The 72,089-nt window shown below is 31.4% G+C and overlaps 7 protein-coding genes across 16 annotated transcripts; 2 read left to right on the top strand and 5 right to left on the bottom strand.

Annotated features, from left to right (window-relative positions):
* Positions 1-16,506: 16,506 nt before the first annotated feature.
* Positions 16,507-34,496, top strand: LOC114178199 (actin binding protein). Of its 7 annotated transcripts, none has more exons than XR_014993946.1 (19): positions 16,507-16,786; positions 16,927-17,205; positions 17,294-17,342; positions 17,882-18,585; positions 18,666-18,887; positions 18,965-21,918; positions 22,036-22,162; positions 22,299-22,370; positions 22,693-22,791; positions 23,605-23,646; positions 27,418-27,498; positions 27,591-27,641; positions 27,719-27,800; positions 27,993-28,087; positions 28,162-28,233; positions 30,833-30,966; positions 32,260-32,328; positions 32,410-32,476; positions 33,588-33,820. XR_014993946.1 is itself a non-coding variant. In XM_085671423.1 (19 exons), the coding sequence occupies exons 1-19, from the start codon at positions 16,529-16,531 to the stop codon at positions 33,743-33,745; spliced, it is 5,598 nt and encodes a 1,865-aa protein (XP_085527549.1). In that variant the 5' UTR covers positions 16,507-16,528; the 3' UTR covers positions 33,746-34,496. The 7 variants fall into 7 exon arrangements, 2 of the variants coding, with proteins under 2 accessions (XP_085527549.1, XP_085527551.1); XM_085671423.1 differs by having other exon boundaries at positions 30,833-30,949; positions 33,588-34,496; XM_085671425.1 differs by lacking the exons at positions 16,507-16,786; positions 17,294-17,342 and having other exon boundaries at positions 17,003-17,205; positions 30,833-30,949; positions 33,588-34,496.
* Positions 34,497-35,317: 821 nt separating this feature from the next.
* Positions 35,318-36,980, bottom strand: LOC114176984 (uncharacterized). Its single transcript, XM_085671426.1, has one exon. The coding sequence runs from the start codon at positions 36,742-36,744 to the stop codon at positions 35,665-35,667; it is 1,080 nt and encodes a 359-aa protein (XP_085527552.1). The 5' UTR covers positions 36,745-36,980; the 3' UTR covers positions 35,318-35,664.
* A 6,456-nt stretch (positions 36,981-43,436) lies between these two features.
* Positions 43,437-46,368, bottom strand: LOC114175529 (Protein kinase superfamily protein). Its single transcript, XM_028060285.2, is given in 2 exon segments — positions 43,437-44,352; positions 44,355-46,368. Coding segments are annotated over 2 exon segments (2,544 nt in total). The 5' UTR covers positions 46,179-46,368; the 3' UTR covers positions 43,437-43,632.
* Positions 46,369-48,574: 2,206 nt separating this feature from the next.
* LOC114176464 (uncharacterized) lies at positions 48,575-50,358 on the top strand. 3 transcript variants are annotated; one of them, XM_028061512.2, is made up of 3 exons: positions 48,575-49,071; positions 49,691-49,790; positions 49,996-50,358. In XM_028061512.2, the coding sequence occupies exons 1-2, from the start codon at positions 48,691-48,693 to the stop codon at positions 49,775-49,777; spliced, it is 468 nt and encodes a 155-aa protein (XP_027917313.1). In that variant the 5' UTR covers positions 48,575-48,690; the 3' UTR covers positions 49,778-49,790; positions 49,996-50,358. The 3 variants fall into 3 exon arrangements, with proteins under 3 accessions (XP_027917313.1, XP_027917312.1, XP_085527289.1); XM_028061511.2 differs by having other exon boundaries at positions 48,576-49,071; positions 49,691-49,802; XM_085671163.1 differs by having other exon boundaries at positions 48,577-49,071; positions 49,691-50,358.
* Positions 50,359-52,287: 1,929 nt separating this feature from the next.
* Positions 52,288-54,127, bottom strand: LOC114177961 (putative xyloglucan 6-xylosyltransferase 5). The gene has a single exon (XM_028063586.2). It carries the CDS (start codon positions 53,887-53,889, stop codon positions 52,552-52,554), a length of 1,338 nt encoding a protein of 445 aa, XP_027919387.1. The 5' UTR covers positions 53,890-54,127; the 3' UTR covers positions 52,288-52,551.
* An 8,341-nt stretch (positions 54,128-62,468) lies between these two features.
* On the bottom strand, positions 62,469-64,654 carry LOC114177428 (Pentatricopeptide repeat (PPR) superfamily protein). The gene has a single exon (XM_028062761.2). The coding sequence runs from the start codon at positions 64,312-64,314 to the stop codon at positions 62,821-62,823; it is 1,494 nt and encodes a 497-aa protein (XP_027918562.1). The 5' UTR covers positions 64,315-64,654; the 3' UTR covers positions 62,469-62,820.
* Positions 64,655-65,519: 865 nt separating this feature from the next.
* LOC114178324 (two-component response regulator-like APRR1) lies at positions 65,520-71,036 on the bottom strand. 2 transcript variants are annotated; one of them, XM_028064161.2, is made up of 7 exons: positions 70,433-71,033; positions 69,819-69,980; positions 69,569-69,702; positions 68,613-68,780; positions 67,400-67,478; positions 67,112-67,153; positions 65,520-66,953 (listed from the first exon to the last, which is right to left on the bottom strand). In XM_028064161.2, exons 1-7 carry the CDS (start codon positions 70,617-70,619, stop codon positions 66,037-66,039), a joined length of 1,689 nt encoding a protein of 562 aa, XP_027919962.1. In that variant the 5' UTR covers positions 70,620-71,033; the 3' UTR covers positions 65,520-66,036. The 2 variants fall into 2 exon arrangements, with proteins under 2 accessions (XP_027919962.1, XP_027919963.1); XM_028064162.2 differs by lacking the exon at positions 67,112-67,153 and having other exon boundaries at positions 70,433-71,036.
* Positions 71,037-72,089: the final 1,053 nt, after the last annotated feature.

Here is a 72,089-nt window from a genome sequence, read left to right as displayed (position 1 = left end):
ATTTTTTATTAGATTATGATAAATTATTTTTTAGTCTTTTTTTTTTTTAAATAGGTATACAAATTTAACTCTTCCATATATTCATTTGTAGCCTTATTTTTTTTTAGTTATCGTTATACTAAATTATGTATTCATTTTTATTATATTAATGACAATAATTAAATGTATAAATTTTTGACGTATTATTTTGGCTTCCCCAATAATGTTGGTCAAGATTCGCAACTGGGCTCACTTATTAGCAAGTTAAAAATATTGGAACTCAGCTCGGCCTAACGCGGATTGGTAGATTAAACGGGTCGGCTCACGAGTTCACTTAATTAAAAAAATATAATTTATTTATTTATTTTTCAGTCAAAATTAAATTATAATTCTAATTAAAATCTAAATAAACTTTAATAGAATCCAAATACAAACCAAAATCATAAAAATACAAATTATTTATGTGTTAACTAAAAAAATAATCTAATATGACCCAAATACAAAACCCAACTTAACAAAAAAACACTTGTGCGACTCTTTATTTGCGGGTTAGTGAGCTAATCCGACTCACCATGGGTTCAACCCGGGTGAGCTGAATTATGGGTGAACCGAATTAGAAATCAACCCGTATTTAAATTTATAAAAAAAAATTAACCCAACCCGAATCTGTGATAAATCATATTGACTCGCGAATTCCAACTTATTTTAACAACTCTAAACTAATAATTATAATTGAAGAAATAAGACTCGTAATTTTTTATATGTAATTAGTTTTGCTTTAACGTTTGTAGTGTACGATAAAAGTTACGAGGAAGGTGTAGTTAAAAATGTTAAGAGTTTACTCATTAAAAACCCTGACGTAACCTACTCTACTGTCTACCTAAGCTTAGATACTACGCCTACTTGATGAATAAGTTACGAGATAATTTATTTTAAGAACTTATTAATTAAAAATAAATTTAATATCAAGCCATTATAATAATAATAATAATACATTAAAGAATTTTTAAGAATTTGAATATATTCTTTTAAAGGATATATTTCCATTTTGAACTTGCATCTCTAGAAAAAATAATCGTATTTTCTTATAAAAGGAATTTTATGAATAAGTTAGAAAGAGGGTGTATATTTTTGAATGTTGGAATGGAAACATTTAGAGATAACAAGTTCGATCATATATGGTTCCAGAAGTTTTAGGAATGTAGAAATCTTTATATAGAATTATAAAAAAATTTAGAGGTCAAATATATAAATAATATTAAACTTTTAAAGAATAAATAAATTATATATTAATTTACATAAATATAAAAAATAAACTGGGGTCGGTCTTTGTGTGGTTAGTTAGTTTAGTGTCTATTGGTTGTTTATTTATTCTCAGAAAGTTTATCTTGTGATTTGTAACATTATTTGTTGGATATCTCTTAAAGAATATTTGTGATTTCTTTTATATATGTGAATACCCATAGATTTATGCAGATATTTTTATATTTTATATTTTAAAATTTTAAATAAATAATTTTTAAATTCAATTCGAATTAAATTAATCAATAAACTATTATAAATAAATTCAGTATTATTAAAGAGTAAATTTAAATGAGTTGTGTTAAAATATAAATTTTAAAAAAATATTTTTTAATAAAATAAATTTAATTTCATAAGTCAAAATAACAAAAAATTGAAATATATAAAGTTTTAAACTCCACCGTGATTAATATCTCTTACATTGATATTTTATTTTGATCACTTTAATTTAAAAATACTTAAATTAATAAAATTTAGTAATAATTATTAGTAAGCATATTTCTATGAACATCTTCGTACCCGTCTTATTACCAAATAGTTAATTAAATACTCAACTCATTATATATGTGAATATCTATTAAAAATATGAAGAATGCTAATCAGTGTAGGTTAAGATATAATTAATTATCTTTGATTTTATATTTTTATATTCAAAAGAAAAATAATTAACTCTAATAATTAATTATATTATAAATTCATATAATAGATTTTACAAAAATAAAAGTATCCTTTAAAATTTTAAACAATATATTTTTTACAAAAATTAAGCACTTCTGGAATTCTCTAAACAATATATTTTTTACAAAGATTAAGCACTTATAGAATTTTTAAGATATCTATTCAAAAGCAAAAGAAAATATCTCTTTATCTCTCGGTAAAAGTTTTAAAGGTAAAGACTTCAATTGTTATTTAATTTATATTTATATTTTTTTAATTTTTCAGATGTTTAACTACGTTTTTTGTTGGTTTTCTATTAATTTAAACTTATTTACATTTAAATATATTTTAATTTTTAACAATATTAAAATATAATTTTTTTTTAATTTTTTATAGGTGTGTATCAAATAAAATATTAAACACACTTATATAATATTTGTAAATATTTTTATTTTCTAAATAAAATAAAATTATATTAGGGATTATCATGTCTAAATTCATTTAATATCATAATTAATTATAATTAATTATGAACTCTTATAAAATTTGATAAATATTTTTCTGTTAGTTAATATCTTAAGGACACCAATTAACATGATCTTAGAAATATTAATTTAGTATTAGTCCCATATTTTATTTACGGATATTTGTGAATGTAAATTTTTTTGCATTCCTAATCGAATCATTATGCTCTCTTTTTTTCATTCATTAAGTTTATACATAGGTGAAAAATATGTAGAGGTATAATAACCAAACATTCTATTACTATTTTTTACATATTTTGTTCCTACTAAGAGCTATTTACCCCTCCATTTTTATTTTACAATGAAACTGAAATAAATAAATAGAAGAGAGAGGTTGATATAAAATATTACATTGTGGTGCTTAATCTTAATTCTTCTTATTTCATTACAAAAACTTCGCCGGAAAACGAATTTGGACCAACTAATCAAATTGTCCGTATAAAAAATAAGAGTGAAATTTAACTTTTTAAACTTGGGTATGTAAATTAGTATTATTTAGAGTTGTCAACCACAAATTGGTCATGAGTTAGTCATTTAATAAATGAACTCAACCCGACTCACTTATTAACAAACAAAAATTGAAACTCAGTTTAGTTCATCGATTGTTGAGTTAAACGGATTAGCTTACTGACTTAATTAAAAAAAAATATGATTCTTTTTTCTTCCGTCTAAAAAAAAAAAACTAAATTATGATTGTGATTAAAATATAAATAAACTTAAATATAATCCAAAATAATGTTTAATCCCAAATACAAACTAAAATCACAAAAATATTATTTTTGTATTTGTCAACCCAATATGTTGGCTAAAAAAAAAATAGATAAACCCAACCCAAATACAAAAAAATTATGTGACTCTTTATCTGCGGGTAGGCTGGTGAGTCAACCTAGTTCACTACAGACTCAACCTGGATGAGTCGGGTTCTTGGTGAACCGGATCAAAAATTAATCCGTACTAAAATTTGTAACAATTGACTCGAACTCGTGATGGACCAGGTTGACCCAATAATTCCGCTTTGACAACTCTAGTATTATTTATCAAGAAAAAAATAATATAACAAAAAAGAATTTAATCAGGAACTAGTTGATTATTTTTTTCAATTTGAAAACCTAAAATTGAATAACATTTTAAGACTAAAGACGCAATTAAACATCTATTTAAGATAAATTTCTGTTTATTCATAAAGTCATTAGTTTATACATTAGCTGCGAAAATACTATTTACCTTTCCACTTAATCAAATATTCTTACCATGTACTTTTATAAATCTTTGGCATAGTTACTTTAAAGTCATCAGTGAAAATATTTTTACCTAATAATAATTTATAAAAATTAAACTTTATTGGAAACTCTGTATTGTATAATCAGTGAAAATATAAGTTACACAGTTATATCACATTAGATATAGTATAAATCATGTTAAAAGTAAAATACCCACTTCTTCAACTTCTCTAACCAATTATAATGCATAAAATTCTAAATGTTTTCCAAAAAAAATTTTTTTTTATTTTATTTTTAAACTTCTAAATGGTATTCTTTTAATAAACCCAATATTATGCTTCAATCGTCAATCCTCAAAGGAGTTGACCTTTAACCCCAGAAAATATACCAAGAGCTTTTGTTTGCAGGGAAGATAATAGACCAAAAACTAGGTAATCATTGAAGATTCGTAAAAGACTAAACAATATAATGATTTAAATAATGAGAAACAAATAATATAAGTAGGAAATTAATATTAACCTTTTTTCTTATAAACTATCTTTCGGAGTCGAATTTCTCTGTTCAGTTTTTTTCCTTTTTTATTTTTTGTTGAACATTAAAAACACGTTATTTAATATTTTAAAAATAATTTTAATATATTTTAAAATTTTAAAATTAATGACCATTAAAAACACAACTAAGTGAGGAATATCACGCAGCGATTGGTGCCTCCTTTTTCCTGTCTGAGATGCAATGCAATCATTAATTTTGTAGTGTAAAAAAGTAAAAAGAATTAATTTTATTCTTTTTAGTTCTTTTGGGTACACTAGTGGGGTCTCATAGATCATTAGTGGTGCAAATCTTCTAACCTATTTTCTATCTTCACAACTCAATCATAATTTTATTCCGTTACTAAAATGAGTAGCTTTTCATTCCCACGTTTCATTATATGCATGGGTTTTCACCCTATGTATATTCCAAACTTCGCCCTCATGTCTATGAGATTATCATTGCACAACTTACTTTTTATTTTTATTATTCTTTACAAATAAAAACACTTAGAAATTCAAGTTGGAAGTGCATTTGCATTAAGAAATTAGTTGAAAGTTCATTTAAAAATGAGTAATTCATTTAAAAGTGAGTAACATGATGATAATATATAAATAAAATAATTCATCATCTTAAAGTTTTTAGTTGACTTGTCTTCGACGATAGTTCGGACAAATATTGATAAACATATTTTCTAGATTTTGGATTTAAATGTAATATGTTGATTTCTTATATTATTCACTACACAACATTGAATCTTCTTATTATTTTTCTTAAAAATAAAACTCATACAAATAAAGTTTACGCTGGTGTTGAAAATTTATATATAACGTAATTAAAAAAACTCTTATATCATTATTATTTTTATGATAATTAATTCAAAAGTTATATGATAATAAAAAAAATCAGATAATTTGTTTAGGTTAAATAGGTTTGTATTTTATTAGAAGAAGGAACAGATAATTTGTTTAGGTTAAATAGGTTTGTATTTTATTAGAAGAAGGAAAAGAAAAAGGTTTGTGGTGTTGTATTGTATGATGAAATTTGAAGTTATGGAAGATTGTGATTCCCTCTGGTCTGTACGACGAGGATGAGTCCTCCTTGTCTCGCGGCGATAATGTTCCCTCACAGTCCATCACTTTCCATTTGTTTGTCGTAAGAAAAGATATTTCTCCAACTTTTATGAAAAATGCATATAGTTAATACTTTTTTAACTTTAATAATAAATTCTGTATACTTCTGGTTTAATATTAAACTATAAGATGATAGAGAGGATGAATTTAGTAGGACCGGACATAATTTACTATAACTATATTAAACTAAAATATGCTAAACTGTTCATAATAATAATAATTGAACTGTATTATAAAATAGTTCAGTTTTAAGAAACTAAATTAATGTTAAGTTAATTAAGTTAACTATTGAACTATAGTAAATTGAAATAACAAAATACCTCAAATAAAATATTGGTATTAAGATAAGAATTGGACTTATGTATTTTGTGTCTTATGTTTTATTCTTTCTTTTTCATATTGAAATATTTATTTTATTTTGTCTTAATTTTTTTCTTTACTCTTTCTTTGAGAAAAATATAAAATATTTATAATTAATTTATTAAAAAAAATTATAAATTAATTCAAGATCTTATTTTATTTTGAATGAATTTTACTATGTAATGTTATTTTTATGTTATGATTTTACATAAGTTATTTTTAAAAATTATATTTTGTGACAGCTAACATTTTTATAATTTTTTATTTATATTCTTAAATATTGAAATTAGTATAATAAATATAAATATCGGTAGTAACGTATTTTTTATTTTAAAATCTTATGTAATATTATTTTTTAGTTTTAAAATATTTCTTATGTGGCGTCAACTTTTTTAAAGAGAATTTATTTTAAAAAAATTAAAAAAAATATAAAAATTTATTGATTCTTTGCTTCACGAAATATATTTTAGAACTTCATAAAATTTCTAAAACATTTTTCACACAAATATTAATGAATACAAATGTTAAAAAAAATATTTTGAAAATTTTCTAAAATAAATCCTTTTAAAAAAATTTGACGCAACATAATAAATATCGTAAAACTAAAAAGTAATATTACATAAGATTTTAAAATATAAAAAATAAGTTAATACCGATATTTATATTTATTATATTAATTTTAATATTTTAATTACATTTTAAGTTATGAAAAACTTTAATATAAATAAAAAAATTATAAAAATGTTAATTGGTGTATTAAAGTATGATGCATATTTGAAGTATTATTTCCTAAGTACTTTCAAAATATAGACTTTAGATTATTATTGCGTAGTACAATCATATGTAATTAGTGCAATTTGATTCAAAGTAGTGTAATTAAGTTCAAAAATAGTGTAATTCAATTAAAAATCAATGCAATCCGGTTCAAAAATAGTACAATTCAGTTCAAAAATAGTGAAGTTTATTCAAAATCAGTGCAATTCGGTTCAAAAACAGTGTAATTAAGTTAAAAATTAGTGCGGTTCAATTCAAAAATAGTAGTGCAGTTCAGTTCTGACGTAGTGCAGTTCATAAAACAATTCAGTTTATATCATAGTGCAGTACAATTCAGTGCAGTGCAATTCAGTCCAGTTTGTTTTTTAGAATAACACTTCAGTTCATCTGAACTGTTTTTCAGTTCAGTGTAGTTCATGTGAACAATTTTTTAGTTCAGTGCAATTTTTGGTAATGCAGTGCAGTTTAGTTTATTTTGCCCAGTCTAGAATTTAGAATGTTGCGGGATAAAAAGTGGAAAGAATTTCAAAACAACAATTATATACTGAATGCTATGATTGTTTGATTGATTATTTTATGGTAGAATCTAGTGACTTCTTTTACTAAAATCATTACATTATAAGAAAATTTTCGACAAGCAGTTAGTAATAAGCGTTTTCTGTCATATTTCTAGTAATAATAGATTTTGTTAATAATTTAATCGTTGATAAAACTATCAATCAATTATATATGTCTGTCACTAATTATAGAGAGATATTCAAAGTGAAAACCATCTTAAGTAAACTAGTGACCAACACGTATCCATCAAATTATTGAATGAAAAATGTTTGATGATAAATAATATTAAATAAGTTACAAAATTTCGTTCATATTTTCTGTACCCATAAACCTACTTAAATAAAAATTCAAAAATCCTAAATTAAAATTTTATGAACAATTTATACGTTAAATAGTTAAATTTCTATTACAAATGACTATTAAACATATACATTGATAATATTTATATTGTTGAGCTATTGTGAAGTCTTCGACTTTCTATTATAAAACGCCACTTCCAGTGTCAAAGTTGAAGCTTGAGTTGATAATGTTTTATAAGTTTTGTTTGTTAAAAAATTGTTTTTGTTTGCAAAAGTAACATTAGGAAAATATCTTTAACAATACAGACTCGGTAGATTTTGTGGTTATAAATAAGGGGTGGCAATTAAGGCCTGGTCCGTTGGACCAGTCTGCAGAAAAAACGTGGAACGGATCAGGATAGTGAGTCCGTAGGCCCGTATAGACCCGCGACCCGCATAAAATTAAAAAAAAAACTTGTATTTGTGTATATTAATTATTTTTTTATGAATTCTTGCATTAATGTTTCAAATTCTTGTATAATTGGAAAAAATAAGTATTATGTAATTTTTAATGTGCTAAAAATTAAAGAATACATTGTGTATGTCATAGTATGAATATGATGAAAATGTTGAATTATTAATTTATCATCTAATTTCCCAAAGTCTTTACTTAATTTTGTGAACTTCTTAAATTTTTCAAATTTTTAAACATTAAAAGTTTTATCATAAAAATTAAAAAAAAGTGGGTCGACCCGCGGACCCGCGGGCCAAGGAGTATGCAGGGCGGACCAATGTTTTTAGCCCACATAAAGTATGTGGGATGGGACGGACCAGTCCACGTTGTGCGAACCTTATGCAGACTGGACCTAAACGGACCGAGCCGGCCCGCATTGCCACCCCTAGTTATAAATAAGTCTAAACTAACATTCAAAGACTATTTATCTTAATCATCTAAGTTCTTATGCACATTTTAATACTTTCGTATTTTTCTTCTGTGAAAAACTCCTATTTGACTTGCATAAAATTATTTTGTTTTATGACAAAAAGATTAGAGGATCAGATAACTTATAATTACTATTCTGTGCAATTTTCAAGTTCTTAAATTAATGTGTGAATTTGAACTCACACTAAAGAATAGGAATTCTGTGTCAAGTAGGCGCACAATCACTATCAAATAAAGGTTATGTGAACTAGGATTATAGTAATGCATGCAAGGCAACTAAATGTAGAAATGGATTCAAACATCATTAAAACTCAAGAAACCATCAATTAAAGTAAAATAATATCATTAATAGGTTATTTAATGAAAGGCAACAAATGTCTACAATAAAGAGATCCAAAACTCGCGAAAAGAAGATGAAACAGAAAAATAAAAAAAAAAAATCAGGAGCGAGGGAGTTTGAAATGTGGGAAGAGTGAAACTATCATCAAGTCATAAATTTGTCCAACAAGTGCATTGGGTTAATTGTAGTACAACAAGGTTGATTAAGTGATGTTGATTAAGGCGTTGAGATTGAACTTAGCTTCCTTCATTCAATTGTACTGTCCTCTATAAGTTATATTCTTTATCTTAGTGTTTCTGTAAGTACACTTACTTGTAATTTTAACGTATGTTTGAACATTAGAACCTAAGGGTGTCAGATGCAGATGTCCCCATCTAGGTGGAAGAACTTTGCATTAAAAACAATACTCTTTAAACCAACTAAAGTCGCATATCCATGTTTGGTATATCTCAAGCATTAGATAATTTGATTGGATCTAAACGCCAAACCAGATGTCTCTGCATCTAATGTTGATGAAGTATGATGAGTGATCAAGTCATCAAACTAATGAAAGCAAATGAAATAACCAACATGTAAGATAAGAAATAATATATATCAAACTAAGTGCATTATAGAGAGTTTAGAAGTTACATCCAATCCCAACTAGAAAGAAATTAGTGTTCATAATGATGTATACAACAAGCGCAATGAGCCCCTTCCTTCCTCCTACGGTTCTCTACTAGGATATTAGAATTAGTGCTTAAGAATCCAGAACTGAACTACTATATCAGTTCCTAAAATTAACATACAAATAACAAAGGCATGCATTGTTTTTACAAAAAAATAGTGTGCAGCTTCAACTCTAACTTTGGTGTTTGAGTCGTAAAGGTGTCACTTTAAATCTTTCCAAACCACCTTTCTTAGGGCTTAAGCTATTAGAAAATGATTAAACAAATAAAAATAATATAATAACAATTATTAGAGCAATAATAACACCAAGACACACACGCACGCGCACACACATACACACACACACAAATCGACGAATATTAATCAGACCCAACAATTCTTATATCAATAATTGATAAAAAAATTAAATGAGAAGATAAATAGAAATATCCTGGACTGAGACACGCAAAGTGTTATCCTTACAGAGAAAACATCCCTATTGCACAGGACAAAACAAAATCATATGTGTTTCTCTCCCAAGATACAGCAACCCGTCAGATCGATTAAGTGCAACGAAAGATTTCTAAATCTTATGAACACCATTGTTTTAAGAGATAGTCTAGAAAAGAAAAGGAGAACACTTTTAAGAGAAATCAATGTTTGTTGTATCTTTTCCCATGCACTCAAGTGATATTTATACGAACAAAAAAGAGACAAGAGTAGATAGTTTTTTTTTATAATGATAATTATTTGAATTCAAAAACTATAATAATTATTTAAAATAGTAAAATTGAAAAATATTTTTTTATTATAAATAATTATTTAAATTTTACAAATACCAATTATAAAGGATAAAATTAGAAAAAAAAAATATTTTTTATATATAATTATAGATTTAAAGTGTCACTTTACCGATAACACTGTTAATCATTTATATCCGTTAATAGAAGTGACACGTTAATTTGAACTTCACCATGGTTTACATATTTTTATTTTTCCACTAACTCAGCAAATAGTCTCCGTATATTCAATTTTAATCTCTTACACAATTTATTTCTACTCACTCTCATTTATTTTATTTTTTTGCATTTATTTCTTTCTCTTTCTCTTGATAATATTACAACTTTATGTACTTTTACTCATCTTTTATTTATCTTCCATAAAACTTGTTAAATTTATATCTTACTTTCATTTAATTAAATTTCAAGTCATTTACAAATTTTAATATTTTTAATTGAATTTTTATTACAAATTGTACATGTATTAAGTATTTCAATTTTTTTTACTTGAGTCTTTATTATTTACTCTTTTCATGATTATTTTTATATACTGAAAAATATGAGATTATATCATTAATATAAAAAAAATTCATTTGATTTTTATTATTTTCATCCAAAATATGTAAGGTGGTAAGATTACTAAATGTTAGATTTTCAGAAATATTTTAAGGTGTCAAAATAGATATACAAAAATATTAAAAATATCAAATATATTAAAATTGAAAAATATAATTTTATTTGTATATTAATTTATATGTGTAAAAAGAAGAAGTTAGGAGGTCAAAACTCCTCCCACAATAAACCATGCTTTAACAACGCATGTTATCGTACTTCCTCATAACTTTCACACTACTTACAAAAATTTAACCAATAAATACTCAATTAAAAATATAAATTTTGAATATTTAACATTATAATAAAATTTTAATAAAATATTTTGAATAAATATATATATTTATTATTTATGTTTTAATTCTTTCTCATTTTTGTTTTATCTGCCAAAGAATAGTGTTGAGACACGGTAAATAACATTAATTGATATTGATTGTTGCAACCTCTTCGTTGATAACTAAACCGACCAAAATAATTGGCTTGGGCTGTGCCATTATGTTTGGTTTGGTGCGTGGTCCACCAAAGCAACTTACGTGTGGTATGTACAGGATCACTCACGTGTGTGGCCAATGATGCAGATGTGCTCTCAAAATCCAACGGTTCAAAGAAAACGCATCTCATCATTAAATGCCAATATCACACTCTTTCATGTTATCAGTACATAAACTAATTTTCCATACATTTTTTTTTTCAAGAAGATATAATACTAATGTAATATCATCACATTCAAACCACATCTAGTTTAATTTCCTTGAAACAATGATGTTATGTCACAAGTTTACACTCATCCACAGCCTCTAAACTAAAATCCAAGTATGTATTAATTAAGGAATGTAACATTACCAATGATTTTTTTTTAAATTAAAACGTTTCCATTAATAAATAATGAAAATATTAAGAACTTATAAAAATAATCGAATGTACAAAATAATATATCAATATATATATATATATATATATATATATATATATATAAGCAAAATAATAAATACTTTATATGATAAATTACAATTACAAATTCTAATTAAATTGTATAATTTAATATACCGATCTTTTTATATTAAATATGTTCTACTAGAGACTATTACTAACTCATTCAAAGTCTCTATGAAATTCATCTTTATATTCTTTATTTAAAGTGGGTTTATGAACTTTTTTTTATAGTAACATTGCACATAAGCTTTCTTATTTCACCATTAATTTTTTAATCTACTTAATCAAACCTCCACATATATATATATATATTATAAATTTAATAAACAACAAATTTTACTAAAATAGATTTTAATTTATAATTTTAATTCTAATATTATGTTAATAAATGAAGTTAAAACATAATTTAATTTCATAAAAATTAATTTATAAAATAAGATTTATGTTCACTTATTTATTTATAATCGATGTAAAATATTCTATACAATTAAAAAAGAAAAACTCACAATACTTTGTTACGAGTTAAGGAGAATTTATCTAAAACATAAATTCCATGAAAATAAAAAGAAATTAGGCAAATTTCTAAAATAGACTTAAAGAGATTTTTAAAACAATAAAATAAAATAATAATATATATCTATGTTCCATTTATAATTTTGAAATTAAGCATACTATTTTTGTTTTCATTTAACTTTTAAAACATTCTTACCTAATACTCTAATATAAATAATTACACTAAAAAATTATCAAACATTTGCATTAATAAAGCATTTTTATTTATTACAAATAACTAAAACATCCTTTAAAAAACGAGTAATCAAATATAGTCTACGAATAATTACACATTTTAAATTTACACGCATTTGCAACATGTTTTCCTGATATTACTTCTTATAAACTTAATTGCACGTTAAGTTTTCAGCTTGTGTTTATGCAAATTCATCTCTTTATTTATGATTAGTCTCCCACTATTTTAGTAGTGTGATTTTGGTTTAACTCACCGTTTAAATTTAATAAAAGAAACAACGGCAAAGTGTGATCGGAATGCAACATTCTTGAATCTTATTAGAACAGATTTGTGTTAAGCATTAAAAGTGAAATTAATAAATAGAATAAAAAAGTGAGAGAAAGAAAAATGTTGTAGAAAAGATGATGGTTGTTTGAAATAAAAAAGAAGGTGAGAAAAAGTTGAAGTTGATTGGAATGAATGGGGCGTGTCTCGTGTCTCATCCACTGTGCCAAGGACCCAATCCCAATCCCAATCTCCATCTTTCCATTTTACACTTTTTTTGGATTGCCACACCTAAACCACGACGAATACCTCTTTTATTTCATTTCTCAAACATTTTACATTTTACGTTTCTATTGTCGTGATTGTGGACGTCTTCGTAGTAACATTTAGGGAAGATAAAAATATGTGTTTGTGAGTTTTTTTTATAAAATTTACTATGGATAGTATTTCTGATAGTTATTACTCAATATCAAATATATTAATATCCGTTTATAAATGGATCGGATGTAAATATATTATCTGCAACAAATAAAAGTTAAAATTTATTTTAAATTTTATTAAGATAATTTACTTAAAATTAAAATTATATTTTATTATATTAAATTTAATTAAAATCAAAATTAATTTATATTTAATTTAATTTATATTTTTTATAATTTTATTTTAAAAAAATTTAAAATATATATCTTTTTAAAATATTGGTGGGTATGCGGATACACATGGATTTTAAAAAATCCACGAATATTTTTTAAATAGTACTCAACAAATAAAAGGGCGAGTAAAAGATTAATTTTTTTTTTTCGAATTAGGTTGCGAGTAAGCACTATTCGTATCCGACTCAATCCGTTGTTATCCCTAATAACATCACAAAAGCCCATCATATGTGAATTATAATTTCCTTGTCTATTTTTAAAGTTGATATGGATTGACTTTTTGAATATAGATGATGGCTTGGTGAGAGTTTTTTCTAGATTATATATGAGAGTTTTTCTTTTGTATTGGACTTTTTTCACATTAAATTTTTTTGGTGTTTATTGATTTTTTTTCTTCTATGTTTTGTGCATTTAATTATTTTACATATTATTTACATAGGGAATAATTCATTTGAGTGTTGATTTCACTTGTTATTTGTCTTGTCTTTCTAATAACTAGTACCAGAGATTTTAGTTAGAATCTTTAGTATGTGCTCTGAAGATGAGAGATGGTGATAATACTCGAACCATGATTAAATTGGATTCTACCAATTATTCAATATGAAATTCATGTATGAAAGATTTGTTATTTTGCAAATATCTATATAATCTTTTTTAGGAACAAGTGTTAAACCAACAAATAAATGATGGAAATCGGAAAAAGTTAAATATGAAAACTATTAGCGTGATCACATAATGGATAGATCAATATGTTTATCATTATGTATTTGGTGAAACTTTAACTTATAACTTATGAAAGAGATTAAAAAAGTTGTTTGAGTCTAAAATTTCTTGAACAAAACATTATTTAGTAGGAAGTTAGTAAACTTTAAATACAATGATGATTTTCTAGTGACTAAACACTTAAGTAGTTTTGAGGATATGGTGAGTTGATGTGGAGATTGTGTTAGATAATGAGCTACTAGCACTGTGTTAGGAATTCAAGTGTGAGTATAAGTTCCACATTAGCTAAAAATGAGAAAGTGAAGTACTATATAAGGATAAAAGACCCATAAACCCATTGCTTTAAAGTTTTTGGTTGATAGTGGTCTCAATGCTTTATGTGATTAAATTCAAGTCTTATCGGTGTTTATTATCTCCAATAAAAAAGATATTAATGGTATCACGTAATATCTATATTCCTAACAGAAAAGTTACTTTTGACATGGTGAATGAAAGCTGTCATTTTTAATGAAGATGATTATATTAATTTTACTTGAGTATAAATAAATTATTGACTTTGTAGTTTAATTGTATAATTTGATGATAATAAAATATTTAAAATTATAAAATTATAAATTTACATGTCAAACTAAGTAAAATAATAAAACAAAATAATAATATGCTATCCATTTAACAACCAAAAAATTAAACGACAAAAATTTAATTAAAAATTATAATTTCTTTTAGTATTCAATAAGTTATAAAAATTTAGAAAAATTATATTTTGACAAATGTGTTTTTATAAATCTGACAAAATTTTCATAAATATAATTAAAATAAATATATTTTTTATTTTTTAATCAAGATGAAGTAATAAAGTTTTACTTTCTTTTTACCTAAATAAATAATTTGTCAAAATTTGTTAGATTTTTTTTGTTGAAGTATATTTTTCAAAATTTTAATACACCGATACACCACAAAACAATACCATGGACTTACTTTTTTCTTTCTTTTTGTCAAAACCATTTCCGTAATCTATCTTCAATCAAATCACCAACTTCAATCTAAATTACCTCTAATCAAAATCTATAATAGAATATAACTTTCCCTACCTTGATTTTTCTAGGACAAAATTAGATTTGGAAGGAAATACCGAAGCATAATTCCATTGGAGTGCTCTCTTCAAGTCCAAGACAAGTATAAATGTTTTGTAAAAAAATAAAAAATAAATGCAAACATTAATATTGTTAATATAAGAGATAAAAATTTTATTTTAAAACAATAAAAAATATGAATGACATTTGAAGGAAAATTGAATGAAGCCATTTAATATTCATCCATAAAAAAATATTTAGTTTTTATAATTTTAAATTTCATTTTTCTAAAATTTTTATCTTTAATAAAATTTTAGTCAATACATTATTTTTAGATTAAATAATAGAAACAACTGACATTTCATTAAAAGTATAAAGATAGCAGATGTCGTTTTATTAAAAATATAACGAAGTGAGAGTTTTTTAAGAGCTAAAAGTGGTGTTATTGTTATTTTTTATTTTTTTATAAATTTAAGGGACATTCAATGCTTTTTAAAGATATACATATTTACTATGCAAGTATTTTGCCTTTTTGGAGATATAAAAGTATACGAAATCAGTGCTAAGTGGATAACGAAAGCTGTCTCATACATAAGTGGAGATGTTATTTTTTAAGTAATTTTAAAATTTTGAGAAAAAAAATTAAAAAACAATAATTAATTAAAAATGACACTTAAAATTATAAAAAAAAATTGTCAAAAAATTTAGTAGTCAAAAAATTATTTTTTCATACATATACGATGTTGTTTATTTTATATTGATATTATTGACATTAAATATAAGCTGAGTTAATTAGTGTGAGAATTTATCTACTAGTTAAGGGATCCGACTATGATTAGGTTAATCCAAATGAACCAAAATCAAAACGATATATAATCTAAATTGTTGTTCGGATAGATTTGTATGTATTAATTAATCCCTAATTGTGAATCTAAGTGAAATTGTTAGAGTAATGATTTTTTTCTAAGTTCAAGATTTTAATTGTATATATAAAATTTTTAACGAGTAATAAAGAGTCTTGAATTTCAAGTTATATTTTAATTGTTCCAATTTGATAACATTTTTTAGAACATTACATTGTAGTTATATTATTTATCTTAACATTAATTAATATATATATATATATATATATATATATATATATATATTCAAATAATTTAACAATATACAATACATTTGTTTAATTAATTTCTATTAAATGTTCTTTTTATATATATATATACATATATTAAAGAGTTTAGTTTTCCATTATTGATTATTTTTATGATATTAATGAATAAGAAATTATATGAAATTTACATAATTATCAGTACAAAAAAGTTAATAAAAATATGAATGAAATAATAAGAGGTTAAAAATTAGATTGAAACGTAGAAGAAAACTACGTTAAAAAGTGAACTGTTAAATTTTGGATGTGTTGGAGTTAAAGATGTCGAAGTAAGGTGCCACGTCAGCAACCACGTAGACAAGGGTGGCATCAAGCCCAGCTTGGGCAAAATATGTTGTCTGTATGCAGTTGCAGAGAGACGCAACATAACACAACACAACACACAGGCAAAGAGAGAGAAGGAGAAAGAGAAAGAGAAAGAGAGACGGGTCTAACTTCCAACGAGTGTTCATATTCTTCTTTTCAGTTCACTACGCTTCCTTCTTCCCTTTCCCTCTTCTCCGTTACCCCTTCCCCCATTCACATTGTAATCACATTTTCTCACCCCGCTTTACCAAAAAAAGAGAAAGAAAGAAGAAACAAGATAAAGGTTTATTACCTTTTTTGCATTCCACTTCTACTTCACTTCAATTTTTCTTCTACCCCTCTATCCCCTTCAATTCGGTTTTTTTAATTTATTATTTTCATTTTAGAATTCAATTCTTTGACTATTGTTTTTCTTCAATTCAGCTTTCCATTGGATCACGTCACCCACCTTTGCTTTTGCTCTCTTCTGCCTCTAAATTGAGCATTTCCGACTTCTATTGTCCTCTGATCGAATTGGGTATTTGCAAGATCTGCGGCTTCAATTGTTGGGGGCAAAAAGTTTTGATCTTGGTGGTGGACCAACCCAATTACCGGTTTGGATCCGATCGGGGTAGAAACAGCGCCATCAGATGGCGCTGTTCAGAAGGTTCTTCTACCGGAAGCCGCCGGATCGGCTTCTGGAGATTTCCGAGAGAGTTTATGGTTTGCTTTCTCTCCATTTCCCTCTGGTTTTTACTTTCCCCATTTTCTATTTCTTCATTGATTGTTCTGTTTTCTCTGCACAATTCAGCTCATGAATGCACCGGAAGCGTTCATCCGTTACTTTTTCAACTCTCCAAGTTAAGGGGCAGCTGATTTTGTAGCTTTTAGGACTCGTTTTAATGTTTAGAAGCTAATTTAGTTAAATTTCATTAATGTCATTTCAAACCAATGCCTTCGGTGGAGCTACAACAGGGTGGACCTTTTTTTTTTTTTTTTTTTTTTAATTTGGACTTCTTAGTTTCCTCTCTTGCTTTATTGTAGGACACTAATTACTCTGGAGAAGTAAAAATAAAGCATTATGTGATTCATGGTGGTCAGTTATCAATTAGGTTGCTGTTTGATGAGCTCTGGAAGATTTTAAACTGAGGCCATTTAGTGTGTCCTTTAAGACATTTTTTTATGGCTTGCAACAATTCCCTTTTTTTTTCCTTGTTGCAAAGATGTATACTGGCAAAATGAAACAGTGTTCTCTGTTAAGAAATTCTTTCTTCTTTGCTTATTGCCTTTGGGTTTTCTAACTTGATATTGAAATGAAAACATGATTTTTAAAGTTGTAAATAAGTACCCTAGTTACCGAATTGGTAGTATCTGACTATTCCATACCCATTTTTTGCAGTTTTTGATTGTTGCTTCTCCCCGGATGTCTTGGAAGAAGATGAATATAGAGTTTATATGGGGGGGATTGTGGCTCAGCTACAGGATTACTTTCCAGATGCTTCTTTCATGGTATTCAACTTCAGAGAAGGGGAGAGACGCGGCCAAATCTCAGACATACTTTCTCAGTATGACATGACAGTTATGGAGTACCCTCGGCAGTATGAGGGTTGTCCTGTTCTGCCGTTAGAGATGATCCATCACTTCCTTCGATCAAGTGAAAGCTGGTTGTCTCTGGAGGGGCAACAAAATGTGCTTTTGATGCATTGTGAAAGGGGAGGTTGGCCCGTGCTGGCATTTATGCTAGCAGGTCTTCTGTTATACCGGAAACAGTACAGCGGGGAGCAAAAGACTCTTGAAATGGTCTACAAGCAAGCTCCAAAAGAACTACTACACATTTTGTGTCCTTTGAATCCACAAGCTTCCCATTTAAGATATCTTCAGTATATTTCCAGGAGAAGTTTGGGCGCTGAATGGCCACCATCGGAAACACCCTTATTTTTGGATTGTCTGATTCTTAGAGTCCTTCCAATATTTGACGATGGAAAAGGTTGCAGGCCCGTTGTACGTGTTTATGGTCAAGACCCTTCAATTTCTGCCACTAGAAGTTCAAAGCTTCTTTTTTCAACTTCACAATCCAAAAAACATGTTCGCCACTACCTACAGGTGCCATATAAATTTCCACTATTGATACTGAATTGTGAATTGATTAGATAGAGCGTCCTCTTATTAAATTTTAATCACAGGCAGAGTGTATGCTCGTGAAAATTGACTTGCGTTGTCGTGTTCAAGGGGATGTGGTTCTTGAGTGCATACATTTAAGTGATGATTTTGTTCGTGAGGAATTGATGTTTAGAGTTATGTTTCATACTGCATTTGTGCGGTCAAATATTTTGATGCTGAACCGTGATGAAATTGATATTTTGTGGGAGGCAAAGGACCTATTTCCCAAGGACTTCAAAGCAGAGGTAAGTTATTGTTATTCTTCCACAAAGGCCATTTTCTGGAGCTGTAGGAGTTGAACACGTACTCATATCTGTATCAGGTGCTTTTTTTGGACGCTGATGCTGTTATACCTGATCTAACCACAGTCACGGTGAGTGAAGATGCAAATGAGATTGAGAGTGCTGAGACAGAAAGTGCTTCACCTGATGAGTTCTATGAAGTAGAAGAGATCTTCAGCAGTGTAATTGATGCACAAGAAGGTAAGACAGAGTATTATTCTCAGGCTTTCCATGAAAATGCTGTGAATGATGAAACTCATAAAGAGGTCTGGAGGCATAAGTCTGATCCTAATAATTTTGAGGATTGTCCACCAGATGACAAGATCACCAAGCAGGTTTACAAGATGGATCCTGGTATCAATACTGTGAAAGACATCTCTATTGATGATGCTCACTATAACTATAAATTTGATGGGAGCGTAGATTCAGACCCTCATGCAGTGAAGGACATTGCTGTGGATGATGGAGAAATTAAGTCACCTTCCACTGCAGTTGTTTCTGATATGATGAAACCTCCTCTGGAAACAAAGGAAGTTACCATGCATGTGCAACAGGAATTTGCAGTCACTGAAAATGAATATGATGAAGATAAGGAGGTAACAGAGAAGGAGCCAGACTCCAAGGCTGGGAACCAGATGCCTGATTTGGCTGAACAAAAATATGGGAAAGTACTTCCATCTACTGCCAAGAAACAACCTCCATCCAACTCGAAGCCAGTTGGAGATACAGTTGCAGCAAAGCAAAAGACTAAACAGCAAGAAACCCATGGTTTTCAGGCAAAACAAGCTAAGCCAAATGCAGTAACTAGATGGATTCCTTCTAACAAGGGTTCTTATACAAATTCAATGCACGTCTATTATCCACCATCAAGGAATAATAGTGCACCAGCTGCACTGATAAATTTGTCTTCCACAAAAGAGAAAATGGAAGATGCCAAAACAAGATCCTTATCTGCTCCTGTTGTTTCTGCAGTTGTTGCTTCTATTGACAAAACAAATGACCTAAAAAGCCGGAAGGTGGCCTCTTCAAAATCTTCTGGCTATATAGCAGCAGAAATAGATGAAAAAGGTCTACCATCACCATTGTCATCAATTAAAGAGACATCTTTTCAGTCAGATACTCCAGCGCAAGAGCAGAGCTCAGAACAACTGCTACATCCTTCCTCACCTCCTCCCCTTCCCCCTCCAGCTCACAGTAGAGTCTCTTCTCAAGTTTTTGAATCCTCATCATTAAAGGACGGTGTATCAGCTCAAGGCTCTCCATCTCCTGTAGTATCACCATCTTCTTTGGGTGGGAAAGGGCCCCTCATGCCACCACCACCACCACCTCCTCCACCACCACCATTTCAACCTTCAACTTTAACAACATTTATGAGACCACCTGAAACTTCTCTTCCTTTCTCTCCACCCCCACCACCACCCCCGCCCCCCTTTTTTGGGGAAAATGTAGGGAGCTTAGTACCTTTCCCATCCCCTAGGAAATCTGTGGCTTCATCAATAGTTGAAGAGACTAGTGTATCTTTAACACTTCCTACAACCCCTCTTCCATTTGCAAGCATCGATGTTACACTGGATGTTTCTCAAGTGGTTACTGCAGTGATCCCTTCACAGCCTCCTCCACCGCCACCACCTCCAAGGTATGAAGTTTCATCCATTCCTCCTTTGACACCATTAGCATCACCTCTTCCAAAGAATGAAATTCCGTCGGTTCCCCCTCCTCCCATGTTTCCTACAGCTTCAACAAATAGGGCTCCACCTCCTCCACCTCCTCCACCCCCTCCTCCCCCAACACCCCCATTTGCATCATATAAAGGTTCACCTCCACCAGCAACCCCACCTCCAACTCAACCCCTTTCTCCGCCTCCCCCTCCCCCTCCCCCTCCCCTAGCCAATTCACATATATATTCAGCTACACCACCTATACCTCCCCCTCCACCACCTTTAGCTAATTCACACATATATTCAACTTCACCACCTATACCTCCGCCACCACCTCCTCCTCCTTTTGGTACAACTTCATTACCTCCCTCTCCACCTCCTTTCAATAGTCCTCCTCCACCACCACCACCACCTCCTTTTAGTCAAGCTCCACCACCACCACCTCCACCCACACCTCCTCCTCTATCAAGTGTGGCCCCGCCTCCACCTCCTCCAATGTATAAAGCCGCACCTCCCCCGCCACCACCTCTTCCTCCATCAAATGGAGCCCCACCTCCTCCACCACCACCTCTTCCTCCATCAAATGGAGCCCCACCTCCACCGCCACCTCCACCACCTCTTCCTCCATCAAGTGGAGCCCCACCACCCCCTCCACCTCCAATGTATGGAGCACCACCTCCACCACCACCTCCACCGATGTATGGCACACCACCTCCACCACCTCCTCCTCCAGGCGGTCAAGGACCACCTCCCCCACCTCCTCCTCCAGGCGGTCAAGGACCACCTCCCCCACCTCCTCCAATGTATGGAGCACCACCTCCTCCACCTCCTCCAATGTATGGAGCACCACCTCCTCCACCTCCTCCCATGTATGGAACACCCGCTCCTCCACCCCCTCCATCGTATGGAGCACCACCACCTCCTGGTGGTCGAGGACCACCTCCTCCTCCTCCCCCAATGTTTGGAGCACCACCTCCACCTCCTGGTGGTAGAGGACCACCTCCTCCTCCCCCCCCAATGTTTGGAGCACCACCTCCACCTCCTGGTGGTAGAGGACCACCTCCTCCACCTCCTCCTGGTGGTCGAGGTCCTCCACCTCCCCCAGGTGTTCCTGGTGCTCCTGCACCTCCTGGGGGTGGACCTCCGCCACCTCCGCCATTTGGTGCAAAAGGTGCAAATGCTGGAGTTGATCCAAGAGGGGGAGGACGTGGGATTGGGCGCCCTACAGGGCCTGCAGCCCGTAAATCCTCTTTAAAGCCTTTACATTGGAGCAAGGTTACAAGGGCACTACAAGGAAGTTTATGGGAAGAATTACAAAGACATGGAGAACCACAAATGTAATGTGTCTTTTCTACTGTTGAACATGTTTGCCTTTTCAATTATGTATAATTGTATGATTTTCTCTATCTTATTTATCTCCCTATATTTTGTTATGACTGGTTTTATGTTCTTAGTGCACCAGAGTTCGATTTTTCAGAGCTAGAGAAGCTTTTCTCCTTAAATGTTCCAAAACCTGCTGATGCTGGAAAATCTGGAGGGAAGGGCAAATCTGCTGGATCTAAAACTGACAGAGTCACCTTGGTATTATTCTACACACAAACATGAATATTTCAAAACTTGATTTTTGATATAAACCTTAAAGCTATCATTGAATTGATTTTCATTTGATTCCCTGTTAACCTGTCAATAACTTGTGTGTTTGTATTATTGATTTTAGGTTGATCTAAGGAGGGCTAATAATACTGAAATTATGCTCACTAAGGTTAAGATGCCACTTCCCGATATGATGGTAAGCTGATACTTTGATGTGGGAATATTTTTACAATCATCTAGGAATAGTTATTTAAGATAAGTATTTTTCTTTTTTTTTATGAAAAGAACTGTTTTTTCTTTTTCATGAAGCACTATGGTGAACTAATTCTTTTTTGCTTTCATTAAGACTGGTTCTTAAAATATGTGGAAGATGAATATTAGTACTGAACTGCTGATAGTAGATAAACAATCTTTTGGACTCCATATCTGCTTCAAACTTTTCTAACTTCTAAATCTCAACCTGTATCTATCAGTGGTAGGTATTATCTTTTATAACACATTCTGACGGGATATTTCAGGCTGCAGTACTGGCTTTGGACGAGTCAGTATTAGATGTTGATCAAGTGGAAAATCTTATTAAGTTTTGTCCTACAAAAGAGGAGATGGATCTTATAAAGGTGAAGTTTAATAAATTTATCCCTCCTTACATCTTGTTTTAATAATCAAGGGTTCGTTTAGGGTGGTTCTGAGTTATAAATTTCAAAAGGTTTTAGAAACTACAACCATTTTAGTTGTAAAAATTAGTTTTTAGTTTTGAAAATTAGTATCTTTTTTCTAATTTCTAGTTTCAAAATAAATTAGATTAAAACTTCCCTATTTGGTTAAAATTAGTTTAAAGATATGTTTTAGCCTTGACCATGTTAGAAGTGGTAGTAAAAATAACAATAGTGGTGGAAGTAGTAGTGTTATTATTGATGGTTGTCGAAGTAATAACAACATTCATAATGGTGGTGCATGTAGAGGTGGTAGTGATGTTTGTGACAGTAAAAGTGGTGACAACAATGTTAATAGTGATGATGCTGATGGTGGTGGTGGTGGTGGTGGCAGTTTAGGTAGTAATGGTGGTAGGAGTAGAGACAATGGTGGTAGCAATGATGGTGGTGATAAAGGTGGTGCAAGTGGCTGTGATGATGATGGGAAGGACCATAGTCAAAGCTACTGAGATGTGGTTTTCTAAAACTGAAAACTAAATTCATAAATATTTTTGTTTTTGGTTTTGAAAATGAGTTAAAAGCCATTTCAAATTCATTTTTGTAAAACATGCTTTGTTTTGATTTTGAAATTGCATCTTTAAACAAAAAGCTGAAAACTTGCAACCCTGCCGAACGTACCCTAAAGTTTCTATTTTGTGGTATCTTCTATTACTTTGTTCCTTTTGCTTTGATTTGTTTGATTTCCAATTTTGATTCCTTTTGTTTATGGTTGTTTAGGGATACACCGGTGACAAGGAACTTTTGGGGAAGTGTGAACAGGTGTGCAATAGTTTATTTCAGTCATAACAATATATATGTTGGTTATGAGCAGAGATCGTGGGTAATAGAATTATACATGCTTCCTTTTACTGTTATATGTATTTGACTCATGCCATGTGGTATCGTCAGGTTTCATGAACGGTGAATGAGCTATTTGAAAGTAAAATTTCCTTTAGAATATTGGTGATGGGATGAAATTCTCACAATTTAAGTTTAGGGAAAAATTAAACTTGTAATATTGATAAAACTATCTAGTATTAGCCAGTTTGTTTGGCCAGTATTGTCTGCAACAAAATCTGAGAGGGAGGTGGGAGGAATGATTGCATAAAAGAATTGATGTGTAGTCTATTCAAATTTAGTAATTGCAGGACTCTTGGTATAAATAGTCAAATCTTGAGATTAAAGCACTACAAAACAATTAAATTCGCCGGCAAGGATTTGAATGTCAATGTCAATTTCTTTACTGATTCTCTTTCGATTCTTGGATGTTTTGAATTATTTTTTTGGGTTAAAGATGAACCTTTCAGAAAGTGCTTTTTATTGTGCTTTTACATAGATTTTTAGATTTTAGCCATGTCTTTTTCTTTTTTGTTGTGTCGCCAAATTCTGACAGTCCTTCACCTATTTTATGAATTTTTCATTCCATTTATGAATTTGTCATCAAAAAGATTTTCAAGTGGTTCAAATGTTGGAGGGGTGCTTCCTTTATTGAGTGGTTGTACTTATATTTTGGAACTCAATTACCTTTATAATAACAGCCTTATCCTTCTAGGTAAGGTTAACTGCGTGGACCACAAGATGCCCATTTAGCACGGATAAAAACAAAATTTCAGAAATATTATTACCTTGAGATCTCCCTTGACTACTTCCCCCCATATCTTTTCTGGTCTTCCTCTCCTTTGCACAATACACATCCATTTTAATTCTCTTTTTTTCTAATCCGACCTTTCTCACATGTGTCCCTTTAAAGCATAACATTGACCGCCATATGGTATAGCTGGATAGCATCCACTGTATTATCTATTTCTTTTGCATTCCGTGGTAGTTGCTTATAGGATTGAGAAGATTATGAAGGATTTTCTTTGGTTTGTGATTAATGGGTTTATCATAAGATTGATTGGTAGAACACCAGTTGTAAATTTTGGAATGAGTCTAATGACTAGCTTTTAAAGTCTTATGACTAGCACTGAAATGTATTTAACTTTTGAATCAGATCTTGCAAGCAAGTGCCTTGAGAAAATCAGATCCTATAAAGTCTTGGAGGTTGAATCATTGGTTCTGATCTGACCCACCTGTATTGTTCATTTGTGCACTGTTAATAACAGCTGTCATCATTTACCCCCGAACTATTCACTATTCATTACTGGTCACATGTCTTTGTTCATCAAGGGGCCAAAATTATTTCTCTCGATTGTTTAAATAAGGAAAAATATCATAAGTTTTTTTATTTTTTTAAGAACAAAAGCAAAGAAGCTATACAAAAAATTATTAGTTTCTACGCCAACTAGTTTGACATCCCGAATTATTTTGTCATTTGCAGCATACTTAAATTCACATATCATAAAGAATATAAAAAATACAAATCGAATGGGGGACTATACCAAAACCTACTCAAGAAACATAACTAGGTAGATTCAGTCTATTCCTACAGAAATCAAACTAAATAAAATTAGGAATAAAATCCCATCACCTAGTACATCTGTGTGTCACCCCAAAATAAACGAGTTTGTCAGACACATGAAATCTCGTACCCTTAAGCTTCTGATGATTGGAGAAAACTTGCATCACCAACATAGAATCACATTCTAGCCGTAGGCTATGGTATTTTTTCTCAGCTGCTATTCCAACAGTACGAGTAACACCAAAAATTTCTGCATATATAGCTGTTTTCACAGTAGCATAGTTAGTAAAATATCCAAGAGAAGTAGCAGATTTATCCCTAAACAACCCCCTACACGCAGCAAGACCAGGTGCGCCATGAGCAGCACCATCAATATTGCACGTCATACAATGACAAGGAGGAGATAACCAAAAAACAGGAATGATCGAAGGAACAATACCCTACTAAATAGAGATACAAAGATTCTCGAGAGTACTGAACTCTGTAATATTAAACATCTCAGAAGAAGGGCATAGATTACCAACATGGTGCTTGTTTTGTTTTTTCTCTTTCCTTTTAGGTTGATCTCCCTTTGTCAACTTGCTCTCTAAATTGTATAGTAACCTTTGGTGTTGATTCTTTTACTATGCCAAAACCTGGTCTAGGATGAGTAATTGGTGTAGGGCAAGAATCATGTGGTTTTTATTACCTTTAATCAAATACTTCTATAACTTGAATTACAACTCTCCAAACCTTCTTTATGAACTATTAGGTCTCCCAAGTTTGTCAAGAATGAAGCAAATGGTTTGGAATCGTGTAAAGATAACTTTGAATTGAGTCATGTCAGTTGGTCAATATGTCCATTCTTCCTTCCAAAGCTAGTTTAAGGATGTGTTGTTTTTCCTTTATTAATTATCTATTCAAATGTACAGGGAACTAGTTGTGTCTTTCTTTAGTTTTTCTTATATTTTGTTACTTTTATTGAAGAATTCTCCAATGGCACTTGGGTTATTCTTCATGAAAGAGTGTTGTATAATTTTTAACTTGCCTTTAGTTGATGTGAGACTTGAGTTTTTCCAAATAGATATAAACAAATGTTTATCTTCATAGAGAACTTGAAGAATTTTACATGAAACAACCTCCCATACTCGTTACTCAGGATAGTTTGGATTATTTAACAAACTACAAAGATCTTTCTATGGGCTTAAACAATCCAAGTTTTATCGTGCAAAATGAAGTGAAGTAGTCTTTTATTTTCATACTTATTCAAATAAAAGTGTTTATTTGGTGATAAGAGCTGATCATTGTTCTGAAATTGGTTCTCATTTGTTCTTGCATTTCTTTGTAGCCAGTAATGTGTTCTGTTTTATTTTGGTGGAGATTGGGTTCCCTGAAGATCTTTGACCAATTATTGTGTGTTAAGTTTAGAGTATTTGGCTCTAGGGTTTTTCATATTTTGGTTGGGATGAAATACTAGAATCTTTAATGGTTGGCAATTGTTTGTCATGAACCTTTGCATAGGATCAGGTCATGGGAGACTTTTTCTTGCAATCTTTTCGTTAAAGGGGAAGGCACACTTGTCTTTTACAAAGCTCCTCCTAAACTAATTCAAGTTTCTTTTACAAATTATTTCTCATTGATAATATTCTACTCGAGCCTGCCCTTTTAATAGGTTACGGAGATATCTTTAATTAATAGGATTGTGTTATATCTAACAATTGTCCTAATTGATAACATAAAAAATGAAGTATCCTCGCAAGTAACAATTATCCTACTAAAAATATTAATGTAAAGGACATGAAATCTGATTCTGATACGAAAATCTCATCAAGATCTGGGAAGATAAAGAAACAATAAATGGAATTAAATAAATATTTAAATAGAAAGACATGATGATCCTAATCTGTGGTCCACATCCAATAGAAAAGAAAATGTTAGTAAGCAGTTTGGTTTATTAAAAAGTCAATGTATATAAATTCAAAATTTATTTATGTAATGAAATGACAGTTTGTTGATGCTGCCTTGTTTTTTGTGTTAGAAAAGTGATTTTTGGGAAGTAAATAAATTCTTTTGGAGATTTTTTTTCCATTTAAGTTCCTATTGTATATTATATATTATTTATGTATATTATATATTATATATTACATATAATATATTTTGTGATGTTTCAGTTTTTTATAGAGTTGATGAAGGTGCCAAGGGTGGAGTCAAAATTAAGAGTATTTGCCTTCAAGATTCAGTTTGGCGCCCAGGTCTGATGATTTCTGTAATATATTTTTGACTTCTGAATGTTCAGTGAATTTGGCCTTTTCCCTTCCGATATCATACTTTGCACGTTATGCAGCTTACGGAATTTAAGAAGAGTTTAAACACTGTTAACTCTGCCTGTGAAGAGGTACTTTACATTTCCTACCGATGAATGTTGTTTTGTTTGAGTTTCTTTGACTATATGCACTTTTTTCTTGGTAACAGGTCCGACATTCTGCTAAACTGAAGGAGATAATGAAGAAAATACTCTATTTGGGTAATACATTGAATCAAGGAACAGCAAGGGGTAAGTCTGTAAGTTTTTTATACTAAAGGCAATTTCATTGTCATTATTTGTTGCTGGATGTACTGACAGAAGGTGCCAAAATCTATTTGTTAGCAGTCAATGGTTTACACGATTCTGTTTGATCTTATTATCTAGTGTAGAATGTCCAGTTTATGGATAAGCATTAATATAAAATGATTTCTTTTTTTCCAGGATCTGCAGTTGGATTCAAGTTAGATAGCCTTTTAAAGCTCACTGACACTCGTGCTTCTAACAGTAAAATGACACTGATGCATTATCTCTGCAAGGTATAAGTGTCAATTGCAACAAATGAAGATATTATTTGGTTGCTAACCTTTTTTCCTCCTCTATTTGGCACTAGGTCCTAGCTGAAAAGTCACCCAAACTCCTTGATTTCCACCTAGACCTTGTTAGCCTGGAAGATTCCACTAAGGTGATGATCAATTTGTTAGCATTACTTTCCCGATTTGTTGGTTTAGTTTCACTTTTCCCCATTATTTGTAAAAGTGAGCACATTCCTTCTAGCTTTTATAAATAAGTTTATAACTCCAATAGGCTTGGTTTTGGAGGCTGGTGAGCTAGGAAGTGACTAAAAAAACAATTTACCTCCTTGAATCAGCATGTATGTGTGTGTGTGTAAAAGAAACCACTGAGAACATGAATGAATCTTAGAAATCCAAGTGAGTTTGAGTCCCACATTAATAAGAAATAAGAAAGTTGAACAACATACAAGGAAGAAGACCCACAAATTCATTGCCTTAAGGTTAAGTAAGAGATGATGTCATAATCTCTTATATGGGTTACTCACAGCTCATTAATATCGAATATCTCTAGTGAATCCTTTCTTGAAAGACCCAATTGGTTATTAGAATCTATGGTTCATCTTGGTGATGGATTCAGAGAGTCAGTGAAGAATCCTAGGTTTGTGGATTCTTTATATCCGAAGTCTTCATAGCAGGTGTTTAAGGTAAGATGACCAATTAAGATAAACAACAATACAAGTAAAGGTTAGAATTGAGGGGGAGTGTGCTAACATAGAAGGGACTCACTTGAGGGGTAGATTGTTAGGAATCTATGTGAGTTTAAATCCATCATTTAGTAAAAATGAGAAAGTTGAACAAGTAAGGAAAAAGATCCACAAATCCATTGTCTTGAGGTTCTGGACAAGAGGTAGTGCTATAATCTCTTATATAGGTTGATCACACTTCATTGATATCGAATCTCCCTTGAAAGACCCAACATCAACATGTGTCTGATTGTTCCAGCCAAACCAAGGTCTTGAGTTTGAGGAGGTGGAGCATATTGGCCCCTATTGCTCCTGATGCATTCATCACAAAGCACATGGATGTTGTGGCTATCACAACACCACTCACAAGGTAAATTGTGTAAAATTGTGATGTTGTGGTGTAAAATTGCACCATCGACAAACAAGGCTATGTGACCTTCTATGTCCCTGGGCATGGCTGTGGCATTTGTTGTCATTGAGCATGACACCACTACATTCGCTGTTGACAATATTGCAACCTGCCACTCCTTTGCATTCTGTTGTCTGTTTGGGCCAAACCTAGCTAATAGCAATTGACTATGATGCAGTGATTCCATACATGTATCAGATATGATGTGTATCCAATACAGCCATACAATTATTCTAAAATAACATTATATAATGCATGCAATATACATATTTAAAAGTGTTAAAGTTTATAGAACATAAATATATAACTGCAATTGTGCAAATCTAAAAACCAAATTTAGACATTGCTGAATTAAAAAATATAAGTGGTTATCATTGTAAGTTACTTTCTAGCATTTACATATTGGAGTACCGCTATCAATCTCATTACTTTTTGAAATTGTTCATAAAGAGAACAATTCCCTCTTTGGTTTACGAAGAGACTGTTTCTAGATCACACATTTGTATGTTTCTTGTAGTTTTATTGGATATAAATGCTTTAAAAGCTTCGATACTTCACCAACACTTACCGGTGAAGTATCCAAAAGTATTGCTGTCTAGATACGTGAAACAGATAAAAGTATTGCTGCTTCGTAGGTTTTCATTCTTCATATCATTATGTATCTGTGCAGAGTCATATTGTATCAGTATTAGGTACATATCGATATATATGATGCACATTAAGTATCGGTGTTTTCATAAGCTGCTGAAAGGTTGGGCCAAAACTAGGGTTTTGTGTTTTCTATATCTCTTGCCTGCCTGTTTTGAATTGTTGGCCCCATTTTGAGTCCACAACTCTTTCTTTGTTTTTTATGTAAAAATAACATAATATAATCAACTCATAGTAGTAATGATATAATGAAATTAAAGAATAATAATAAAAATTTAATATAAAATATAAAATTTGTTTCAACATTAATATATAATATAATAAACTAATAAAGCATATTGTGTGATATAATGATTACATAGTTAGAGTGGAAAACTAATTAACGTAATATATAAGATAAATTAAATAATAATAGTATTAAAAAAATTTCTAAACAACATAATAAGAAAATATATATATATATATATATATATATATATTGTTTAATAGCATTTTTATCCAATAATTGAATCAACTCATTGATATGTCTGGTTTCCAACAAACCAGTCCTATTGGCTGGTCCAAACTTTTTTTTTAAACATTTGTTGTGGCTTCTACAAAAAGGAAATTTTCTTTAAATTTCCAAGTGTGCACACACAGAAACCTTAGTGAAATATGCAATTACCTGTAATCACAATCAAGTGAAATATCATTGACGAGCTCACATGTTGATTGATGTTCCTGCAGAATCCCTTTTATTTACTCCGCATCTCTTGGTTTCATTTCTTAATGTGTACAAGGCTTACAAGCTGCTATTTGCTTGATGCAGCAAAAGTAGGATGATTACACCCTTCATTTACTCATGGATCAAAGTTAAAGTTATATTTACATTTATGGATGAAAGAAAAAGCTGTTGCAATGGAACAATTTAACTACCTGTTTTGGGTAATAATATTACAATGTATTGACTGGGCGCACCACTTCTTTCAGATACAATTGAAGTCATTAGCAGAAGAGATGCAGGCAATCGTCAAGGGATTAGAAAAAGTTAAACAAGAATTTGCTGCATGTGCAAATGATGGACCTGTTTCTGCAGTTTTCCATGAGGTGTTAAGAATTTTTATGTCAGTCTCTTGATTCTTCATTATATCAGGATAATGATAATAATAAAAGGGAAAAGTTCAATTTTTAAAGTGAATTCAAAGTAGTGGTTGTTCATGCAATTATGAAAGTTTATGACTGTGCATGGGTTGTTCATGTTAGATGTGAAGATTTGCAGACTCTTGCATATTTTTTCTCATCTTGTTTTGTTCATTGTGTGTGACAGTCTTTTGTTAGATTACTTATCACAGCCATTGATTTTTAGCATCAGATATAAATGTACATTTAATCGTGTTTTACGCTATACAATTTTTGTGCTGACAGTTTGTAATGCTTTTCCTCTTTATTTAAGAGGTAATATTGTTGCTTTGAGGTCCCAAAGTGCTTATTGGTCGCTTATTCTAGAAAAGTAAAATACCTCTGATACAACTTGTAAGGGAATTTATTGTGGATTTAAACAACAGTTTTCAGAAGCTGGCAAATGTTTTTTCCTTTGATTTGTAAGGAAAACAGCTAACAATGGGAACTGACTTTGCCTCAAATATCGAGGGTGATAGCATACCTGGTGTTAGAATTGAACTACAGAAAGCCAGAAGAAGCTCAAAATTCCAAACTTGTATTTTAAAAGGAAACGCAGCTGTTCACTTGGTGTCAAAACAGTTGTGTCCTTCCATGTTTTGGGGTGCAGTTGTTAGGGTGCTTATATGATATTTATTTTATTCAGTTAGAACTTTTTACTCATATGTTTAGGAGTGGCTCATTCCCTGAGCTAGTTTGGATAGGATTGTGTTCTTTGCTTCTTGTTGGTGTTCTGCTCATGGCTATTTCAAACAAGTCACGATTTCTGATATGGAGAGAGAAAGATAAGCTTTGGTGTTTCGGGAATTTTTGTATGCTCATTGTTTCTTGATTTTAATGCTTTTGAAAGTTGTATATAGTTGACATAAACTATATACACGATGAACTTTCCTAATTACACCATGCATTCTATTTCTCAACAATTCCAAATGCTTTTCTTTACCGATTTTCACTTTATTCTATGTCTGAACATTTTGCTTGCCAGCATTGCTACTTGTCAGATTCTTCTTAATTCTATTAGCTCCTTGTTGTGATGAGCAAATTATAAATTTCCAATTGTTGCTTTAGCCTTGAATAAACATTTGTGTCAAGCTGAAGTTAAGTGGAACTTTAATTTTTTTAATCAGTGGCCACATTTTCCTTCATATTTACATGGATGAGTATAATTCTACTTTGTATGGCTTATTATCCACTTTTTATTTTCAGTACCTTTGACTTTTTCTTAATGTTCTGTTCAGAAATTGAAAGAATTTATTGGTGTATCTGAGTCAGAGGTAGCATCTCTAACAAACCTATATGCTATAGTGGTAATATGCTTAACTATCTTCTTTGTACATTACGCACCAATATGAAGAAATATAAAGATTGTATAATTTGCCTATGGACAGGGTAGAAATGCTGATGCACTTGCCCTATATTTTGGTGAGGATCCTGCTCGTTGCCCTTTTGAGCAAGGTAAGTTGGTGACTGACATGGTTATGTTGTTGGTACTATACGAAGGCACTGGTCTTTTTCACTGGTTACTTAGGGTGTGTTTGGTAAACAACTTCATTAAGTGCTTACTAAAATTGTTTATATCATGTAAGAACTTATGAATAAGTCATTTCTGTAGCGGAATGGAAAATAGGCTTAAACTGTTTTCAAATAAGTTGCAAGAATTTTCAGCTATTCTAAAGATCTTATTGATACAAAGCTAAAACAATTCATGATATATCATAAGCTCTCCCAAATATGTAGACAAAATCTTATATCAGATAAATCCAAATAAGCTCTTCCAAACGCATCCTTTTTTCATATGAAATTATAGAGTGTTAACCTGTAATGTTTCTTGTGAAAGTATTCATGACCTGTTGCATTTGTGGTTGAGACAAGTATGTATTTTGTAGAAATTAGGATGTTTTAGAAATGTGATTTTCTTGTCTAGGGTTAAGGAAGCATGCTTGTATTTATTTGTTAATGTTTTCTATCGAGTCTCACATTAACTAGAGTAGAGATATCACAATGTTGTCCAGTTTGACTCGGATAGCAACCTTATGAACTAGTTTCTGGGATGAGGTTAAGCTTAAATCCAAGTTCTAAGATAGTATTAGAGTCTATCCTAGATATATTATTGTGTCACCTTACACTGTAGATGTCTATTCCTAGGCACTAGGGGGAGTTGTTGAATTAACTGCATTTGTTAACACTATAGATGTTCGGTGTTTGGTGTGAGGAAGTGTTCTTATATTCCATATCAATTTGAAATATTAGCAATGTAATCCTTGTAAGGTTGACATAGGCTAAACCCAACTTCTAAGAGTTTCTAATGAAAATGTACTGAACTATTTCAAATCCTTCTGTAAAATGAAAGGTGTGGTAATGAGTTGCTAAAGTAATAGAAATTCCTTTCCTCATTGGATCTATGTGTAAGCACTGCTACAGAACAGAACTAGCTAAATAGAGGGAAAATCTAAATGTAAAGGAGTTCCATCATCCATATGTATTTTCAAACATTACAGAAATACATTCTCGCGTTTTCTGTTATACTCAAGCTAACTTGTAATTGGCGGTGGTTTAACAATTGCAGTTACCACAACCCTGCTAAATTTTATAAGGTTGTTCCGGAAAGCACATGAAGAAAATGGCAAACAAGCAGAGTTAGAGAAGAAGAAAGCTGAGAAAGAGGCTGAAATGGAAAAGGCTAAGGGCGTTAACTTGACAAAAAAGGGTGCAAAAGATAGTTGACGACTGGATTTTCTGCTCCTTTGCATCAAACATCACAGTCTTGCCAAAGAGCAGGAATGTACCCGAGCAAGGGGAGTGCTTCCGAGATCAGTAAAGAAGCCTCTCCCTTTGAATGATGATGATGATGATGATGTGGCAATTTGCCTTTCAAGCTGATACATTGGCTTGGAATGATGAACGCCTGCATCCTGTGGAATTGAACATACAACAGGCTTAGGAGAGTTGATTCTTTGATGGCATGCTGTTCAAATGGGATTTATGTGGCCAACTGATAATTTTTGTGAGAAAACCCTGCAAATTCCCAGATTTAGATGCAGAGTGGATGCTTGCTGTGATTGTATGCGTCCAGTGTATACTGTAAATGTGATGGTTCCAGTCCCTTCTATGTTGGTTGAAGAACAAGTTTTGTAGCAGGGCATGTCTTATGTTATGGCAGTAGAACAGCCATTGGCATGCATATTTTTTGTGGCACCACAGCAGAGGCCTTTTGGATTTGCGAAGCACCATAGTCCAACCCCAACCGTAGTACCTTGACACCTTGTATAAAGCTCTATCCCTCTCCTTTAGGATTCAATTCTTTCTCCTGTAACATAGAAATTAGCTCCCTTTTTCATAGAGATTTTGATAGGTACCCCCTCGAGAAAATGTTGTATAGCTGTCAGGTTAAGAGAGAAAATAGAAATCAGGTCCCTGTATTGTAACCAATATTATTCTTAATTGTGAATCACGAGGCTAATTTTTTAATTGTGAATCATGAATCATATTCAACGAAAAGATTTTGACCAAATGAAATTAGCTTCAAATATGTTGTATAAATTATATATAATGCTCCTTGTAATTATCTTCAAGTGGAAAACGACTTTAAAGTCTGCAAAACAAGATCAGAAGTCATTAATGTGAAACATTTGTTTTAAAATTAAAGAGTATATGCTGTAACAACTTATACTGGCATTTAATTACAAATTTTTTGTATATTGATTATATATGTATATATTAATCGATAGCATAAAAAACTATAGTAATATTTTTTATCTTTGATAAACTCTTAACGTGTATATTAATTAATATTTTTAAAGAACAAAATATAATAATCAAATAATCAAATAGAGTAAATGAAATGAGGATGTGGCAGTTTGAAATCCTTATAATGCGTGTTTAGTTATGCTCTTCCAATTCTTTTTAATTTAACATTAGTGCTTATAAAATGTTTCAAGTTCCTATCCTCGAAAAAAGCTCAAATTCCTTGTCTTGAAATGGCAGAAGCAAATTAAAAAAAAAAACTATTAACAATGAATCATCTGAGTGTTATTCCATATATGGAACATCTCCCTTCAATCCATGCATGTATCACAAGATTCAAATTTTGAGGTGATTCGTCACATGATAGGAATCGTGGACCAGACCAAGATTATGAAATTATGCAGTTGTGCATCGTAAAACTCTAGAAAGTGTGATTGTTACTCTAACATAAGAGGAGCAGAGGCCACTGTTGTTTACAAAGGTCCGAGAAACCATTGTTGATTTCTCATTTGATGAATAAACACTAGAAAACCGGAGACATTTGCACAGCAATTAAAGAGAAGCATTTGTATTATTCACACTGTAAGAGATTGCTAGTTGCTAATCTACAATGTAAAAGAGATTAAAACAAAAGATAGGGTCTGTGAATATAACATAATTGCAATGCATTTATATCAAATGGTGTCTGAGATTCTAACTTCTTTGGCTTTGCACATAGTTGAGCTGAGGTCGCTCAATTGAAAATCTTTATGTCTTCAATGTTGCTTGATTTCCTTCAAGCAACATCAATGAATTGTAAATTCCTTCTGTACTCGTTTAAAATAACTGGTTGATCCTTCTCCTTCATGAAATGCGAAGAAAAACCTTAACCAAACTAATAACTTTCCACCATATGCTACTTAAGGTAGTTCCTCGGTGCTCATGTAACCATACTGGTCCTCATCTGGGAATCCAATCCTGAACAAATATTTGTCCTCCTGATGGATCCACAATCCTGTCTTAACGCTTTTGTAGAATATGCAGCTCACAATTGTGTCAAGGATGATGAAGATTGAGTAGAGGTAAGCAATGAAAATCCCCTCCAAAGCCACACAAGGCCCTGCTATTCCAGCAACATGATAGGGCCTCACAATCCGGAATTGGAACAAGGCCTCAATGGCTGCAAGTGCCACATTAACAGGAAGTGCCAGGAACAAAGCCATTGATGTCCTTCCCCTTAAGAGAAGACAAGCTTTCAGAATTGCAAAGTAGCCACCATGTCCCTCCATGCCAGATAGAGCCAGCGCCATGTTGCATATGACAAGAGCATTGGCCAGAATCACAGAAAAGAGAACAGCCCCAGATACTGACACGAAGAGGATGAGGTTACCGGGGGAAGAAAAGTAGCTAAAGCTTTCAATGAAGCTGAAGGCCAAAAACATGAGACCAAAAGATGTTGCATTTGCTGAGAGAATCAAGAAACAGTTGCAGAAGAAGGTATGGAGGAGGGGCTTGTAAAGGGATAGAAGTGAATTGAAGGAAGGGTGCAAAGTTGGTTTGTGGTGATTGAGAGCCTGGATTATGAATGCTTTTGCAATGAGGAGAAAGGTGAGGGAGAAAGGAAGGGTGAGGATTGAAGAAGTGATTGTTTGAGAAACCTTGAGGTTGAGAATGGTGAAGAATTGTGAAGAGGAAGGGAAGCCAGCAGCATCAAAGAGAATCCTTAAGCGAGTGTAGATTTGAGGCAAAAGAGATGAAGGGGTGGGGACTAAAGCTTGGGAGAGGAGTATGGAAGCTGAGAAAGGAAATGCTAGAAAAGCTGCTGTTGAGGTGAAGTAATGATAGTTTCGGAGAAAACTGTGGATTGATGTTCTGAGAATCTTGCATGAAACTTCCATTTGGAGTTGTTCGTTTGGAAGGTTGCCACTAGAGGGAGAGGGAATGGAAGAGGATTTGGGTGGCTTCTCAGTTCTCACCAAAATGGAGTCTATATTACTCATCAAAAGTGCTAAGAGCCAGGTGTTGGTGTTTCTTTTTCTGTCCTATCTTTTCTTAAATGAGTTTTGCCTTTTCTTTTGGCAATGGTAGGTTAGATAGAGAGTTTAAGGGTTGGTGTTTTGAATGAATAGATAGGCCAACAAGAACAATCTAACCACTGCCATAAGGTGGAACTGTTTGGACTTTGTTTTTACCACAGCCTTTGGACACATTCTGGTTTTTGCTTTGTGTTCTTCGAAATCTCACCCTCTGGTTTAAGAGGGTGTCAACATTTAATTTATTAGCATTTTCCAATAAGCCAAAATGGACATTATTTGGTATGAAAGGTCTTTTGTTTTTGTCTTCATGATGAGAGCAGCTACTTCTCTTTCTTTCTTTCTTTCTAGATTGCTTAAATTGCACATTATTTGGTATATTATCATTCTGGCCACAACCCCTTTCCGACTCCTACAAATATAATAGAAATGATCACAGACTGAATTATGAAACACTCGATCTTGGCCCTACCATTATCCTTGTAATTAAAGCGTCATTAAAACTTTTCAAGAGCAATTTATGACATGAGTGGAAAATATAAAGTAAAATCCATTACTTGATGGAGAAGGAGTATAAAATTTAACCCAAGTTGCCGTAACATGCATACAACGAAAATTGATATAAACCAGTGATTTGAGGCATGCCACTCAAGGTAGGACCATCACCCAATTTTCGACTTTTGGTCCTTTTTCACATTTTATAATAAGTGAGCAATACGTAGCTTGTAAGCCATACCATAATATTAATAAATGACAAAAAAAAAATCAAGAATTATTAGAGGAAAGGGACCCTATAGCAATATGATACATCTATAAATCTAAACGAACAATTTAACGTCAAATCACATGCATAATGATTCGTGACAAATTAAAATGCCACACAAATTGGATGTGAGGGAAAGGCTATGGAATTAGGATATCAGCGATTGTGGGGTAGGGTTGGGTTAAACCTTTGTATCATAGTTGAGGCCATTGATGAACAATGAAAAGAATGAATAGTGAATATGGAGTGAGTAGGAACAATTTAGTTGGTGAGCGAAACTAGTTTGACCTTAATTTTTGGTACAAGTTGTTTGATGGACGTAATATATGTTATTGTACGTAAGAATATTATCTCATTAAATCAGATAAAGTATTTTAGTTATACTTTCTTTCCTTGTTAAGATGTCAACATATTTGTTGACATTTCAACTGAAATTTAATTGCAATTAGGTGGTTGAATATAAAGTAATAGACATTTGGCTTGGGACCTCTTTCTCTTATTATGTAGAGGAAAAAGAAAAGGGAAACGTTAAGAAGACAAAAAATATTTTAGACTTAATTAGCATTATAATAATACCTCTATATTTACGCCAAACAAAGTGTCGGTTCCTTTTATTTATAGTTAAAAATTAATTTAATCGGTCTATTTTATATATCATGTTTGTCTAAAAACCAATCTAAACAATATTGACAAACATAAAGGGTCGAAGTTGACATAATTAGCGAATGCTATTTTTTTTTAAAGAATTTCTGTTCTATTATGTAGTAATGTATTCCTTGGTTGGGTCCTGTGGCTTCAAATTTTGAATTTTCTATGCTAATTTATTCAATTTTAGAGCTACTAATCACACTAAATAATGCTTGAAATGTATAATCTAGCAAGTTTTCGTGATGGTGAAGAAAAATATATAATTAGCCTTTTTGAGATGGTGTTTGGGACATTTGAACATATTTTTGAGTGGTGTTAATATATGTATGGTTAAAGTGTTAGAAAAAGTGATGCGTAGCGGCACTGGAATGTACCATTTATTGCACTTGAGTTACATTCAACTCTTGCCAATTTTTTAATTGAAGCTCATTCACAAATTAATTCATTTATACTAACCTATTGTTGACTTCAGCACAAATATTTTAATTATTTATTATTGTTAATTATTCATTTTTAATAGATAATAATATACACAAACTAATTTACATATATCGCATGCATTCAGGAATAATATAGTGTAATGTCATTGAAATTTAACTTTTATAAGATTGCAAAATATTAAATTGAATTGAAAAATTTTGGCAAATTTTTTGTTTGTGTAAGGTGTGTTTTACTTTATGTCTATTCTTTCGTTAACAAAGCATTATACGCACAAAAAGTATATATTGTTTCATTATTATACATAACTGTGTATAATTATCTATAATATGATTTAATTATATATTTAGTCGATACAGAATATTTACTATACCTAAGACTAAATATTTCAATGTAAGAATAAGTACTTGTGATTGATTTGATACTCACTTGATAAGTTAAACATCCAATCTTAGGTTAAATAGTGAACTCATCATCATTTCTTCTCTCATAATTTCTTAGCAATCAGTATTATTTATTTTACTATTTATTATTTTTTATTATAAATTAGGTTACAGTTAGATATTATTTTAATTATAACTTTAATTAGTGGTTAGGAAGGTTTTGTTTCAATTATAACCCTTTTAATTAATTTCAGTTAAAGTTTAATTATGTTATTTGATTTAGTATGAGGTAAAGATTATAAGTGAAAAAAAGAATCTTTTAAAAACAGTATGAGGTAAAGGGAGGAGAAAAACAGAGATAGAATAATTTACTTTTAAAACAATATATTATTTATATTTTTACTTATTTCTAGCTTTCTTTCTTCTCATTTTATTTCTATTTCTTAGCAAACAAACATTTTTCACTTATACTATATTTTTTTATTCTATTTTGCATTACTACTTTATTTTCATTGTGCCTGTTTTTCTCCTCTTCCCTAAATAAAGCATTAATGTTAAAATTTTCATTGACCTAGTTAAAAACTTTTATCTATGAATTAATTTTGAAAAATATTATAATTTTTTAACCCAACAAAAACTTTATGACTACTTTATTGTATTTGTTTCTGGGAGGTACTGTGAACACGCATTCCCACGATGTATGATCGAATATCCAAAGATTTGAACGTCTCGAATGGAAGATGATACCATAATCTTTTAAATGAGTTTTGGCTATATTTGATTAATATTGAAATTTGTAGTAGAGATATGATGAGTTGGTAAGAATTTAAGTGTAAATATAAATTTTATATTGGTTAGAAATGAGAAAATAGAACATTATATAAGGATAAAAATAATTGTCTTAAGGTCTTGGGTTGAAAGTGATCTCAATGTCTTATGTGGTTGGACTCATATCTAATTGATATTGTATCTCCCAGTGAAACCCCATCTATAGACCTAACAAGTGGTATCAGAGTCTATGGTTAAAACTAGTCTTCTTGACAAGGGGTACGCCATCTATAGACCTAACAAGTGGTATCAGAGTCTATGGTTAAAATTGGTCTTCTTGGCAAGGGGTTCAAGTAAGTGTGTAGACACATAAATTAATTGTCTTAAGGTTTTTTGTTGAAAGTGATGTTAATGTCTTATGTGGTTGAGCTCATGTCTCATTGTTGTTTGGTGTTTGTATCTCTCTAGTGAAACCCTTTCTATAAACCTAACATGGGTTAGACTCTATAAATTAATCTGTTTTGGGTCTCATTAGTGTTTGTATCTTCACAGTAAAATCACTTCTGTAAACCTAACATGGGTCAGATATGTTTTGAGAAATTGCAAAATTTTCTGATTATTAACAAAAATAGGTTAAGTTAACTTAAGGTTAAAATACTCATTTGATCCATGTTTTTGTTGAAAAATCTCAAATAGGTCCTAAGATTTTTTTTAGTCTCAATTAGGTCCATATTTTTGAAAATGTGTAACAATTAGGCCCATTCCGTTAGTATAGAGTTAACGGTGTTAAAGATGTGCCACGTGTCAGCTCCACATTTTTTTGAATTTTTTTGAATTTTTTTAAAAAAAATTTAATTTTTTTTTTGAATTTTTTGAATTTTTTTTTGAAAATTATTCATGACACGTGTCACGTCAGTATTGTGCCACGTGTCAAGTCAATAAGATGACACGTGTCAAATCATTGTCTGAATCTCAATTTAGTCCATATATTTGTTATTTTTGTTACATTTCAGTCCATTTTTTTAAATTTTTTTAAATATATTTATTTTAACTTTTTACAAAATTGTTTTAAAATTTTATATTTAAATTTATAAAATTGTTAATTTTAAACCAACTCTAACATTTGTATATAAATTATTTAAAACAATTTTGTAACAAGTTAAAATAAATATTTTAAAATTTTAAAACAAAATATAAAATAAACTTAATATTATTGAAATGTTTAATAAAAATATCATTATAAAATTTATATAAAAGTTAAATTTGATCTCAATTTGGAAATGATGAAATTGAAAATTAAAAAAAAAATAGACTGAAATATAATTAAAATAACAAATATATGGACCAAATTGAGATTCAAACAATAACTTGACACGTGTCACCTTACTGACTTACTGACTTGACACGTGGCACAATATTGATGTGACACGTGGCATGAATAATTTTCAAAAAAAAATTAAAAAATTTTAAAAAAAAATTTAAAAAAATTGAAAAAAAAATTGAAAAAAAAATAAAAAATTCAAAAAAATGAGAAGCTGACACGTGGCATATCCTTAACACTGTTAACTCTATACTAACGGAATGGGCCTAATTGTTACACATTTTCAAAAATATGGACCTAATTGAGACTAAAAAAAATCTTAGGACCTATTTGAGATTTTTCAACCAAAACATGGACGAATGAAGTATTTTAACCTTAACTTAACTCACGGCTTATACAGGTTTGAGATGGATTGTGTTTAATTATTTCGTAATCCACTTATTTTTAGAAAAATCTGTTTTTTATCTTTGAACCAGAAAAAGAAACCTTGATTTTATTGTATTTATAGGTATTTCTCTACAAATTTCAATATGCAAAAAAAGACAATTGTTTCCATCCTATAAATTTAAATATTTAAAAATGATTACAGAAATATTTTTTTATTTTAATATAGGTTAATGAGTCAACTCACTTAATTCACCAACCTATAGTAGGTTAAGCTCGATTGTAAAATTTCTGACTCACCATAAAGTGAACCGAATTGACTCACTCATTTTTAACTCAACTCGCGGTGAACCAATCCGTGTGAGTTGGATTAGCTCACTTCGACACCCCTACTTTTTCAAAATATCTCTCAATTAAATGTTTCTTTGTAATACTTACGGAAAAACGTGATTTTCTTTTTAAGATGTAAAGCTCATTCCTCAATTATTTTTTAATAGATTTTTTGGAAATGTAAAATGTTTATTAAAAGTAGCAACAAAATATGTTGGATGCAAAATGAAATAAGTCTTAACATCGAAATATGTTAAACAGTTTTAAGTGCAAATATTCCACCTGCAAAACGAAATAGTGTTCTCTCCTATGGCCTCATGGGTCTTTAGGGCTTTGCTATTTTCACTCCATGTTTTTTTTTTCTAAGATTATCTCCATTTTTCTCATTTTTTTTTTTAAATTATCCGAAGTGTGTTTCAACTATATGAAAGGGCATTACTCTAAAAGCACATTTATATGGTATATTGTGTCACAGCTTCACAACATAAGCATGTTTCATTATGTTAGTTTTTTTTTTTTTTGGTAAAAGTTTAGTTTATCAAAAACTTATTTTTGTTGTGTACTTAATTATATACAACTTACTTTCTTAAAAAGTTCACGGTTTAGCTGGAATTAAATTAATTATGATACGATTTTAATAGTAATTAAATTTACTGTGATATGAGTTACTTTAATGACAATATAAGTTGCCTTTTAGTGGTAATAGAATTAATTATATATAATACAAGTTGATATCATAATTTATGTAAGATTGGATAATAGTATTATAAATTATTATTTATTTGTAATTGAAATAATTTCAATTTGAAAACGATGATTTGTATCACACTTAATCTTACAACTATTAAAAATGACAAATTATATTTTAATTAGCTTAATTTCAATTAAAAAAAAATCAGTGTAGTCATTAATTTGATTATTTTGAAAAGTAATTTATGAAAATTACATAGCTTAATACAATAATCTTCTTAATCTTAAACATAAATTTAGACGATTGTTTTTTCTAATTTATAAAAAAGTATAATAATATCAATTATGTTTTATGTGAATAGTTAAATAAAACTAGATATTATGAAATATATGTAACAATTTCTCCTATACTATATGTAAAATTTGATAACCTTTGTATCAAGTTGTTGTGTAATAATTAAGATGTCAATATCTTCCATTGCATATTGTAGTCTTTTGTGTTGTTCGTACTAAAAATTAGTACGATAAATATATAAGTAGAAGGGGGTAGTACTAGGGTTTAAGTTAAAAATGAGTAAGATGAATAACATTTAAGCATATTCAAAGTTTGTATTAAGTTTCACATAGGTAAAATCGAGTAAGATGACTAGTATATACAAGTAGAGAGACCTCATAAACAATGTTGGTACGAAGTTCCATATCAATTAAAAATGAGTAAGACAATTAGTTGCTCAGGAAATAAGAAGATTAATATGTAAATAAAAATAACCCAAAAACTTTATGAGGAAAACATCATTATGACTCATTGAGTCTGAAATCCTATATCAGGTTAAAAAATGAATAAAATAACTAGTATATAACCGGAGATCGTAGGGATTAAATGATGGGAAGTTGGCTAGGGTTAGGGTTGTATTTATTTTGTAAATACAATGGAGATACAAAATTTTTCATATTCTTGATATTTTTTTGCACCACGATCAATCAAGAAAGTAGGTAGAAAATAAAAGAGTAGGCTCTTATAGTGAAACTAAAATTCCCGACTCTAAATCCAATTGGGGCCTGCATTATTTTGCATGACCATAGTAGTCACTTTGGATTTGATCCTCTTTTTATTTCCTAGGTATCTAACTCTACCTCTCCTCTAAGTTGTCTATCTCAGAAAACGAAACAGAATTATCCTCGTTTGTGTCTATACTTGCGTCTTTATCTTCAACTTGATCAATTCGTGAGGCAGCTTCTTGTAGGCGCAACGCGTATTCCAAATGCCACAACACATCCCCCATGCTAGGCCTATCAACACCACGATCTGCTAAACATCTCTCAGCAATTTCCACAAAAACACTAAGCGATTGAGGATTGATAGTAACAACAATACGTGGATCAATTATTTCATTGACCACTCCTCTTCTATGTTGTTTCTTTGCCCATTCAGCCAAGTTAATCTCTTCTGCTGGATGTGTTAGGCAAATAACTGGCCTAGCACATAATACCTCAAATACGACTACCCCAAAAGAGTATATATCAGATTTCTGAGTTAGTTGTTGACTCCTATAGTACTCGGGATCAAGGTACCCAAAACTACCCTTCACGGCTGTGCTAACTTGAGCTTCATCTGGGACAACTTTTGACAAACCAAAGTCAGAAACCTTGGCAATGTAATTCTCATCTAAGAGTATGTTTGTTGTCTTCACATCACGGTGTGTGATGCTTTGAGCTGCGCCGGTGTGGAGGTAGTACAACCCACGAGCTGCACCAATGCATATTTCAAGCCTCTTTTGCCATGACAAATAAGGGAGGTCGAAGCCATAGATGTGAGAACGAAAAGGGCCATTAGCCATGTACTCATATACACAAGAACCATCTCTGAGTTTTCATCACAGAAACCTATCAATGAAACAAGGTGGCGATGGCGTAGCTTTGACAACATTTCCAATTCTGTTCTGAATTCATTGATGCCTTGTTCTGAATTACCACTTCCTCGTCTTATGGCCACCTTTGTCCCATCTTTCAACGTTCCAAGATACACTTTCCCGAAGCCTCCAACACCAATTACTTTATTCTCGTCGAAATTATTAGTGGCTTGTTGCATTTCACCGAAGGGGAAGAACCTTTTAGGCCCTTGTGGGGTGACACGATGACCATGTTTATTGCTCTTGCGGGAACTGGATGTTGTTGACCCTCCACAACTGCTTTTTCTTGAACACGATATAGGGGAATGGATAGGAAGGAGTACACCTTGCGGCCTCTTTTTCCACCTTATGCAAGTTATTACTAGCAACATTATTGTTGTCACAGCCAATGCAAGTCCAACATAAGCCAAAATTTTTATTTCCATGGATGTTGAACATGGCCCTTTGTATTTCCCATCAACAGAGTATAAACCATCCAAGCTGTCTGCGATGTTGCTAATCTTCATCACCTCAAATCCATTCAGAATTGCATCGGTCGTGCCTTGTGGAAGATGGGTCGGTCCCACCTGAACCAAAATGGAACCGTTTGTGATATCTCGTTTATTTAACACAAAGTCCTGGTAAAAAGCAGTGGCTAGAGCTTTGGTTTGCGATGATAGATTCAAAACTGACACACCCTCAATCCCGTTGATGTACACATTCAAGTATAAATGATTAAGACTCTTGCTCAAAATAATGTCACATAAATGCATTCTTATCAAATAAGAGTTGCTCCTATCCACACTCACCATCCAACTGAGATTGAAATTCGGTCGTGTGGCTGTAGCGTTCTTCACGTGTACAGCACTTGCATAAACCAAGTTGGGAGCAATCAAAGGTGTAACCCTAGTATGAGGATACTTTATGCCTTGTTTGGAGACAGAAATAGTCTCAGAACCCTGTGGGAAGATGTTGTATGAACCATCTGTTTCCCATGTTCTTGCCAAAGTGTCGTCGTCAGGAGTTATGGTGGGACCACCAACATTTATTCTGTAGGATACTTCAAGAGCAGAATTGAACAAGCCTTTGAATTTATCAAGTGGGGAAAGTGCAGTTGCTGAATCCGAGATAAGAGTGTCAGGGGCTGAGACAACCTCAATTGCATTGATGAACGCAAAGGAGTTTTTCTTGGGCTTGAATTTGAGGGAAAAACTATTATCAGAAATATTAACAAGGTATTCCTTGAAAACAGGTGAGTCATTGTTCCTGGCAGAGAACTCATGCAGGAGCACATGGTGAGTAGTTTGGACAGAGAAAACAGCACTTGTTAGGTTATACGAAGGGTTAGAGAGAGGGAAGAAGTAAAGACGAACCCAAAGTCTACCAGTTTTTGATATGTAAAAGGAGTAGGTGGGTTCCTCTTGGAAAACCCTTGCAGTTTGATACAAAGGAAGAAATGAAGAAGGAACGAAAGGGGAGATATTTGAGTGAAGTGATATTTGCACATCTTCATCTGTGGCTAGGAGAGAAATGGTTTCACGATCAGATTTGAAGGTTCTTCCATCTGTGAGCTGAGTGGGGTGGGAGGAGCCACAATCAAGGAGATAGTTAACATGGGGTGTGAAAGAACATTTGGTGAGGGTGGAAAGGAAAAGGTGAAGAATGACAAGGAATAATATAAACGTAGGTTTCAATCTCGTTCCTTTGTTCTCTACACCCATTGCTAAGGTTGGACAGTGAGGGTGATGGAAGGGGTGGAGATAAAACATGAAAAAGGAGGAAGACATTGAAGATGGTTTTATGTATGGAGAGGGTGCATGCAACAGTTGCAGAAACAGAAGAGAGGAAGAAGAAGAAGGTTTGGTTGCATGTTAGAAAGGTTGTTAGAATCCGTAGAACGTTGGACTTAACCATGGACGTTTCTCCTAAAATACTTTCAGATTTCATCAATCAGCAAATACAAACCGAGTAACATCCAAATTGGAATCTGTTTACAAACAAAAAATAATGTTTTCGCATGATGATCAAGAGATAATTGCTCTTAAGAAATACTACCATTTAGATTGACATTCCACAACATGAATATTTATTTTGTGTGATTAAAATTTATAGTAAAATCATATTTTTAAATATATAATTATATTATGATTCAAATTTATGATAAATAAGTATTTTTAACTTACAAATTATATTTTATATTCAAAAATAAAAATTTGATCTATGGCCTAGTTTGCTTTGTCATCCTAATCACAAATTGATTTACCGTCACTCGTTTTAAGAATGATTCCGTGTTGAAAGACTCTAAATTTCCTAAATTGGGCTCACACCTCTTGGGATCTTGGGCTTTCGCGGTCCATTTAGGTAATTATTGGACACTTGATGCATGAGTCGTAATATGTAGTCATTGTTGTATTTGGCAATACCTTTGCACTCAACCGTAAACAAAATTATCTATTTTTATACTAGTAGTATTATTACTTTTCTAAATTTTCTTGAAGTTATGTTTATTGATAACAATGTTTAAATTTAAAAATAGATGTATTTTTCAAATAGTAACATTAGATAAAGTTTAGAAAATTAAAATTTGCTTATATTTAAATCTGCATAAATTTCTCATTTTGAGTATGAGAGGGAGTAGTCCTCAACAACGTCAACATTTCTACAAAGTTGAGAAATAAAAAATTAATTGTGTTATTATATATAATCATATAATATAATATGCATTTTACAATTTTTACAAAATTTAAAAATATCTTAAAAGAACATTGTAATTTGACACTGTTAATTACTGGGTTTGTAATATTCTTCCAGAGGCATGGTAGTTTGACATTTGACTTCAAACTTGGTAGGAAGATGTATTTCCATTTTTCCGACCCAAACAAAATAACAAAAGGAATATAATACTTTTTTATATAATACTTTTTTACCCCTTATAAAATATGACTATGATACTTTGATAAAAAAAAAAATTGACAAAATTTTACAAAGTTTTCTTTTTTAAGTTATACAAAACATTTCTCCTCTCTTTTCAAATGACACTAAACATTTTTTTCATCTAAAGTGTTAAAGTGTTATCATGTCAAACATCGTAAAAACTTAGTCAAAAGATAATTTTTCTAAAAAATATATTAACTCAACAATCTGCATCAATAAATAATAATACATATTAGGATCTTAATTTAAAAAAAAAAATATTATTATGTTAAGTTTTTATGTTTGTGTATTTTAAGTTATTACGTCAAAATATCACTACCGCTCAAACAAATTATCTATCTTCACATTAATATATTATTATTACATTGAATGATTAATATGACCATTCTATTTTTTGTTATTTTTAGTATTATAATATAAATTGATTGAATTATATATGATATATCAATACTTCGATTTGGTTCACTTGTGTTTGATATTATAAAATATTTTAATAAATATTAATAAAATATTTAATTTATAAATTAATAATGATATAATTTTTTATTTTGACAACTTTTAATATATATAATTTTAATTTATATTCATACATTAATGATCATATACTTATCATAATTTTAAAAAAAAATTTATATTTTTTAATATATATATATATATATATATATATATATATATATATTATATTATATTATTTTTAAAATAGACGTATATGCATGTCTTGTATTATCAGATGAATGTATTGATCTAGATGAATAAATAAAAACTAAATTTTTAATATTTGTTTAAATCAATTTATTCAAATTTGGAACCATATTTAATTATATATATATATATATATATATATATATATATATTATAACTCAGGTTTTTTTTATCTTTTTCATTACATTTGTATCGTAATAAACGACATAGGTTTCAGAAAGAGAATTTTTTTAAAGACAATGATACTTTATCCACTTTTAACCCATCACTTTAATCACCATTAGATTAATTACATCACATCATTTAAAAAAATCAAAATAAATTATTTAATAGTGATTGAAAAAGTGAGTTAAAAGTGGATAAAAAAAAAGTGGATTAAACTATCTTTATCATTAATTTGATACAACCTTGAATCCTTATTTATTTAAATTGCATTATTATGATTGAATTATCAAATATCACCAATTTATTATAAACAAAATTTGCGGCATTAAACATGCGAAAAAATAAAGAATAATTGTGTGTGTTTGTTTACATTCAAAATTTTGCGAAGAAGCTGACAGTGGAGTGCAATGGAGAGCTTATGAAATGAATTAAAGAAAATGAGAAAGTAAGAAAAAGAAGAAAAAAAACAATTGTGATTCCTGAGTTGAATGAAGAAGCATGGGGAATGTGGATCCTCAACTTCCACCACTTCCAAATCCAAATGATTGGTCAATCCACGATAACAAAGACGATTTGGTATTTCCCCCAATTCACCACGAAAACCTCCAAATTCTCTCACCACATTCAGACCACCACACCCCCCAATCACCTCCTTCTCCCTCACCCTTCCATTCTCGGATTCGCGGCTGGACCACTATCGCCCTCCAGATCTTTCGTTCCAAGCTTTCCTCTTTCAGGAACAAAGGGGCAATTTGGTCAATTGGGGTTCCCGCTGCGGCGCTCTTAATGTTCTGCTGGATCATCACCGCCGCGAAGAAGAAGAGAACCCTCACACCCAATGAAGCTCGTCTCATCTCCATCGTCAAGCAAAAAGAACAGGTTCGGTATTTTTCTTTTCTTTCATAAAATTTCCCATTTTTATGGGTTTTAGCTCATGTTAGCTTTTCTGGGTGTACTAGTTAACCATAGGATAGTTAAGCCTATAAAAACGGAAAGAGACAACAACCTGTTTGTTGTGTGGCATGTGATAATGTTGTATTAATCGTGTGATTGCTTTGTTTCATTCACTAAAAAGCCTCAAATTGGTTAGGAATCAAGGTTAAAAGAGAAATTTGTGAACACCTTTATCTTCCTTTTAATGAATAGAACTATGACATCCCATGGGAGTTAAAACGAACAATATTTGGATTGAAGTGAACCTAAGGTTAAGAAATTTAAGGTCAGAACAATTTTTACAGTGACAAGATAAGAAAGGTTCAGGAGTCATATAGCAAATGGAGTGGAGGAAATTTACAATTAAGAATGACCTCACCTTGTTTACCCAAAAATTGGATGTGTATGTGCGCATGAATGACTGATTTTCTATGCAAATGCATTTATGTTTTCTCTCATTTCTTTGTATTCATTCTCTTGAATATGTACACTTTTTACTACTATGCTAGCTAGTACTCATTTGTTTTGGCCTTCGTTTGTAATTGCTGGTTACTTCTGTTTACAGAAAATTGCCCAACTATTGAACCAGATTGCACAAATGAACGAAATACTTATCGATCGTCACAAGGCTCTGGCTGCGAAAGTGGACTAATGATTGCCTATAGGTTGTGAAAATGGTTGGTAGCTCACATTCACAAAGAACGGTGAACAAGAGTTTCACCAAACAGTGATGCCGCTTTTGTCTTTCTATTTTTAAATATCACTGCTTACGTGTGCATTTTCTCAACTTGTTTGTATTCTGCATGTGAGAGTTAGGTTGTAATTGACAAAAGAACTAATTGTGATTCTTCGCACATGTTCCTGCTACAGCTGAGTGATTTAACATGTACTCAGAACTGGCATCTGCAAAGCAAATGGCTGACGAATTGAAGTGCCAACGTTGAAGAAGGAAGTTCTCCACTCCTCATGATTCGTCAATGACTAGATCAGCAAGGAAATGGCTGAATTCTCTTAACTGTACTAATGGTTATTCAGCTAAGTTCTTTGTGCTATAGATCTTCAGCGCATGTTTCATTTGTGCAGGCCCTTGATGTTAACTAAATGACTCCCACCATATTTGGTGAGCTTTTTGGAAAATCCCATTTTTTTTATTTAATATATTTGAGATGCAAGCCATAGAACGTGTCATTCTACATGGTTTAATATATTTTCAGGCTGAATTACGGTTTTTCATTTGACTTCCTATACTTTTATTCAAAATAAAAGCCATGCAATAAAACATTTGAACTGTTAATCATATGTAGAAAATTTTGTAGCGCATCCTCTTGGTTAACAATGATGAAGCTGGATCGAAAGGACTGATAGTCTGATACCAAATAGAATATACATGAAACCAGGACTACCTTGTGTTGTGCATATACAATATACATAACATAAGGAAAAAGGGTGAGATCACTTAGGTGTGCTTAATTCGGAGAAAACAATGAAGAAATAAGTTGAAAAAAAGGAGTAAGAAATAAAATTAAATGTGTAGTTGTTTGTTGGAGTAGAAATAAATGAGACACATAGGACATGGTTAGAAAGATAAGTAATTTCACTGAAAATAAGGATGTGAAATAGTAGATTTGCTTCTAACATTTTGCTCCTCCCTTCTCCCCAACATCAAGCAACCTATAGTATTTTCCTTTCCCTTCTTTGTCTTCTGATAAGTAAATCCATATTCATTGGTATCGAGAATTAATGGAAATCCCAATGTTAACTAAAATATTCGGATGGAACGTGTTTATATAATCCTTGAATTTTTACACTGGTCATCATTTTTAATTATTAAATACTTTAGTTAATCTGATACTTTATTTTAAAATGTACCTAAATACAATTTTTTAATTGTTATTTATTATTTATGAGAAAAAAGTTTATATCTTTTTCAAAATTAAAATTTTCATAATATTATATTTTATTTGTTTCAATTTTCATTTATTTTTAAATTATTTAATAAAAATTAAGACAGATACACATCAGAAATATACATTATTTGATAATAATAATAACGATAAGTATAAGTTTTTATTTATAAAATGGGACAAATATAATCAAACAACCTCTACGCGTCTCATTGCGATCTCTACTCTACTCTATAAAAGGAGTTGAATTTTAATCAAACCACAACTGTGCAATTATTTGTTAGTACAATGAAGGCGACACCTTAAATATTGAATTGACTCATTTTGCAATTATAACTTGCAAGAGATAACGATAGGGATACAGAGATAAGTGATGTGGTGTTAGGAGTCTCTTAAAAGCATCCAACTAAATCGAGAGTGTGTTGAATTACCATCACCGTCAGACCAGCGAGAGTACTTTCATACTTCTTTTGATGCTTTATTGTTAAGTGAAAATTTATGTAAATCTCATTAACCCATTTCCACAAAATGACAATGAGGTTATTAGAAAAAGTAGTGCCAAAGAAAGTGGCAATAGCCTAATACTAAAACTTCTACAGCATATTAATAACCATACTATGTTCCTATTCTTTGCTCATCAGTCATAAATGATAACCTGTCCGAAGTATTTGTTTTCTTCAGCTCTGTGGTACTCGCAAATGGGAAGAGAAAAAAATTATTGGAAGGTGAAAACAACTCGTCAAGAAAATACAAGGTTTTATTTCTGTACCTACAGTGCACTGAATGTATAATCGGAACGAAAGCTGTAGCATCTGACAAAGAAATACGATAACATTAACGTGCAAGAAAGCAGCGCCTAGTGAGACACGATAATCACATATAAAGCCGCTCTATCGGTTACAATGAATGACACCTTTTTGGCTCCAAGACAAAACAGTGTTGCAGTTAAAAGATGTTGGTGTGTCTGGTATAAGATATTTATTCTGTTGTTACATGTCAAAGAACACTCCTCACATTCTGGATTCTCTGTTACCACTAAGGTTATGAATCCAAAACATTGTCCAAATGTATCATAAAAATTTGCTTCGAATCATAATTCAGACAAACTATCACAAACTTCCATTGTTGAAGATCATACCTTTATTTTCTTTGCTTTCTCTTGGAATTTGGAAACACATTTGAGATCTGCAGATCAAATATATCAGAAACAGAAAGTGGTGGTTACCTCATGTTACAAAACAGAAAGAGGACACGGAAGTATATTAAGTTCGTGAATTGATTTAATGTCACAAAAGCCCAAATACAAAGGAAGCTCAGTATACAGCAGATGAGTAAATAAAATTTGTTTGCTGATTGCTCAAACTCATAAGATAAATTACGAAAGAATTATATCCTAACATTCTCAAAAGAAGTACCAAGACAACAGAAAAAGCAGAAGTTACATGTGAACTGTCCCCAAATGAAATTTCACTTCTAAATAATTTCTGTCTATAATACCACCAGCATTGAACAGCATTTCTTACTAGCTCTTCAATCCCTTGCTTTCCGTAGAATGCCTTCGAATATCAAATTGGTCTACAAACTCCAAAGGAGTAACAGTCTCATTTCTGATCCTCTTGATCTTGGGGCTCAACAGACCACGATGCCTGAACCCATAGAGTTTAAGCACCTGATTATCAGCAAAATTGTAAGCCCTCTCCATGCTACTGAGGCACCTCTCCACAGGATAATCTCCATAGCTCCCACAGGGCTTACAGCCGACAAAATGTGTCACAAACGGCCATCTCTCATCCCCCAACCCGGGGTGATACTTCTCAATCATCTCCTCGTACCGATCAACCAACCCTGCCCAGTAACCGTGCAAATAGAAGGAATTCTCAAGAAACACCTTATCCATCCACTTCTCCTTCTTGGACAGCAGCAAGTATATCAATGCAGACTGATCGTCGGCCTCAAAAGCCGGCCTCCCCTTGAGATTGGCCGTCAAGATCTTGCCGGCCTCCTCGCGAACCGGCCCCTTAGGTCCCATGGGAGCCCATTCATCAAGCAAATCCAAAGACCACTGACAGTTCCTAAACAGAAAACTCCCAGTATTCACCGCAATCCAAGACTTCTGGTCAAACAACAAATCAGGGTATCCATGAAGAACCAAATTATACGCATCGTACTTAGACATGGGAAGCTCAAACACCATATCAGTAAAAAACGCATCACTGTCCATCCACCAAATCCACTCAACCTCGGGATGTGACAACATCAACCTCCGAATCATAGGCAACTTAGCCCAGTAGCCAGCAAGTTCCACATCCAAATGAGCCAAATTGTACACAATTTCAATCCCGTGTAATCTACAGTAGTCAATCTTGTTCTTAATGGACTTCAAGAGGTAATGATCTCCAATAGGGTTATCACAGGGTTTGGGAGGGGAACCAGTGAGGAGTAAGATGCGAGGTTTACCTCTGATGAAATTAGGGTATTCAGGGTTTTGAGTGAGCCAATTTTGGCGCTCTTGGTCCCAATTATTGATTTTGGGGCCGAGGGTGAAGGTAGCGTTGGGGTTGAAGGGTTGCTGGTCGTCGGGATCGGAGGGGTCGGCGTCGGATCGGATCTCGGCGAGGATGCGGTTGGTCTCCTCGATAAGGTTCTGGTTGACGGCGTCGGCATCGGAGGAGCCAAGATTAACGCCGATGGTGCCGCGGAGGACGAGGATGGTGACAAAGCCGCATAGAATAGTGATCTTGATGTTGTTGAAGGTCTTCTGGATCTGGCGGCCGCGTGGGAGCCCGGTGGCGCGTCCTCGAGCGTTGGAGGTGGGTAAAGCGTTGCTGGTGCTGCGCTTGTGGTGATTATCTTGCCCCATGTCGGCACGAGATTTGGGGAATTTCACCTGAAACGAATCAGCAAAAAGTGTTGTTTGCGAAATGCTGCATAAACAGAGGATGAAGGCTAGAGTGTGGAGGGTGTTTGTCTCCTCGGATCGAGGTTTACAAACAAAATCATTGGTTTGTTTTTAAGGAGATGAAAGTGAAGGTGGGTTGCAGGAACACAGAAACTAAGAAAGACGTGTTTTTCCTTTTCCTTAGTCTTAGATAGATAGATCTTTAACACTTATAAATAATCATAATAAAATATATTTTCCCCTCTTTCTGCTAATTTATATTTATATTTAATACATTTTTTTTTTCTTTTCTAACATCATTGCTGTTTACAGCAGTTTAGTTGAGTTCCTGCCTCCGACACGCTCAGAGGTAAAATGGACAAAACTAAAAACGCTTAAAATAAATTATACGGTTAAATATGATAAGAGAAATATTAACTTATCAATCGGATAATAGCAACTTCCAATTCGGAAAAAACAATTTTTTTTATCGTTTATGGAAATACTATTATATACCAACAATTCAAATTTTCAACTGAATAAAGAATATTATTATTTTTTTAACAATGAAAAGCAAACTTTATTCTGCTAAACCCTAAAATATACTTAATATACAAAACTATTATTGTAAAGTTTTTATATTGTTATTTAATTATATATTATCTTGTATGTTAAATCATTATTTTTGTAATAATTATTTTAAAAGATGTCACTTTCGTTATGACTTTACATAGAAAATGTATATATGAAGTAGAAAACAGGTGCAAAATGCATACACGAGAAAGTACTTAAAAATTAAATATAGAAACAAAAAATTAATAAATATTTTATCGTTAAAAAGTATTAAAAATAATTTTTTGAATGATATAAAATATTCACATTATTTATTTATAACTAAATACGTTTTTAGTCCTCAAGTTCAAGTAAAATTTGGAATTAGTCCATCTTCAAAATTTTTGACCAATTTAGTCCTTCATTTTTCAAAATGCGTGAATTTAGTCCTTTTAACCAATTTTTGTTAAGTTTATCTAACGTTTCAAGCACATCTTATACTAGTATTTGAATTATTTACACCGTTTGACACATTTTTACTTCAATGTTAACTCAAATATTATCATTAAATGTGTTTAAAATATCAAATAAACTTAACAAAATTTGGTAAGAATGACTAAATTCACACATTTCTAAAGATGAATGACTAAATTGCTATAAAGTTTTGAATATGGACTAATTCCAAAATTCACTGAAACTTGAGAGACCGAAAACATATTTAACCTTTTATTTATTAATTTCTACACTATTTTAGGCTTATTCAAATATACATAAGGATTTTTTTTCATTTTTTTTATATGCTTATCTCTCCAAAAGACGGATGTTTTATATAAGGTAACCATCATGTTTTGCATCAAATATATCTTGTTCTTTTCTTTTACATCTACCAAAACGTTTAGTATTTCGTTTTATTTATAAGAAAAATAATAATATTTTTTTATAAATACTTTTATCTACTTCTATTTTATTTAAAAATATTATCACTTTAATTAATATCTAGTATTATGTTAAATTATTACAATGTACATTTTCATTTTACAAAAAATATTAAGAAATTATTGAAATTTAACATAGTTAAATGAGTTAAATGATTTTATAATACGTATGAAGTTAATTTTTGTTCTGGTAGACAATAACCGAATAATAACATGTAAGTCCTTTTAATATAGATTATAATATTGGAATTCAAGTGTGAGCTTAAGTTTCATATTGATTAAAGATGAGAAAGTTGAATATCTTATAAGAATAAAGATTTATACACTCATTGTCTTAAGACTTTTAGGTTAAAAAATGGTGACAATCTCTTATATATGGAGGGGGTTCGTATTTGATTAGTGTTATATCTCCTCACTGATTCTTCCTCGAAAGACCCAACAGATAATACATTTATAACAAATTTTTTAAATAATGATAAATTTGAGTGATAAAAAATAATTAATTATTGTGACTAATTCAGATATCAATTTATAAACTAAAAATTATTGATAATTAAAATAGTTCTTAATATAAATAATTTGTTTTTAAATTGGCAACTATTTTTTTTATTATGAATTGATATATAAATTAGTCACTAACACTAACTATAAGGTTTTGACCACCAAAATAATCGGTCTCTAATTTAATCTCCAAATGACTAAATATAGATCAAATTTAGAGAACAATTTATTTGATATTCAAAATCTTGGTAGCTAATTTAGAAACGATTTAGAAATCAATTTATAGGAAGAACTATTTTAATTACAAATTTAGAGACTAATTATAATTTTTTATTTATAACAAAATTTATTTTAATTATCAATAATTCTTAATTTATAAATTAGTATCTAAATTATTCACTATATTAACTGATTATTTTTTCTCACAAAAATAATTTTTCTTATGATAACATGAAGACAATAATTTTCATTTACCAACTCATATGATAGTCCATGTTGAAAATGAATATGATTAATAAATTATATTTATTAATTTATATATAGTTTAGATTATAAAATCAGTAAATTATTATAAATAGAATATTAAACTTAATTTAATTCATTCATTCGTTTGTAGTGGTGAACTAATAATATATATCACAAGTATACTATTATATCATTGAAGTAATACTCATGATGCAATACTGTATTTTTTTTTTAATATATATCTATCAACAAGTCAGCACACCAAACTAGATTACTATCTCATAATTATCAAATTTAAACAACTAAAATTATATATATTCAGTTAAGTACTATGAAACATGTGAAAGTAGACATGCTAATAAAATTAAAAGTGTGTTTAGTTCAGCATTCAAAATTGATTTTCAACGCAAAAGTGAGCATTAGTTGTTTTTTATTTAATGTAAATTTTTTATTTTTCAATTGATTTTGAAAATTAAACATATATTAATTTTACGTTAGAAAATTAATTATAACTAATTTGATGAAGAACCAAATACACACTAAATTTTATATTAATATTAAGTAAATCACGTATCATCAATGAATATTTCTTTGTGTAATTCATTAGATATGTAATACAATCCATGTAAAGAGTAAATTGACATTATATAATCACAATACCTACTCGGGGTATTTTTATTAATGTATCTAGTCAAATTGGTTTTGAACTAGTAATTTATAAAAATTATTCAAAAATTTCATTTTAAGATAATAATTTTAGACAATGCTGCATATATTTGCAATGTAAATAATTTATTTCATTTTCACATACAATTTATGCAGGATAAATACATTATATATATATATATATATATATATATATATATATATATATATATATATATATATATATATATATATATATATATATATATATATATATATATATATATATATATATATATATATACTCAATGTAAAATGAATGTGCTTTTTATTTCGGTCCCTATTAAAAATTTTATTTTTTGTCCTCTTAAAATTAAATATTATAACTTTTAGTCCATACTATTACATGGTCCTATTTAACTACTTATGAGTTGAATAACCATCTCATGTGACACACTATGTATAGGTGCGTATTATCCATGAAACGTTAGTTATTTATTTTAAAATGAATATCAGAGACTAAAAAGAACTATTTAAATTTTGGAGGGATGAAAACCAAATAAAAATATTACAAAGAGTAAACCCAAAAATTGAACATTTTACAAGAATTAAAAAAGATAATTTTCGAAAAGAGTTGTACAAAACAAAATCAAAAGTTGGTAGCTTTGGAGAGAATAACAAAATATTGAATTCATTTAAAAAGCTACGCCAATTATAAGTGATGACTTGATCTTGTAAAACTATTTCCATTAATGTCCCTAGAAATGAAGAATTTATTTTTCAGTTGTTGGAATGTAGATAAAAAAGTATGAGGGAAGGAGATTGGGCAATTGGGTGCCCTATAACACATCACAATTTTGTAATGTCAAAAGCGTATTTTAGTTTTGTGTATGAATAAGATTTGGTTGGACAGAAAAAAGAAGTCAACTAATTCCCCAATCCGACAAGTTAAAAAGAGACAAAAGGCCAAAAGGCATGAATGTAGTTAAAGAGTTGAAGGAAAGTGTTTTTATTTTATTTTTTATAAGTAATTGACAAATTAGTTTTAGGATATTTTTATCATTAAAAAATTAATTTTAAAAATAATTAAAGAATAAAATAATATATGTAAAGGATATATAAAAATTTGTTAAGTATCACCGTAATATTGTCCAAGAACTAACTCCAACAAAAGAGAAGATAATCTTAACTAATTAAATTATGAAAACAAATTTTGAAAAAACCTTAATTACACATTTGTTTTAATTTTCGTATTTGTTCGTTTCAGTTGAATTATTTATTTATTTTTGTTTAATTTGATTTTTTAATTTTTAAAAATAATCTAATTTGATCCTATTTAATATAGTATCTTTGTACGTATTGGTGTTAATTTGTGAAATTTATAATTTTTTGTTTAGTTTTTTTTTTTAATTTAAAAAATAAACATAAATTGTCAGGTGTCACGTGTCATTGTATCATTATTATTAATATAATATGACTGTAGTTTTTTTAATTTAATCTCTATATTTAAAAATTTTAATTTAATTTAATCCTTCTATTTTTCTAAAACAATTTAATTTGTCTAATTTGATATCAAATTAATAATTAAATTCATATATACATGTTAAAATAAATTTTTTAAAATTTATACATCAAATTACTTTACCTAAATATTCAAATTATATCATTTTTTACAAGTATAAATAATTACAATGTAAAAATGTAAAAAAAAATTAAGTATTTAGGTGGAGTGATTTAATATATAAATTCTAAACAAATATTTTCATATATATATATATATATATATTGTAATTAAGATTAATTATTGATTTGGTATCAGTTTAGAGAGAATAAAATTATATTCTCTTAAAATATTTCATGACTAAATTGAATCAAAATTTTAAATATCTGGATTAAATGGAAAACAACTATTACCATGTGCCAATTACAATGATATGTGGCACTCCCACCCCCACATAACATGATCATGACCTAACATGTGATAGATTATGTATTTCCTTATTTAAATTAAAAAAAATTATTAAAAAATACACAAATTAACACTTGACACGTACGAACATGACGTTAATGTGAGCTTGATGAAATTGAACAAATTGGACCATTTTAAGAAATTAAAAGACCAAATTGATAAAGAAGGAAAGAGGAGACAAATTGAAACGACCAAACAAATACAATAATCAAATGTATAATTAAGCCTAAAAAAAGTTAAATATGTTTTTAATCCTGTTTCAAATATGTTTTATTATCAACTAACATTCGAGTAAACATATATAGTGAAAACAACTCAAATAATATCATAAAATGTGTTTGAATTTATTAAAAAGACTAGATCTATACATTTCTTAGATTAAGAGACTATTAAACCAAAGTTTTAAAAAATATATTAATCTTAAATTTCACTAGAAAAAAAAGATTCAACCAAAACAAAAAATTATTATGTGCCAAACCAAAGCTAAAAAGGAACATGTTATAATTAAGGATATTTATAGAGGAAAGGGGAAACCAATTAATCACCGCACGTAAGTATGCATCGAGATGGAGCCGAATCCAGCTTAGGACATTCTGGCATTGGACCATCTTGTCCCTTCACTGTTGTTACGCACCTCTTTACGACATCATCTTCATACTGTCAACGCGTCCTTAGCTTATTCTCATCTTCTGGGAAGCGCGTGGATTCCACTTCCATTGTCATGGAATGTTGGATTGAAGAGCGGAAACTGGAAACGTGGGTGAGACCTAAATGGGCCCCACAACATCCCCATATTGACGCTCTGCTTAACTTACATGTGCCATGGACCCATGTGAGGGGTTCTCAGATCTTGATCTTCTGCTTGCTCCCTCCATTTTGTAACACTGTGTTATGAGCGATGTAGTTTCAAAAATAGCACATTCACCTCCTAAATGGAAAAAAAGAGCATTTTACTTCTATCATAAGTAAAGCTCAAAAACACAGACAAAAAAGAAACATGAGATTGTGCGATGGGGTGTGCAAGTGCCATTAATTCCTACAATAACTGATTTTTGAATCTAGATGCTTTTGATACGGAAGCTTCTACAAGCATAAACATAACTTTCTCAAACTATATTACAAGGAGGTTCAAAAATTATTTCTAAAGTTGGGTCTCAAAAACATAAAGAAGATAAGTAATTTGAAAATATGTGCAAGCGATCGAGACAAAATGTTGACTGATAAGAACCTTGTCCTTGGAAGAACCACACTACAGAAGACAATAATCAAGTCGTGTCATTGACAAGGGTGAAGTATCGGAGAGATGCACTTTATATTAGTTATTCTCTCAAATTCCCGTGAAAGGTATGAACTTTGAGGGAAGTACACTGATAACTCTCCATTTTATGTACATTTTAAACTCAATGCAATGTATGAGTTTCTTTAAATCTTTCTTGCATCAGTTACGTCTCCTGCACCAGACCTTTCTTTTCTTGCAAATTCACTCTCTAGCTTTTATGTCCTGTTGCTTTCTTGCTTTGATTTTAATGTTCTTGTCTAGTTATAGTTCGATTCTGTCATTGCCCTTTTAATTGTTGCACTTAACTTTACCTGCCTAAAAGCAAGTTTACTGAATTTGATTTAGAATTTCAGAGTATAACATTTTAATCTGTTTGTGCAATTTTTTCCTTATTGAATTCAGAATTGCTTTTCTTTTGAACTTGTAATCTTTGAATTCTGTTTCAGAATCCAAGGATCCAAAGTGGACCTTATTCACAAGATGTCTTCTAACGTTCAATTCACCAATTAGGAGCACATCTTGATTCAGAAATTACTTTTCAATTTGCTCTCTAATCTTCTTTAATTTCCTTGTTTTCAATCCTTTATTTTTCCTGCGTTGCTATGTTAGTAGTTTTTACAGCTTTCTTTAAAATTCACTGCAATTCATTGTCCACTAGTTAGATCATCTGATGTGTTAGTGTAGATTAGGCAAATGGTTCTTCGGTTACTGATTTTAACTCTGAATTTGTATTTGGCATTTGAGCATGCTTGGTGTAAATTTAGTTTCTGCATAATAGATTAGGAATCCAGTTCAGTTTTGTTTTAGCAATTTTACCCAATTGGGGATTTTTTATTTCACTAGTCTTTTTGTTCATTTAACTGCTCTTAGGTCAATTCACATAGCTTAGATCATGTTTGCCTAATCAGTAGCTTAGTTAAGTCATTGTAAAGCATAGAAACCAATTTAACAGTTCAGACTTTAGAACGCTGTCACGCCTGTTGCTACCAAACCCAGTTTCAAGTGTGATTTTTGGTTATGTATGCATTTTGTCTGATTAAATAGTTTTGGTCATCTTTCCTCATCATTCCAGACGTGTTGAATACGTTGTCTCTACACCAACTGCATTATAGGTTAGTAGAACATATAGTTTCAGCATTTAGAAAGATCTTGATATGTGTAAATCGGTCAAACTCAGTTCCAAACGTGACTTTTAGCCCTGCATGTGTTCCTTGAATATAGCTTGCATCTTCCATTCATAAACATCATTTTCAACTTGTTCCAATCACTGCATGTGCATTTTCTGCATTAGTAATCAAGGAAGGCAGATTTGGTCTTAAACTTGTGTCAAAACTGCCAGCTTTGATTTTCATGCATGATTTTAATTTTTAGCATCCTTCTTTGCATTCCAATTGCATATTTGTACTTATTAGAACATAGCTTACATGTCTCTCATTCATCAAATTTATAAAATCCTCATTCTGAGTTCTCTGAGGCATTTCATCGAACAGGTTTAAAAATCATTCTCATGCATTTTCTGCATTTTAAGTGGCTAGGCATATTCCATTGCATCTTCATAATAGTTTTAATTGATCTTTCTCACTTTTTACTCATTCTAGTAGCATTCCATCATCCATTAGCTCTTTGCATAGTGCATAATAATCATCCTATTCTGCTACAAATCATTTTAGTTTACATGAATTCTTCGAATCTTTTCCCCCATCTGTTTTGATCTGGACCTATACAAACATTAGATTCACTTTTTAGTCATCTCCTTGGATTGATACTCAGTCATACCTATACTTCATCAGGGAGACTTAGAGATTTTGTTTAAACTGAATGCGACTATAAGGTTTAACGACCAGAAAAATGAGTACATGTCCGCATCTGACCAATGATATTGTTGTTCACACTCCAACATGTCCATCTAGCATTCTTATAAAGTAAAAAGATAATATTTGATAAATATTTTCATACTCATAAATACGTATTTAAATTATCCTTTTGGATACATATGCCTGTAATGTCTTTGTAATTTAGACTTATGCTTCATAATGTGAAATATAACTAAACCTACAATCTCACTGTTGAATGCCAATTGCCCAATTTTAAACTACACAGGGCATTAGATAAAACTAGAGGAACCAGTTTCTGATGTCAAATAAATTGTAAATATTAAAATAATATGTTGGCCAGCTACAAGTGCAATTCTAAATGTAAAGAGTAGAAGCAGAAGGAAAAATACAAGCTTTATAAGAATTCAACTTTCCCCTGAAATTTAATCAAGATGCCAGAAGCACATTTCCGATGCTAAGCTGACCAGGTTTATTGTATGAAATATTGTCAATGCTCCAAGGAAAAAAGAGTCGCTAATGAACTAATAGAATAAGATGCAGTTTAACTGAGATCATAAAGATTTTCATGCAAGATGTTCGATCCAAAAACAAAGCATGTAGTTCATAACCACAAACCTGCAGTAGTACTAATACGATATTAATCTATTATAAGCAAGCAACAATAATAAGTTAGTTGTTCTTTGGAGAAAAATGGAAGAAGAAAGCGGGAACTAGAACTGTAAAACTGTCAAATTAATTTGAAGTAAACTTTTTAACTTTTTTCTTCTTTTTCGTTGCATCATATTTTTTTCTCATCTTCATTTTTCCAACAAATTTTTTAACTTTGTGTGGAGACTTGGCTTTTGAGCTGTCCGCAAGACTGATTTTTTCTGGCTTCGTAGGTTTGTAAACTTGTGTTATTGAAGGATCCAAAACATCTTCTGAACACTGAAGAATGATGCCCATAGATGTAGCTTCATCCCAGAGCTCTCTTCCCTTCTCAAAATTTCCTCCTCTACAAAGCTTTGGAATGAGCACGTCATAAACCGGTCCATAACCTCCCATTGAACTTTTCTTCATTTTCTCAAACAGTTCAAGAGCGTGATTTACCCTTTCAACTCCACACAGAATACCAATTAAACTATAGTAAAACTTATGATTTGACGTCAAACCTTTTCCAATCATTTGATCCACTATCTCTTTCCCCTTACCAAACCTGCCGCTCAGAAATAACACCTTTGCCACAAGATAATAGCTGACCCAATCAGGCTCACAACCAGAATTTTTCATTGTTTCGAGTATTTGACAAGATTCCTTAACTCTTCGGGTCTTCCCTAGACAAGAAAGCAGAATGTTGTAACTGATAGAGGTTGGGAAAACCCTATAAGACCTCATCTCCATCATGACATTTAAAACTTCAGGCACAAGTCCTGAAGGATTATGTCTAAGATTCCGTTCACAAAGGCACCTGAGGAATGTGTTGTAGCACAGCAAATCTGGAATAAACCCATTCGTTTTCATCTCTTTAATAATTCTCCTAGCTTCCTTCACATTCCTCTGCACAGACCACCCGTAAAGGAGACTTCTATATATGCAAGGTTTTGCGCTTGTAATCTTGTCTCTGTGATGCCAAACTACCCCTTCAGCCCTCTTGGCATGCCCTTTGGAGCAAAGGGCATTAATGATAGCAGTGACAGTAAATTCATCTATAGGACAATTATACTTGTCTAAGTTCTTGAAAACACCCAATGCCTCATCTTCTTTTCCCAGTTTAACCAAAGTATCAGCTACAAGACCAAAAGTCTCTGCATCCATGACTCGACCCTCCTTCTTGAGATCTCCCATCAAAATATCCATTGCTGTGTAGTCTTTCTTTTCAGCAAAAACTCGAAGAGCATGATTGTAATCCTTGTCTTCCAAACTACGATTCAGATTCTTACTAGACCATAAAAAGAACCTGAGCAATCTTCTAGTGTGTGCCTCGTGCTTACTAGAATCAATAGCCTGAGTTACAAGAGGCGAAGTTAAAGAATCTTTGAACTTATTTAGGCTCAACTCCAGATCATCTAGCCCGCCAACAGTGCTCATGACAATGCTGGAGAGCTCTTGCAACTGGGGAGAGACAGATATCGACGGCAATGTGGGGTACTGGGAAAATGAAAGTATTTGCAAATTCTGGGTACTCGTAGCTTTAGACCAAGAACGTTTCCATGCAGGTTTGAACAAAACGTGCGTCATGAATCTCATCCTTGAAATTCATCAAACATGTTATGTGCAGTACTGTAACCCTAAATCTTCAGACACAGTGCAGTGTGAAGTGATGATCAACCACAGCTGTACGTTAACCCAGGAAGATACGATGCTCCCATCCACAAAATCCAAACTTTAGAGACAGCAGTTAAACCCCTTGTGTCTTAAACTTTGGGTTCGGACATGAACTTCTAACGTCGGGCCGAAGATTTAAATTACCAGGGCTGTCCTGTCAGACTGGTTGAAAAATGGAACCACACGAGTTTAGAAGAATATTAAAATATTTTCAGTAAAATTTAATTATATTAATTATACTACATCCTAAAATTTCTATTTAATTTTATTTATAAATATGTTTCTCATTTTCTATATTATATTCTTAATAATTCCAAAATACGAAAAGATTAATCTGTCATGGAATTACTCCTTTCAAAAATTAAAGGAGTCTTAAATATGTTTTTGCTTTCCGAAATTAATTTGATTTGGCATCCAGTTCCTAAAACAAATATTCTGTATTTCATTTTGGATTTTTTTTATTCTGTTAAGTGAAAATGAAATGTTGTAAAAAAAATTAAGGATAATTACTCATTTGATCTTTATATTTGTTAAATATAAAATTGGTTTTTTAATTTTTTTTTATGTTCAATTTAATCTTAATTTGTGTAAGAATAATTCAATTTCGTCTTTGTCTATAACTTTTTCACAAATAATGTTAAATTTAAGTAAATTACAAATTAACACGTGACATTAAATTTTACACCATTTATAAAAAACTCATCGCAATAACCAAATTGAGTTACTCGTAATAAAATTAGGACTAAATTTTACACCATTTATAAAAAACTCATCGCAATAACCAAATTGAGTTACTCGTAATAAAATTAGGACTAAATTAAGACAAGTAAAAAAGAACAATTGTGATATTTCTTACAAAAATAAAGATCAAAAAGTAATTTAGGGAAAAATTTAATCATACTTTCTTCTTCCGGAAAAGGTTTATCTTTTTGTGTATTTATATGTTAAGTTAACAAAGTTACTATAATAAGGATAAAGTATAAAAGATAAAATTTCAGAAATTAAAAGTCGAGGAAAAAATCTATGAACTACAAGACAAAATCAAACACGTCTTGACAAATAAAAACACATTAAAGTCGTTAAAGTGATAGTAATAGTCGTCGATGTTGTAACAGCTAAGAACATCATGGTAGGAAGGTCTCTTTGTAGTGAAATAGTCTTCAATAGTAACATTATCCAGAGGTTTTGTTATACCTCCAACTCTCCCCTCGAGTGGGTAAATAACTACAACTAACCAGCATCAGCTACATTCACACTTGGATTTTTCCGCTATAAACTAGCTTAATAACACAACACTTTGTACATAGTAATATTACGAAGAAGAATATGCTAGAGCTGGTTGCAAAATTTGTTTGACAGTAAATTTAAGATAATGGTTCCAAAAGTTTTGATTAAACAAGTGTAATAATACTTTCGACCACTTGGGCAAGACCTGCGCCCAGGTACACCTTGAGGAAGATATATGGAACTTCCATTTGAGAAAGTGAAATTTGAGACCCCAGCAAGAGTTTGTTTGAACTAGTTTTGATGAGGATGATGCAGAGTGCAATAGGAACAGCATCAAGTCCTCAACAGGACAATTTCACTGCAGAAAGAAATTCAATGGTCCTTCACCCTTTTGGTAAAAGTTACAATTTGAGATTCTCAAGCATCCTGAGGAGAGAAATCTCTTGCTACATGGTTGTCTTCCTCCTCTTCATCATCTTCTTCATCATAATCAGTGGAAGTAGGTTGTCCATTAAGATCCACATTAACACCATTCAACTTTCTGACAAATTGTCCCCTCACACGAGGCCGCCTTTCTGCAAGCCGTTTTCTGTTGACATACCTAATTTTCTTATCAAAACAGCGTTCTTTCCTTTTCTGTCTAAATTTCATCAGTGCTGCTTCTCTCCTATCAACCTTGCTTGATTTCACTTCACATGAACTTGAACTTCCTAATGATGGCCAAGAATGAGTTGTAGAAATCTGACCAGGTTGTAAGCAAATGCTCATTGGATAATATGGGAAGGATGTCATCCCACTTGCATGAGGAGGACATTGGGGAAGACGATTGTACTGTGCAGAATGACTTTGCAGGTCCTGGATATTCTTTTGATACATTTGTGCTGATGATGGCATCATAACATGATTAACAACTCTTGAAATATAATATGGATAAGCATGCTGAGCAGGATCGGAACCATGACTTCCATTTATTGGATGCACTACTCCCCGAGAATGTTCTTCCCTGTAATGCTTTTGCTGAGAAACTTCCATAGATGCAGGTGGAGTACAAGATCTCTCAATAGAAAAAGAATCAGGGATACTGCTGCTGCTGGGTAAGTCATCTTGTGAATGATGTTCAAACATTTCTCCATTTTCATGTGTATTAAGGTCATTACCCTCCTGTTCACCACATGCTTGATTCACATGTTCCACCCTAACTTCAGTAGTAGTATTTTCAACACGAGCAGTCTCTTCAATGTTGCTCTTCAGTGCTGTTGCTTTAACATAGGTGAAAAAGGCTGATGACTCTCCAATCTTCAGTTCACTCTTCTTTGGACCAGATGAAAAATGTCCTGCAAAATGATGGAAAATCAGAGCGAAACCAGTAAAAATAACAAGCCATTACTCACTTCAGTCAAATTTTATTCAACTTTAGGATCCATTTTAAACCGTTCCCATTTTTGAAATTATAAATGTAGAAGGCAAAATAAGATGTGCAAGTGAAAACTACCAGTATTAATTCTGCTGCATGATGGATGCTGTATTGGAGTACCTATGTGAGTAATCATAGATCACAATTAGGCAAGAACAAATGTATTTCTTTGAGAAATCGAACAGTAGATACATGGACCAAAATTGGCTACAAGGGCACAGAGATAGGAAAAACTGAAGTTTTATGTGTTATTTTATGGCATTCAAATTATTGTCCTATACATTGTATTCAATAAACATAATGCACAAAAGTATTATACAATTTTGTATTTTGAAAACAGTGGTTAAAGGAAAATGAGAAGCATACCTGTTCGGCGATCACTTATTCCAGGCACATCAGGACTGGGAAGCTCCACCACAACATTGGTGATGGCGGCAATACTGACCTGAAAAGATAAATTTTATACAAATGTTATAATATATCACGTAACCACATCTCTGATCTACAGTTATTAGAAGTAAATCACACAGATCATACTTAAACGCCAGTAGCTGGCTCAACAGACATTTGAGCAATGCCTCCTTTTCAGCATTACTGGGTCTATGCAAGGGTCGTATCAACACTTTCTACATGCATAAATACATAATCAAATGGCTCTATACATAGTTGTGAGTTGTCTAGTCTTTAGTAAATGAAAAAAGAAAATGTTTTTCAAATTTTATAGTAACTTCCTTAGAGTTATATTTTTGATTTTCAGCAATGCTGTTTATTTATGATACTAATTAAGACTTACATCTGAAATGGTGTATAAGATTTTATTAAAAATGCAATATGATTCATTTACATTTTCAATTTTCACCGTACCAAATAAAAATGCAATATGATTCATTTAGATTATCAATTTATGGAATACAATTCAACTTTTAATACTAGCATCAGAATTAATATCCCTTTTCAGGTGGAAAGCAGTGAGAAAAACAGTGTTGTGGACCAGCAACTAGGATTACCATAACTTTTTATTTAAATCTTGACTTATTTCAGTTTATCTTGTTTCTTTAATTTTTCCTATCTTAACAAGATCTTGATCTTCGGATCATTGTTTTATTAATTAGGATAATTTTTATATAAGATCCTATCAATTACTGATATATTTATTTTTATTTGATCGAATAGGATAATTGTTAGTGATGATTCTATCGAGTAGGAAATTATTTATTTTAATTGTATCAATTAGGAGAGTTCTTAGGGATATCTTAGTATTACAGGGTAGACTTGATTGAAATTTCATCACTGAGAAATAGTTTTCAGAAAAAAACTTGTGTTAGTTTAGGAGGGGTTCTGTCAAGAACAAGCCTGCTTCTCACTTTCATAAACAGATAGAAGCACAGCAATACGGAGAAGAAAAAAAAAAACTTCGAAAAGTTGAATAATTTGCAAAGTAATCAATGTTGTTAGAGAAAAACACCATTTCTTATATAATAGATTTAATTTCAAGGTGACAAAAGTCATCAATTTCCAATTCTGTAAAATCCCCTACATTCTTTCTTTTATTGTTTAAATACTGTTTGCTAGCATTTACCTCTTGTTCTTGTTGGATTGATACTACGGTCTCTGGATTAGTGCTTCTTTTGGACTTGTCATCTGTGTCATCAGAGAACAAGGTGGTACTGTTTGTATTGGCATCACTTGGATCTGATGCTACCAGTTCAAACTCATAATTCAAGATGTTGTTCTCCACAAGTCCAAGCTGCCAGAATAAAAATATCCATTTCAATTTCAAGTTGAGAAGATCTAAGTTGAACATTGGAAATTTAGTAAAAAAAAAATGTCCTATGCAATGGGGATACGCAAATGCACATAAACAATGAGGAAGCAAGCAAGAGGAAGGGGAGAGGCTGCACCAACATTCCATATTCCATTATGATTATTCCATGAAACGTTGTGCTCATTCATGACTACTAAATCAATGTTTTCCACATTTATTCACATATGATGAAGCCATATGACATATTTTCACCAGGAATTCAACTAATAATCAAGTAAGATGCAGTGATCACATATTCATACTCTGCTGAACGCTTTGATTCAATTTCAACTTACCTTAAAATGCTGATCACAAATTCATACTCTCCAAGCTTTCCATAAAACCCTAAGGAAATACTAAACATATACTTTACACGTTTACATATACTATAAATATTATGTAAAATATCTGAATCTTAAACACTAATGCTTTTCAGAAGCAAACAGAAGCTAAAAGCATGTTCATGTGAATTGCCATTATGCTCAGTTGAATTCCAATCCTTAGTGAGTGTAGCATTCAGTTAAACATGCATTTGAAAGTAGGATTACAGCAAACAAATACCCCAATTAAATGTTATTAAAATGAAAGTTGACTGCATGGAATAGAGATTCTCTGAGTCCACCAGAAAGAAACATGGAGATGAAGAGATGGAATAGAGATGTTTAATGAGAGGTAGAAAACCAATAATAATATGAATAAAACACAATATAAATAAGTTGGGAAATGCATACCATGCGTCTCCTTCTCCACATGTGTGTCCACAAATTTAATAGTTCATTTGTGCGTAAAGGCTTTACTAGGTAATCTGCTGCTCCAAGCCTCAAGCACTTTACAACAATGGATACCTCATCTTGTGCAGACATCACTTAACCCCCCACCCAAAAAATTAAAATAAAAAACATTGATGAGAAACAGGATATAATTTGCCAAACATAAAGAGTGATAAAAATTTCCTTATGAAAATAAAGACTCGAGACTTACTTATAACAGGGATTCGGCATAATTCTTTATCCCTTGCTATGTACTTCAACAACTTCATGCCTTTCTTCACCGGAAGGTCAACTTCAACCAGTATCATGTCTATATATTGCCCCTCCGCGTTCAGTGCATCAATTACTTGCCTAGCTGATTTTACTGTAGTAACTGTTGAGCATAAAATATCCACGCTAGTCATATTTTCAAAAGTTGCAGCAAGAAACTCTCTTGAACAGGCTTAATTAAGACAGGCTTAAGGGAAGCTAAATATTCCTCTAAGAATCATCTTTCATGTACACCTTGAACAAATGGATAAGGTCCACAAGCGTTGAAAAGCAAAATTTAGATCAGCCAGTGAATACAAATAGTTGGACTAATTACACAAATTGATTTTCAAAATGAAAGCATGTAACTCAATAATACATATAATACAACAATTCAAAATCACCCCTTTCATATTTCTGACAACACTAAACATTCTACAAAGAAAACTTTCAATTCAACTTTTTCTAACAAAACAACAGTAAACCGATACATCTTTCCAATTGTTACTACATATCACCCTTAATCATGACAACAATTGACACCAAAAAAGAAAGTAAAGGGGGTTTAATTCATACCCTGATAAGAACACCTCAAAAGAAGAGTAAAAACCTCTTCAGAACTCTTGGAATCGTTGTCACACAACAAAATCCTCATTTTGCTTCTGTCAATAAATCCATCGCCACTCTTACTATTATTCCCACCACAGTTACTTGCTCTGTAGTTCAAATTAATAAGTTCCTCGGTCTCAGTTTCAGCATCCATCGTAACTCCTCTTCCCTGTACTAGAAAAAACAACAACTCAACACTAAACCCTCCCTCAAAATCAAATCTTGCAACGACAACCCCAATCAAGACACATGATATTCAAAGCCCATTTGTTCATATCAGCTGATCGTTGCAGCACCAGCAAAATTCAAAGCCCAGGAGAAGCGGCGCACGTTAGCAATTCACACACAAAAAAAAAAACCCAATTTTTTTCTGGCTCTGTAGTGAGAAAAGATCAACCATGAGAGTATTTTGTGCCTGGGAATGGGATTTTCAATCCGAGGAAGAAAAAAAACTAGATGGTGGTAGGAGCTAAAGTGCGCCCGATGAGGTGGGAGAGAAGGGGGCGTAGGGTAGCAAAAAGGGTAGGGGATGACGTGGAAAGCAGGGAGAGAAGAGAGTTGAAAAAGTGAAAAAGAAATAGATATGAGTGGGTTAGGGTATGGATAGTTAGTTTGAGATAGAGAGAAAGCCACGTCACTCCCAAATCTCTCTCATTTTATGCAGCCACAATCTCACCAAAATATCCCAAATCTTCCCTACCTCTATTTTTCTTCTCTTTTTTGATACATAACCAGTTTTCAGATTCACTCATTCCAGGAACCAAAATAGCTCATTGTGTTCGTTTTTTTCTTCTTCAAGCCACTTATGGTGTTCTTGTTAAATCAGCCACAATATTATGAATAAATAAATGTGATTATATGTTTCATCGTATGGAACTTATCTAGGATTTATGTCGAGCTGTTCTAAAATTAACGAAAATTTTATTTAAATGTCAAGTCCTTTTCAATTCAATAAATGGGGGAGTATATGAAAAAATAATATCTAAAAATACAGACAGATTATTGATACCTAATCAAATAATACTCACTGTCATCTTTTTCATTAGTACAAGAAAAATATAGATTAACAAATACTAAATGATATTTAATGAGAAAAAAAAAATGTAGGTATCAAAAGTTATATGATTGATTGAAAAAGAAAAGGAAAGGAAAGAAATTATATGTTATTTAAATGTTTAAAAATAAAACATGTTCATGTATCATTGTTCCTAGTAAAACTATTTTTAACTTGTAAGTTGCTTCAAAATAGAATGGCCATGTGTTGAATTATGCTTTTGTATGGTTTACACTTATCTATGTTTGTAGTTCAATTTATCTAAGATTCAGAATATCATTTTATACCTTTGCATGTTAAATTCGTTTTTTACATCTTAATTTACAAGATCAAGAACTCGTGTTCCTTTTCTTCTTCTTTTTTTCAAAACGTTATATTATGATGCCTTTTTGTTTCTTCATCGCCTATATACTTACCATAACCAAGTGAAACCAACAACGTGGAATTAAGAAAGGGAAAGTAAGTGACAAATCAAATATTCGGAGGTAATAGAGTGCTGTCATAAATACATTTTGACGTTTTGGTATTAAGTGTTTATTATTTTTCATCAACCTTGGTTGAAAAATGTGA

The sequence above is a fragment of the Vigna unguiculata genome, chromosome 3, assembly GCF_037176805.1.
Source record: "Vigna unguiculata cultivar grain cowpea cultivar isolate G323 ecotype 2 chromosome 3, ASM3717680v1, whole genome shotgun sequence".
Classification (NCBI taxonomy): Eukaryota; Viridiplantae; Streptophyta; class Magnoliopsida; order Fabales; family Fabaceae; genus Vigna; species Vigna unguiculata.
The sequence above is the reverse complement of the archived record's forward strand: the minus strand, read 5'-3'. Positions and strand labels throughout refer to the sequence as shown.

What these genes read in the sequence shown, in the direction of transcription:
- LOC114178199 (XM_085671423.1), top strand. Translation starts at nt 16,529, where the DNA reads ATGTTGTCTGTATGCAGTTGCAGAGAGACGCAACATAACACAACACAA. An exon ending in TTACTTTTTCAACTCTCCAA is followed by an intron (nt 17,343 to 17,881) that starts GTTAAGGGGCAG and finishes CATTTTTTGCAG; the next exon opens with TTTTTGATTGTTGCTTCTCC. An exon ending in CCAAGGACTTCAAAGCAGAG is followed by an intron (nt 18,888 to 18,964) that starts GTAAGTTATTGT and finishes TATCTGTATCAG; the next exon opens with GTGCTTTTTTTGGACGCTGA.
- LOC114176984 (XM_085671426.1), bottom strand. Translation starts at nt 36,744, where the DNA reads ATGAGTAATATAGACTCCATTTTGGTGAGAACTGAGAAGCCACCCAAA.
- LOC114176464 (XM_028061512.2), top strand. Translation starts at nt 48,691, where the DNA reads ATGGGGAATGTGGATCCTCAACTTCCACCACTTCCAAATCCAAATGAT. An exon ending in TCGTCAAGCAAAAAGAACAG is followed by an intron (nt 49,072 to 49,690) that starts GTTCGGTATTTT and finishes TTCTGTTTACAG; the next exon opens with AAAATTGCCCAACTATTGAA.
- LOC114177961 (XM_028063586.2), bottom strand. Translation starts at nt 53,889, where the DNA reads ATGGGGCAAGATAATCACCACAAGCGCAGCACCAGCAACGCTTTACCC.
- LOC114177428 (XM_028062761.2), bottom strand. Translation starts at nt 64,314, where the DNA reads ATGAGATTCATGACGCACGTTTTGTTCAAACCTGCATGGAAACGTTCT.
- LOC114178324 (XM_028064161.2), bottom strand. Translation starts at nt 70,619, where the DNA reads ATGGATGCTGAAACTGAGACCGAGGAACTTATTAATTTGAACTACAGA. An exon ending in ATGCCGAATCCCTGTTATAA is followed by an intron (nt 69,703 to 69,818) that starts GTAAGTCTCGAG and finishes TGGGGGGTTAAG; the next exon opens with TGATGTCTGCACAAGATGAG. An exon ending in AATAAGTGATCGCCGAACAG is followed by an intron (nt 67,154 to 67,399) that starts GTATGCTTCTCA and finishes TTACTCACATAG; the next exon opens with GTACTCCAATACAGCATCCA.